The sequence below is a fragment of the Strix aluco genome, chromosome 13 (assembly GCF_031877795.1).
Source record: "Strix aluco isolate bStrAlu1 chromosome 13, bStrAlu1.hap1, whole genome shotgun sequence".
NCBI classification, from domain to species: Eukaryota; Metazoa; Chordata; class Aves; order Strigiformes; family Strigidae; genus Strix; species Strix aluco.
In genome coordinates this window covers 21,255,474-21,325,407 of record NC_133943.1, presented here as the reverse complement: position 1 = coordinate 21,325,407, position 69,934 = coordinate 21,255,474, and the positions used below count along the sequence as shown (strand labels likewise).

Genomic DNA, 69,934 nt, shown 5'->3' with positions numbered 1-69,934 from the left:
CCGCACAGCCTCCCCGCTGCCCCCACGCCATCGCCACCTCCCGCCAGCACTGCGGCGGCTGCCAGGAGCCCAGGGCAGGGTGGCCAAATCCCAAATCCCACCCCCCCAAGCCCCGGGTCTCGTCCAACACTAGCGCTTCAATACAAATGTTGTATAATCAACGTGTTAAATATTTAAAATGGTCGTGCAGGAGAGCTGCCCGGCGGTGCCTGATTTCACACATCCTGACAATTTCACGGACCTCTGGGCTTACGTTTCTTGGCAAATAATGAAAGGCTGTTGGAGCCCCCTTCCTCGAAGGGCATGTTGGGGAGGTTTGCCCTGGCCGCAACTCCTTCAAACGCGATGCGACTTCTGCAGCGCCTCTCCCACCTCCGCGCCCAGCCATGTCCAATGCTTTTAAGCGTGACCTTCGCGCGGGGCGGATGCAGCCGTCACGCCACTGAGGTGACTCAAAGGCAGAGCGGGGGGACGGGGAGGGGGGGACGGCCGGGGGCAGCTGCCGGCAGAGCTGCTGCCTCCAGCGCAGCAACTTTTGCATCGCCGTTTCCGCAGCCCTGCTCTTCCCGGCGTGCGTGCACACAAAAGAGCCAGGCATACCTGCCTGCGCGGCGGTGATGCGAGTGGCCCAATTACAGCTCCGCACCCAGCCTGGCCGTTTCCATAGCTTCACAGCGCAGCGCTTCCCTCTCCCGAGGCCATCGGAGCAGGACCCGGCATCTTATCAACGATCATCCTGCAACACAGCTCTCCTCCGGGCCCTACCTGCCGACGGCCGGTCTCGCTAGCAACGCAGGATAATATCTTTTCCCACCAGAGCCATGCGATGATTTCTTCCCGCTGTAATTTTGTCTTGCTTCCAAAGCCACTTGCATAACTAGTGTCGAGGAAGCAGAGCGCAAGGCAGGGTGACTGCGAGAGCTCCCCAGGGCAGGGGATGGGGCAAGAAGCTGTCCCAGTCTGAAGAACACCTGGAGCAGTTCTGGTGCTCTGGTCCTGCCTAAGGAAGTGTGAGAGGAGCCATCCAAAAGGAGTAATGGGTCTTCCTGGCCAAGCCCCATCTCAGGGAGGAGAGGCAGTTCTGCAGCCTGCAAAGCTGAGCCAGGAGGACAGGGAGAGGGAGAGCAGGAGCTTCCCCATGATGGACCAGATCCTATCTGGGTGAGACCCCCTAGGGAGCTCAGAACCACACCCTGACAAAACAGGCACAGAAATGAAGCTGAAAAGCCTGCTCCAGAAGGACGTGAGGTGTTTGTGGCCTCCCGAGGTGGTGACTTGCTCAGGGTCCTGCTTACTCACAGGCTGCCTCAGCAGACAGCAGGAGAACTGGACAAGCAAAGACATGGGGTGTCTCTGCTGTGACGTGTGCCATGGCGGAGATGCACATTCCAGGTGGGACAAGCGGGGCTATCATGAAATGCATACCCTAACACATTCCCAGTGAGCATCCTACGTCCTTGCCCCCCTCAGCCAGAGTCACAGCCAGTGCTGCAAGTCGATGACTGACCCTGCTTCTACTGATCCAGATCCAGAACTGGATCCACAGGCAAAGCCAGCAGGGTGAACCACCCAACACAAGCAAGTCAAGCCCCCATCCTTGCCAGAGGTCTGTGACTGCACTGCCAACCATCCCACCAAGAGCTGCCCAGCAGGGCACTAGCAGCACACAAAATAAAGGTTGCTCAGAGCTCTGCATCCTCTTGGTGATGATGTAGGAAGAGCAGATTCTGTCCTGGATCCATCCACAGCTTCCCAACTAGGTGGCCAGGCTGGAATTGTTCACACTAATAGTTTATCCACCAAAATCTCTGGTTTCAGAGACACTAGAATTATTTGTGAATTTGGGCTCCATTTGAAAGGACAAGGAGCATCTGTTATCTTGGAATAAGCAAAGTGGGTTTTTTTCAATTTCTGCAGTTTTTAGAGGAACTTTGCAACTTTTCACTTGTAACTCATCTAGAAATGTAGTTAATATCAGTAGTGGATAAAACCAAGTGCCTCCTCCTGTCCAAGCAACACTTTATTGTTTCAGAAAGAATATCTAGAACAGTTCTTTCTGGGTTGACCCAAAGTGATTTCTTTCCCCTGGGTTTTTGATTTAACAGCCAAAACAATACAACCCCACTTATTCTCACAGGCCAAGTATACTTTTTGCCACACATCAACTGCCTGCTTGAAATTTTCCATGCTTTGTGGCTGACTCAGACCACAGTTTTCTCTCCAAAATTTAAGCAAAAACTCATTTCTGAGAATACAGTTTGCCCATCAAGCAGGACCACGAAGCTTTCCCACTGCCTCGCCTGAAATCAAGAGTGAGACGGCTGTGCTGGGCCCGGACGGGGCTGCTCCATTTCCCAAGGAGGTGCACACGTATTTGGGTGAACTACCAGCCTCTGGAAATGGTTGTTTGCGGGTTAGTTTGCAGACTGCCAATGCCACAGAATATGCTCAACCTCCGGAAAACTGGGCTCCTCCAGCAGAGCAGGCTGCTGGGAGCAGAGGGCAGCCATGGGGCCAGCCATGCCAGGGCTGCTGGAGGTCTGAGCATTGCCATGCCCAGCAGCTGATGCCTAGGGAAGGCAAGCAGGCAGGGCAAGTAGGTAAGAAATGCTCCCAGTCCTGGTGATGGACTTTGCAAGATGGAATTGGGATGTTTGTGTTTTCTCTTCTTTCTTGCTTTTTTTGCCCTAATCTCTCTGTGCCAGGTTTGAAAGCTGTACATTCAGGACACTTCAAAGATGAGTGCCACCTGCTTCACACCTAGGCACTGAAACACCCATGCTGGTACACCCCCCTGACTCCTTTCTTGGGGCAAATAGAGGTGATGATGGCCCTTCAAACATGGATGCTGCAGAGAGGACAGCTTCCTCCAGAGCTTTCTGCCGTCAGAGGGATTTCATTTCCCAGCAGAGCTCAACAAACAGGTGGAGGGGGCAGAGGCTACCAGTGAAAGCAAACTCACTGGGACCAAATGAGTACGCAGTACTCTGAAGGAGGAACAGGACAAGGCTGGCCAACTCGAGTGCTCATGTCCTAACACAGCCATGTTTGCCGTGGGAGACACGGCCACAGCATTTTCTGAGCTATATCCTCAAAATGTCCTGTGCGCCTTGGGGCGGCGCTTGCCCAGGAGTGCCCATGCGCAGGCAGGGCTTGCCGGGTGGCGTGCCAGCCCTGCGCCTGCCCTTCAGGAGGGCTTCAGAGGGCAAGCCTCAGGGCAGGTCTCCAGCTCCCTGCAGCTGCTGGGTTCACAACCGTCTCATGCTGGGCAGCAAAGGCATGTCCACCCCTGCCTGGGCCAGCAGCACTTGTCTAGCCAAGGCAGGACAGGCTCTGACCCGATTCCTCTTTAGTGGGAGGAACAAAAAGTCTCCCAGGCAGCAAATTCAACAGACCAGGTTGTGCTGGGTGTCAGCTCGGCTCTGCTGGGCTCAGAAGCAACTTGGGACAATCAGCAAACTCCTCGGAGACAGCTGGAGCAGCAGAGACATAGATCTGTTTCCCTCTTTACCCTGCCCTCCTGGAGCTCTGCCACCTCCAAAGAAGGGAAAAGATGCCAAAAAAATGCGACTGGAATATGAATATGATGTTCAGACTGCGGCAGCGGCTGTAACCCAGCTTGAACTCTCTAGCCACAAAGGTCCATCCCATGCTGTAGCCAGCAGGGACGATGGCCATCCCCGGCTGACAAACCTTCCCTCCAGCCCCAGCCCTCCACCATGAGCCCGTCGGTGAGATCCTGCCGGTTGCTGCCAACACCCTGCTCCCCTGCCCCCAGAGCTCACCTACCTGCAGGGGCCGAGGCCCTTGGCATTCCCGTGGCACAGCAGAGGTTACTGGCAGAGTCCATCCAAGCAGATGCCGAGGAGAGGGAGTAGCCTGTGCGTGGTCACGCCTGGGAGCGGTCCAGGCCTTTGGGTTTGGTTTGGTCTCATATCCATAATGAGGCGTGCAGGGCGTAGCAGCCACACGCATCACAACTCAGAGCGGAGCCGGGGATGTGGACGGGAGAAACCCGTCGGCTCCAAGGGCAGGGGACTGCACCCCCAGGATCTGGCTGCTGCCCCAGCTGGGCAGCACAGGGGTGCCAGGGCTGGACACCCCTGCCCAGGAGGCTGTGTCAGGGAGGTCCCTGCCTGCCTCCAGCACTTTGGCTCTGAACAAGGTCAGAAGCCTCAGGAAAGGCTGAGGCAAGGCTGCCACGCACCATGTCCAGCAGAGAAGGACTGCCTTGCCCTCCCCACTATTGGCTCCCTTTGCAGGGGCATTACCACCCTGCACTTACCCAGCCCAGGCACCACAGAGCCTGGCTGAAGAGTTTCTTCTGGTCTTCCAACCTCAACACACCAGAGCAGCAATTTAGGATGAGGCCGAAGAGCCACATTGGGCTCATGGCATCCATAGAGCAAGACCAAGGACCCCACCAGGGATGCAGTATCCATGTGCAACACCCACATGTGAGCCAGACCTTCCTTGTTCCCCTCTTTGGAGGTCTGGGACTCATCGACAGCTCAAAGGATACTCTGCAGTGCTGTGGGCAGTGAGGGCTTTGCCCAGACCTAGGTGGTGCCTGTTTCTGGGCTGGGAGACAGAACTGAGTGGGGCTTTGCTCTCCAGCCTGGGCAAGCCAGCAGCTGCAAGGGGAAAGGGGGAAAAGGAGAAAACTGGGTATAACGAGAGGCTGCTGTAGATCTGCTCAATCAGGGCTGTGGCAGCACCAGGATCTGTGTTAAGAACTGGCTTCCCCAAGTTCAGGATGCTGAGAGATACATGGAATAAATTACTTGTGACACTGACTCCTACACTTCCAGACTCACGCGGGATTTAGCCACCAGACTCCCAGTTAAGTCAGCGACAGTTATTAAGGTCAGGAGAAATTGGGTGGCTAAATCCTATCTGGGGGCTGCAACACTGTGCCAGCTCACAGAGGCATCTCAGTGCTCCTGGGGGACATGCCCTCTGGCACCCCTCCCTGGCGGAGAGGAGAGGAGAGGAGAGGAGAGGAGAGGAGAGGAGAGGAGAGGAGAGGAGAGGAGAGGAGAGGAGAGGAGAGGAGAGGAGAGGAGAGGAGAGGAGAGGAGAGGAGAGGAGAGGAGAGGAGAGGAGAGGAGAGGAGAGGAGAGGAGAGGAGAGGAGAGGAGAGGAGAGGAGAGGAGAGGAGAGGAGAGGAGAGGAGAGGAGAGGAGAGGAGAGGAGAGGAGAGGAGAGGAGAGGAGAGGAGAGGAGAGGAGAGGAGAGGAGAGGAGAGGAGAGGAGAGGAGAGATCTCTCCCTGATCCAGGAACAGCCTGGTCTGTTTTGTTGCTGGTTTCTGAGTGGTTTCACTTATCTCTTTCCTCCTCCACTACCTGAGGTTTCAAATGCTCCAGGGAGATGTGTCCATTAACCACAGTTTTCTTTGGCAGTTATATGTCATTACAGTCTCTCTTCCCGCTAATCCTTCCCAGCTTTTGTTGTTGTTATTTTTATTATGATTATTTTCACAAACCCTTTGTTTCCAGCTGTACTTAACCTGGCCATGTCCCTTTAAATACCACAGCCCGGGCAGAATAGGGGATCAGTCCTTTGACAGGAGCTAAAGTCCTGTTTGATCTGGATTAGATGCTGATTTTGCTTACCAGACTAAAGACCGAAGGGGACCATGCAGTGCCTGTGTTTGCACAAACCTGCCTGGTTGCATTCCTCTTCCTCCCCGTGTCCAGCTAAAGGGGTGAGCACAAGGGCTGTGCACACAGCTTGAAATCCAAGCGGATAAACGGTCACTTTGTCTGGAGAAGTAAGAAAATGGAGGTGGGAGGATGGAGTCGGCAGCTCTGCGCTGTGCTGGAGAGCTGACTCTGGTTGCAGACGTGACCTTTGAGCAGGTCAGCACCCATCAGCTGAGACACCCACAGGCATCCCTCAGCCCTCGGCAGACACCGCATTGCTCACCCCGGAGGGCCCAGCTCAGTCTTGCTGCCCGTCTTGCAGGCTGGGGCTTAGTTGTGGTATCCTGGGTCCCTAATGACCCATCTCATGGTGGGACCGGATAGGATATGGGGGCACCAAGACCTTGGCCATGCCCCATACCCAACAGATTGTGTTTTCTCCAACAACTCCCATCCCTGCTGTGTCCCTTTCCCACCCTAATCTCCTGACTCTTCACCTGCCCTTTTCTCTCATCCCTCTGCCCAAAGGACAAGTGTTTTCTCATTCCCTGTGCAGTCTCCACTCCTCATGTCTTGCCCTGCCCTGGTTCCTTCCCCCAGCTCGGTGTCCCCCAAGCTCCCAGAAGCAGCACTGCTTCCTTGGCTACCCTGCTGTTCAGCCCCTCTGACATACTCCTGCCCCTTCTTCTAGGGACTGTGGCAGAACCAGGCTCCGGGAGAGGTAGCGGGAGCCACCAGTCAGCTCAGGCACTTCATGGACTGGAGCTGGGGAGGCAGGAAGCCCCCACTACACACACACACGTACTTCCAGTAGAGCCAATTTATACCTCCCCCTGCGGCTGCCTTGGTGGAGAAATGTCAGGACTCACCGCAAGGCAGTGAACTGCACTGCTGGTGGGAGCCCTCCAGGCCAGGCAGAGCAGTCAGGAGGTGGGGCTCAGTGCAAGTCTGGCACCCGCATCCCATACCTCGCTGCAGGGAGTGGGGAGCACACAAGTGGGCTCTGCCCCAGGCTGGTTTCACCACACCTGCTCCAAGTTGAAAGTACCGGAAAAAGCCTGGAGCAAAGCCTCTGGCTCTACCGGCCTTGTCCTTACAGCAGGGTAAAGCACGTCTCTTGCTCAGGCAGTCAGGCAGGGTGTGGACCCTTGCTGGGGGAGCACCTCCCACCAGCATGGCACCCAGGTCACCCACAGTGAGAGACCTGTGTCCACGATGACAAGGCGGAATGATGTCAGTGGTGGTGATGCCACCACCACATGAGCGGGAGCATTCGGAGGTCACAGGGCACAGCCGAGTGGTGCTGAGCTGTGCCAAGCGCTCCTGCACTGCCAGGGTCCAGCACTGTCCAGCTCTGCAGAAGAGAGGTGCAGGACCTGGGAGGCCTTCATGGGCATTGATCTCCTGGCTGGTCTGCTCCCAAAGTTGGAAAACCGTCTGCTGGAGGTGGGACACTCATGGCTGCACCACTGCTGGAGGTGTCATTAGCCACAACAGATAGAGCTTGAAAAAGAACAGGGCCAGCAAGTGAGATAAAATGCAGAAATTAATGGCTGTAAAGGTCAAGCAGGATGTACTCATAAAGGCCCTGGTCCTCAGCTCCTGGGGGTGGGCTTGGCTGACTTGCACTGCTGCCATCTCAGCCAGCATGGCCAGAAAGCAACTGGGCACTGGCATTGACCGTCTGCCCGCACCCATGTCCCCCAAGACAAGAGGGTGAACCCCAATGGCAAGGGCAGGTGAGGAGATGCAGAAACCCAGGGTCGCCCAGGGCACTGCCAGGGCAAAATGATGCTGTGTTATGGCACATGCACGTAAGAGACAGGGATATTGTCCTGCTGTCTTGTTCTTGTCCATAGGGAACCCTCATGGAAGAAGGTGACCTTGTGAAACTCCTTGGCCACTGTTCCTCTTCATTCAGAGGAGGAGAACAGGTAAGGCCAGAAAGTAGGTGGCACCAGTTGGCACACTGAGGAAAAAGAACTTAATAATTTGGGAGATCTCACCCATGCTTGCCCTGTTCTTGTACCCTTCATGGATTTACTATCACTTGCTCTATGCACTTGTTGGCTCGTGGATTGTGACCAGCAGCTCCTCCATCCCCAGGACGCCTGTCCCAGGCTTGCTTGGGCTCAGGGAGAGGGGGCGGTGCGACAGGATGGGCTTGGGACACAGTTTCCAGCCAGCCCAGCTGCAGGAGAAGCCAGCCTAAGAGTCTCAAAGGTTTGGGACATGGTGTCCAGCCTGGCCAGCTGCAGAAGAAGCCAGCCCAAGAGTCTGAAAGGCAAGGCAGGAGAGGGCAGGGCATACTTCCTGTCCCATGGGCACCTCATCCTCCAGCTCTGGATTAGAAGTGCAAGGTGGGCTGCAGGACTGGCTGGGAGACAAGGACAGGGCAGCCTGGTCTTGTGTTCCTGCTACCCATGGTACCAGCTGGACACCTTCATGAGCACTACATCCACTTGCAGCATTTTGCTGGGGGGAGACAATAACACCCCAGACTGATGCTTCACCAGGGCTGTCAGAGCCAATGTCTGGCCAAGGCAGGGAGGTTCCAGGCTGAAAACCCCCACCAGCTTGGACTGGTACCTGCAGCTCTGCTAAGCCCCTGCTCAGCTGCTGTCATTCACCCATCATCACCCAAAGGCTGAAGGCTGATGCTGCGCCACCGCCTCCCTCCCCTGCCCGATAACGGAGTGTCTTGCACGGAGTAGCCTCCTTCTGCTGTTACAAGCCGACCTATTTCTCACAAATCCTGACTGCTATGGCCTTAAAACATCTTGACGCAGTGCTGAAACCAGCCTTGGCACAGCAGCGAGTCCCCGATTAAGCGGGAGCCGCCAGAGCTTGGTGTGGGCTTTGCAGCCAGCAGACACTGGCTGGAAGAGCAGAGTGACCACAGTGCGGCTCGAATTCGGGAGCACCTACATGATCTCTGGGAATAGTCAGACACTGTTCTTGATTAAAAAGAGGGACACCAGGTTAGGCAGTCCTTGTTGCCCACAGCCATGGGGTGCTGGAAGTTGGGGTACTCTGCTGGGGCCAAAGGAGCTGGGGGTACAAGAGGTGTCCTTGCAAGCAAAACCAGCACACCCCAAGCAGTCATTCATTCTACATGGTGCAGGGATTCCAGCTGAGACCCCAGACCAATAGAGCTTCCTCCACAGAGGCAGCATGGCAGGCAGAGTGCTGGGTCCGGTGGCACACTGGTCCCCAGGGCAGGAGGACGAGGACCGCGGGCAGTTTCTGTGTAGCCCCAGCTACAGAAAGCACTTAGTGATGGCTGCAGCAAAGTCCCCAGCCTCACGCAGAGCCGCAGCAGGGCGGCCAGCCAGGGCGCCCGGCCAGCTGGAGCCGCAGCTCTGCCATGCTGGGGACCCAGCTCATCCCAGAGTGGGCTGGCGGGATGCAGGAATGGGTGTCAGCTCCCACCTATGGGATCCTTTCCAAGGATACTGGTGGGCAAACATCATCCTGCCATGGCTCAGGCACAGGGAGATCTCAGCACGTGGTGGTAGGTCAGGAAGTCTGGAAGTCCCAGAGGTGAAGTGATGTAATGTCAAGCCTTCGGATGATAAAGGATCTCCCATGGTTCTTCTTCCCTGAGAAATGCCCTTTTCAGGCTGGCTCTGGTATGGAGACAGTGATGAGCACAGCATCCCAGAGTCCGGGTGGGACCCTCCTGCCCTCCTGTCCCAAACCTCAGCACGGGCAGTTTCTGGGGAAAGAAGCCAACACAGTGCTCACTCCCAGTGAAGAAGCTACAAAGAGACAAGGGATTCTTAGCTTGGATTTGAAAACCGCGCAACTATTCAGAAGAACTTCAGCGAGGGTTGGAAATTGGGCTGGAAAGCTCCCAGGAGGTGTGTGACACAGGGATGGTCACCTGGCCAGCTGTTGGGAAATGAACCCAGGGAAGTTTATTTAGATTAATGCTCCCAACTGAGCTGGCTCAGCAGCCCCAGGCTCCAGCCTTGAAGATAACCAAACAGGCTGAGCAGAGGCAGCCGTGTGGTGGTGAGAATCCCCCACAGCTGCCCATGGCTGGTGAGGGTCGGTTATCCCCAGCAGACCTGCATCGGTCATGTCTGGTTGCAGTGGGGCTGCCAAAACTCCCAACCAAGCTGGTGTCAGCTCAGCACCAGGACACGTTGGGGATCATCCACAGATGTTTCAGCCTTGCAGGAAATGCTAGATATCTCTAATGCCTGGCATGGGGGCTGGCCAGACCCTGCCTTGGCCCCACAGCCCCCCAGGCTGTGCAATGTCCCTGCCATGCAAGTCCGAGCAGATCCCACCACCCCAACCTGCTACCACCATCTTGCCCTCGGGGTGAATCACTGGGTCACCCAGCAGCAACCAGAGCTTGATGCTTGCTGGTGTTCCTGTCCCACCACCAAGGACCTCACAGCCCCCTTGCCAGGACCATGGCTCCTCATGTCCCACCAGCCCCCTCCCCACAGCTTCAAGCCCCTGTGGGGACTGTGGCTGGCCCTGGCAGCGGGAGCAGGCTGCTGGCTGGGAGGTCACGCCTGGCCGGCGGCGCTCACGGCGAGCCCGCCATCCGGCTCAGCTGAAGCACATTTTGTTCGGCGCTTCCTGCATCCTGCCCCATCCCCGCGCCAGGGAGGGGGGGACGGGTCAGCCTGGGGTCAGGCTGCTAATTGCAGCCCCAGGGATGGCAGCACAAGGCAGCCACCAACCCACCATGCCAGACTGCGACTCAGTGCAGGGGAAGCAGTGGGTCCCACTGCAGAGAGGGATGGGTGACGCCCCGCAGCCAAGCCTGGCACCCTCAAGGAGCTGGGGTGCTCCTGTGGCAGGACAGGACATGTCTCTGGCACCAGTGAAGAGGTCGCAGGTCCTACTGCTGGCTCTGCTGCAGCTCACCCCACAGTCAGGGCTGCAGACACGATCCTCTCAAGCTAGGCCAACTCCACCACGCACACCACTGCTGGCATCACCACTATGCCGCTGCATCACCCCACACCAGGGAGTGTCCTCTCCTGGCATCACTTGCTGGTGTCTTCCCACATGGAGTCACTGAGGCTGAGAGGGGCTCGGACATGGCCATGCCCTCGGGGACAGCACGCCATAGGGCAGCGGCAGGTTTCCTTGCCCTTCTGCTAACTCTGTTTAATGAGGATATTAATTAAGAGACACCCCAGGCCAACCCCTGTGGTAGTGCCCAAGGTTCTCCCTCAGTGCTGTGCAGAGCTCGTTATCATCATCCCATGCTCCCCATGCTGCCCGCTGCCGGTGGCCGCCCTGGGGACAGTGGCCTTGGGTGCCACTTCCCCACCAGCAGCTGGTGCAGTGGGGACAGCCCGGCACAGGGGCTGTGCCTGGTGGTGGCACTGGCTGAGCATGGTGGGGAGGATGGGCTTCACCCTCAGGGGATGCCTGAGGTCCTGCCTGGATGGGCAGGAGCTCGTTAGGCAAGGCTTGCTGGCAAGCACAAAGCCATCCACCTACACATGCACCCGGGAGGCACGGATATAGCGCAGCATGGGGGTCAGCTAGAAATGGGGTGTAGGGACACTCTGCAGACCCAGAACCTTGTCTCCCACCTCCCCACACACCACCACCTCATCCCACTCACAGGCAGGTTTGAATCCCACTCTCTCTCCGGCTCCTTTCTTTTTTCCAAACCAGTTTTCCTTCATTCTTTGTGGGGAAGCTCCTGCTCTCCTTGTCCCCTGCTAATGCCTACACTCTCCCTGCAAGCACCACGTGCTGCCCTGCTATGGCTCCCCTTCCCTGCCAGTGCCCACCTCCCCTGCTATTGCCCCAAGTCCCTGCGAAAGCCCCCAGTCCCTGCCAGTGCCCGTGTCCCCTGCCACTGCCCTGGCCGGAGGAGCATGCAGGCGCTGGCTGCGCTGGGCTCAGTGTGGCAGTGAAGGCAGGGGCTCTGGCCCGAACCACCTCCCTGTACAGGCAGCAGCACCGTGCACAGCGGCTGCACTGTCCTCCTCCATGCTCCCTGCCCATGCCTCCCCCGAGGGGCTCCTTGGAGCACTTGGGCTGCCACGATGCACCATGCCAGTGTGATGCCCATGGGGGTAATGGGGACACATGCCCTGTGCCTGGTGGCTTCCTGGAAGGAAAGCAGAGTTGGGGACACTGCTGTCCCTGGGGGGAGCAGGCAGTGGAGAGGCAGCGAGGTACAGCAGGGTTTGCCGCATCTGCAACTGCCCCAGTGGCACTTCACCAAGCGCCATCCTGCACTGACGGCAGCCCCCCAGCGCTGCACGCACAGCACCAAGCACAGCCCCGTGGTGAGTGACACGGCCAGACCAGGGGAACAGTCCCACGGGGCAGTCCTGACACTCCCCAGCTGCAGCTACTGGTGGGATGAAGCAGCACCCCCATCCCGCTGCCCCCCAAGGGGGTTGAGGCTGGAAAGCCCCAGGGAGGGGCTGTGCATGCCAGACCCCAGGTGCTCTCCCAGCATGGGGTAGGGGCTGGCTCCCCCCCAGGTGCCAGGACCGTGCGTTCACACAGACCCAACCGTTAGCCACAGTCGTAAAAAAACAACAGCCAGACTCCTCCGAGTAACACCCCCTCTGCCGCATTCCTGCTAAGTGATTTTGGCTGTTGCCAGAGTAGCGTGAACTGGGAATCAGCTCCTCACAGCCCCTTGCTGGTGCCACCCCAGTCAGTGCACGAGCTGGACATGCCACCCACCTGGGATGCAAGCAGAGTCCGTCTGTCCCCACAGGCCAAGGCCATGCTGGCCCAGCTCCATCGCCCATCACCACGAGCTCCAGTCATCCCCGCAGGTACCCCTGGGCTCAGCCACTGACATGACCTGGGTGCCCGGCGCTGGGCTCCAAATCCCCTGGGAGCTGCTGCGGAGGGTATCTGGGGCAGTTTTCCCCAAGGACTTTGTGCTCGGTCCTGGCAGGTCGCTGCCCGGCAGGGATGGAGCCCATGCATTGCTGTCGCCTGCCCCGCCTCCTCCGGCCGCACATCTGGTCAACAGATGCTGGCCCAAAGGCTGGCTGGAGCCAGGGACAAAGGCTCTGGCTACCTCCTCCCAGCGAGGCAGAGCCAGCACTGCCAGATCCAGGCAGGTCTGCCTTTTCCCCCAGGCTTGGACAATCCTGCCTGCATGGCCAGGAGACCCTCCTGGAGGCTGGAAGGGGACGCACAGCCCACCTACCTGGCGCAGCACTGAGCACAGCACCCCAGGCACTGCCAGCGACCCCACCAGCCTGCCCACGGCCGAGCCCATCCAACATCCCCTCCATCCCGGACAGCCATCCGTCAGCTGCACCGAACGCTCAGCTTCCTGAGCCCACTCACCCTCAGGAGCTCATTGTGGACTCGTCCCGACAAAACAAGCCTCACTGCAGATCTCCACGGCACATGGATGATACCGTTTTACCAAAAGAAATGGTGTTGCGCTACCTGGTAAAACTCCAGGCAGGTCAATCTGGGAAATATCCCCGGGAGGAGCTGGGGCTGGGTTAGCCCAGCCACTGCCAGGATTAACCGTGCAGATTTAGCAGCCAGGGTGGCTCCAGCTCAGCTCATCACACCATCCCACCTGGGCCGGCCGCGCTCCAGCATCGTCACCGGCGAGGTGCCCCCAGCAGCCAGCAGGACCCCGGCTGGCAGCCAGCGCCGCAGCGGAGACGGGGCACGCAGGCAGGCGGGGATCAGCCGCCGTCGGCATTGGGGGGCCCGGATGGCTGGAAGGAGGGGTGGGAGAGAAATAACAAAGCTGTAAATCATGACACAAAACATGCATTCATTTTATTCACAAAAACAGCCTGGATTGCTAAAACATTACAAACAGCATTTCAATTTAATGATGTAGAGAGAGCTGGAGAGACGGGGATTTGAACAGAAGAGAAATATCACTTTTCGTAACTGCTTCAGCACAGGTCCTGCAATATTATTTTTATTTTGATTTTAAGTTCAGTAAGTTTACAAAAATTACTTCTAGGAGTAAACCATTGCAATTAGGAGGTTTTTCTGTACGCGGTGTTTCTTGTTCTATATTAATAAACTAACAATGAATTTTTTATTCTTTTTTTTTTTTTTTATTCTTTTTTCCTTTTTCAAAGACCGCCAGTTGTGTAGCAATTGTTTTCTTCCACCTTTTATACCGAACCTCTTGCGGGTTAAACTTACATGGGTGAATGGCTAGGAAAAGGGATACTACATCGCTTTAAACATATTCTCATTTATAAACATGAAGTTGAGGCATTCTAGAAACTATCCACTCTATTGTATGATGGGAAAGAATCAAATAAAAAGTATAAATGAGGGTGCAATTAAACAACTGTGCTAAATTACAGTAGTGCTTATTAGTAACTAGATTTTAAAAGGTTACTGTAAATTTACATTCCCTACACAAATACTGCATCTTTCACACATAAACAACATCAACACCAAAACACAGAAAGAAACTGATTGTCCATACTCTGTCTATTAAGTCTTGGTACTTTACAGATCCATTGTTTTTTTCTTTTAATTATTTTTATTTGAAAAGCAGTTAAATGTCTGACTAGGACTCGAAGATGTTAAAACGAACGCAAAAAAAAATTATAAAAACAGGAATGAGATTTGCGAGAAAATATTTTTGGTTCTAAAGAGACACAGGTGCATCCATTCATTTCAGCCAAAAATCCCTTGCCTGAGACAACACAAGCAAGCAGTGACATTGCACTTGGATGACAGAGCTTTGGGATTCCCGTTCCTACTGGAACCATCTGAACGCGGCTCCTGTAGGAAGCATCACCTTCTGGAAAGGAAGAGAGACAGGGAGGGGGTACAGAAGAAGAAGGGACAAGGCGTTAGGTCGGGTCCGGCACAGCCGCGCAGCACCAGGGTTGTGCACCCGCACCCCCCCCCGCACCCCCGCGCCCGCCCCCCCCTCACCGGCCTGGGCTCGGCACCCCCGGACGCAGCCGTGCATCCCGAGGTTTCCAGCCCACCAGCCATGCCGGAATGCCAGACAGAGGGAGACAGGGGTCCCCCTGCTGCCAGCCCCCCACCCCGGCAGGGCACCCCCCGGCACAGCGGCTCAGCCATTGTTACTGCGTCTCTACGCCGTGGCCGGCACAATGGCGCGGCCCCCGACTTCCCCTCCAGTTGATAGCGAGCACAATGGCCGGGCCACAGTGAGCCGGCGTGGCCCGGCACGGCAGCCCCCTCGCCTGCCAGCCCCAACCTGCCCTGCCACAGATGGACGGACAGCCGGCGGACAGGAGCCCAGTCAACAGATGGGTTTAGAAGGGCATTTGGGAGGAAACTGAGGCAGGGAATGAGCTGGCCAGGCTTGGGGCTACCAGACGCAGGAGCTGCTCGGGACACAGGGGCATCACCCTGCTACCGCCTGGCCACAACAGACAACCTTATCCCCGACAGACCAGCCCAAGGCACCACTGAGGACCTCTTGGCATCTTGCAGGGAAAGAGGGATGAGTCACAGCAGGCTCAATCCTACATGCAACAAAGCACCCAACAATGGACAAGACTTCTTTAAGCCACCTCCAGGAAAGGTGGTATGGGGCAACGGCCCCAACGGCTCTGCGGTCCTATGGAGGGAGAACCTGGGACGTTTCCCAGCTGGATGGGGTGGGAAGCCCACACAATGTTCATGAGGCCATAGGTGGAGTGTGCAAGGACCACAATGTCTCTCAATGCCAACAGCACCCAAGTAAGGCCAAGCCATGCTAGCCAGTGGATAGGGCCACATGATCACCAACAGGACATGCCTCAGAGGGCCCTTCGGGTCCTGCATCTCCAAATAAGCAAAGGAAACAAGCCACAGGCTGTGGTAACGGGAGCAGGGCAGCAGGCTGGGCTGCCACAGGGGTGTGGGGAAACAGCCAGCCCCAGCACCAGTTCCTGGCATTGAGCCCGTGTGCAGGGCATGTCATGTGTTGTCCCAAGCGTCAAAACCATGCCACATTCAGGTCCCTAACGCCACACAGGAGCCAGTCGGTTCTTATCGGGGCCTTCTCTTGGATCAAGACACCCACCAATCCTCAATGAATAACCAGGGCAGCATCTCCCCCGCAGGAGGGACCCCAACGTGCTCACTTCTACAGGCACCATGACCAAACATGGGACTTGGGCAAGGGGAGGGAAGAGAAGGGCGAGAATGGGCAAGAGATGGTGCAAGAGATTGGCTGCTAACAGATGGCACCTTATCCTGCTCCCAGCCCATGTCTGGTCCTCTGGACAAACTGCGCTGGGGTGGTCAATGAGCAGAGAGCTGCAGGCATCACCACTTCCCCAAAGGTCTCTGCAATATGTAATCAGGCATCTAGGGGAGACACAAGTGCCTCTGGCCAGTGATGCACGGGGCTGTGGCATGGCACACTGCCCATGCTGGACCCTGCCCAAGGCGCCGGATGCAGAACCAGCGGGGCAGAGCATGGTGGACTCTCCAGCAAGGGCCACCTACTCAGATACATCATCCCAGGAGAGAGAAACGAGGGGAGAAGGGGCTCCTAATGGGTCTGGAAGGAGATGTCTGATACATGTCACTTTAAACACCCCCTCCCCTTCATTATTAAAGGAAGATGCACAACCAGCTCTAATGTGGATGCCCAGGACAGATCCCCCCTCATCCCCACAATCACAGAATCACAGAATCAACTGGGCTGGAAAGGACTTTCACAGACCATCCAGTCCAACCCCCCTGCCGTGCACAGGGACATCTTTCACTGGATCAGGTTCCTCAAAGCTCTATCCAACCTGACCTTGAACCCTTCCAGTGATGGGGCATCCACAACTTCTCTGGGTGACCTGTTCATTGTCTCACCACCCTCATCATACAACATTTCTTCCTTAAGTCCAACCTAACCCTGACCTCTTCCAGTTTCAAATTGTTTCCTCTTGTCCTGTCATGACAGGCCTTGGTGAAAAGTCTCTCTGTGAGACTCACACGAGGGTGACAGTGACTCTCACACCAGCGCTAGCTGGGGCACCAAGGCACCAAGGTTTCTCCAGATGGAGGACAGCTCTGTTGAGTCAAATCACTATTCGTGGCCTTAATGTAACCTACAGCTCTGGAGACAAGCCCAGGGTGACCTATACAGAGCTGGCCACCAGCCCCCACGGCATTACCTGGGGCTGCTGGGTCTAGCAGAGCCTGGAGGAGCCTAGTCAGTGCAGGTACGTGCTGCTGCCTGCTCCAAGCATCCAACCAGCCTTGCTGGTTTTAGACCCTCAGCCAGCCACCACCACAGCGGGACACCAGCAGTGACCGGTTATTCAGGCTCTGTAGATGTGCAGATAAAGCTTAACAGCAGCAAAGGGATTTAGCCCAGTTTTTTATGCCACTATAAAGGTTTAATTCTATTTTTTTTTACTGCTTGATTTTAGATCAACGTTTAATCACAGCTGCGGCCCCTGTCCGGGCTCTCCAAGGACGCTCCCCTGGACACACCAGGCTGGCAGACCAGAGTCACTGACGGCTGCTCTTCTCCCAGGCAATGGCACAGATCCCCACAGAGGGGGACAATGCTTCACAAAGTCCTATGAATTTTTCAGCTCCATATAAAGGGCCACTGAATGGCTCCTCCTGTCCTGGTATCAAGCACTATGGTGTGATGGCACCTCACCAGGACCCACAGTCCATGGAGCTGCTGGCAGCAGCTCTGTGTCCCAGCCAGCACCACCTCCAGATGGGTCTCCACTACAAGGCAGGTGCTGGTGGTTGCCCTAGGGTTGGCTCAACACAATGCATTACCAAAGCTGGTTGACACAGGGCTAGGTTTAACAACCCAGTCCCTGACCCAGATGACCTTGGGACATCAGCCAGGGTCCCAGCACCCCTGTCCCAGCCACATATGGCCACAATCTTGTTCAACCCTACCAAGGTCAACACACAGCGCAAGTGGATATCCTGAGAGAGGGGAGGATCTGCTCTGAAAAGGGGATGGTGATGCCCTGGAGAGATCCACATCTGCCCAGACATCCATCCCCACCAGCACAACATCTCTTCTCAGCTGCAGCACACCTATGGTCGTGCCCAGGAGGGATGAGGACTCATCTTTGGTGGGGCCCAACTCTATTACATGAAGAGCCATATTTCAGTGGCTTCAACTTCTCAGCCAGCCACAAGATGGGGAAACCAATCAAGGGGGTGAACGTTTCATGGGCTCCCGGTGCTATTGATCATCCCCAGACCCGGCACATAGCTGGGAGAAGGAAGTGACTCCTCCGGCTGCTGCAAGCTCTGAGTCTATTGACCTGCTTTAGGACTCTTTGGAAGAGATGAACTTTTTTTTTTCCCTTTCTCCCTTTTTCCAGATCACTGACTCAGCAAATTAGAACAAGAATATAATTTAGCAATACAGCGGTTTTTGAAAGACACAGTCCCCCTCTCCTCATCCCCACCGCCCAAATAGATTTTTTTTTTTCCCCCTTCACTATTCATTCAGAGCTGATGCTAATTGAAAAACACAGAACAAGGCTAAGAAAACGGTGGGTTGTCTCTTTGGGACAACCAGAGGATGGGCAATGCCCTCGTGCCGGGATGTGCGATTCAGCTGATGTCCGGGTGATGTTTTAGCCTTTGCCGGCTCTGGGGATGCACTCACCATCAGGAAGATTCTGCATCAGCTCCCAGAAAAATCAAACCTGGCTTAAGCACAACACATGGGGGACCTGGCAGACAGGTCTTGGCCCAGAGCACCCCCAGGTGTGCACCAAGAGGCAGGCTCTGCCAGAACGGCATGCCCACGTGCCACCCCTGCCCCGCATCCCAGCACCACCGGCATCCAGCCCTCACCCCTGCCACACCATGCCATGCGACCAGCAGCTGCCCACAGCCTCGGCTGAATTTCAGACTCACATGATGACGTGGGTCACCAGACTGTTGCTGTGCTCCTCACGTGAATATCGCACCTCCCCAGAGGATTGGGCAAGGTGGCACCTCAGCCCAAGAGCGGCTTGCAGTGGCTCTCCTCCAAGGCCAAGGGCAACATCCATGGGCAGACCATGGTGGGCAGTGACAACTCAAAGCATACCACCTCAAAGCCTCACACCAGGGGAGATCCAGGCATCCCCGTGCTCGGCAGGTGCAGCAGGAGCAGGGGTGCTCCCAGCTCAGTTGGGTGCCGAAGCCGGTGCACCACACGTGGGGACTGCGGCCCAGCTGCCACCAGGAAATGTGATGGGTGCTTTACGGACTCATCCTGACCACCCCCAATGGATGCTGGCCCCAGGAGAGCCAGCACGGCCACATCACAGGAGATGCTGCCCAGTGCACACTGCAGCTGTTTACCACCCAAAACCAAGGTCCAACGTGCTTCCACTCAGAGTGAAAAGCCAGCTAAGGGGCTGGGCTCCAACTGCACCATGGCCACAGGTTTCACTGTCACTGATTACCCCCAAGCTCTGCCCCAAAAAGCTGCCTCCTGCCTCCTGATCCTCTGACCCAATTGCCGGGTTAGAAGTTGCTCCCTGGCTCGGGGAGTGCAGCCCACCCAGGACAAGGGATGCCGGCACTGAAACTCAAGCAGAGACCTGCTGCTGCCCATGCCTGCAAAGGCGAAAGTGAAACCCAGTGTGCCCAGGGACCCCAGGGAGAGCCCCCAGCCCTCCTCCCCAAGCCAATCGACCCCAGGATGTAAGGGAGGGCGGGAACTGGGGACACTGGGCAGAGCACACATCTCACGCTGAGAACTGTTAATGGAAAAGGGAAAAATAAAAAAGTAAGAAGTACCAGGTGTTTTATTATCTAGGGCAAGATCCGAACCCAGGAGCGCAGCCCGAGGAGGGGTTAGGGTGCCTGAGAGGGGCCGGTTACCTCCAGTGCTGCAGAAGGCTTCTTTTTGAGTTCTTCACATTTTCGGAATTTGCAAATCTGGTGGCCAGTTTTGCGATTCCTACAACTGCTGCACTGCTCGCAGTTTATCCGTCTTCGGCAGGGCGGGCACATGCCGCATCTTTTCCGTTTCTTTTTCCCCGAATTGATGGCAGATGCCAACTCATTCTGCATGGGATACTCTGCCAAGCCAGCCATATGGAGCGCGCTCTCTGCCAGAAACACGCCGGCAGGGGTCATAATGAAAAGGCCTGGGTTGATGGGAAAAGCCCCCAGGTAAGGAAAATCAGAGGGGCCGTTCATTGTCTCTGCAGCTGAGACTGCCTCCATATCAGAGATACCAGTCCCGTGGTCGCTTGCTAGAGGAAGATGCTCCTGTACCACTCTTTTGAGCATTTCTGTCGACTGAGCAAACTGTTGTAGGGCGGTCTGTCCTTCTGAGGAGATCTCCGACACCCGGTCTAATTTGCTCAGCATACTAGAGATGTTTTTGTGCTTTGAGGTAGAATGACTTTTATCCACAGTTGCTTCGTTCCCATTAGCTAAGGGGTTGCCTTTCTCTGAATGTTCGCTTACTGAGCTGCTGCTACCAAAGGTGGAATAGTGGGAGAGTGGACGGGACTTCTTAAGACTTTTGTTCAAAGGTTCACTTATTATTCCACTTTTGTTCCTCCTCTCAGAGTTGACAGGGGGTTGAGAGTCATCTTGGTTATTTTTTTCCGTCTCTGGCTTGTTCCCAGTGTCTTGATGGGAGCCCGAATTTGACATGGTGCCCGGAGCACAACGACAAAACCAAACCCAAAATTAAAAAAAAAAAAAAAAAAACCAAAAAAACCCCAAAAACCCACCCCCAACACCAAAGCAAAAGACCCCCAAAGCCCTTCGGGTAGCACCAGCCCGCCGGCCACCAGGGAAAGCTTAGGCGGGAACGCTCATCAATGGGGCGTCTCCTCCAGCGTCGCCTGCAGAGGACTTCAGTCCAATCTCAGTGCAAAGACATACTCTGCAGCTCTGGTACACAACATGCGGCTCTGGAAGTAGAAAAGAAAAGAGAGTTAGCGCTGGCAAGAGCCAACGGGCTTTTCAAAGCAGCTCTTCCTCCCCCTGCCATGAAAGTCTCAGCACCGTGAACAAAGAAACTCCAGGGAACGGACCTCGGTGAAGATCCGTTCCGCTGCTCTTTAAAAGGGTCGACATCCAGACAGAAATGGGGGGTCACTGGGGAAGTCCTGGCCTGGTAGCAATGGCACTCAGCTGCTTAAAGGCTCTCTGTGCCCAGCTCTCCTCCCCCAGGGACTGCAGCCCCAGGGAAGTCACGGGGTTCACCTCCTGCTCCGCTCCAGCGGCGTGCAGCCCCCAGACCGGATGGGACGGCGCCCACAGGATGCCCCCAGGCCGGCAGCCAGAGCTCGTGTGAGGGGTACCTGGTCCCCACCCTGCAGCCCATGTCCCCCCGGCTGGGTGCTATGGAGGCAGCAAGCTACGGGGCTGTGCCCTGGCTCCCATCCCTTCCCCTCCACCACCCCCCCGAGATGCTGCTGCTCACCCAGCCCAGGCTAGGCTGCACCCCTCACCCTCCTCCTCCTCCTGGACCCTTGTCCCTGGGCACTGCACACCAGCACTGGGTAGGGGAAGGAAGCCGCATGGGGAGCTGTAGCACCCATTTCCAAGCCCCACAGGGAGCCACAGCGTCCACCTCCAAACCCTGACAAGAGCTGCAGTGTCCACCTTCAAGTCCCACAGGGAGCTGCAGCATCCACCCCCCCAAGCCCCTGCAGCGTCCTCCTCCAAACCCCACGGGCAGCCATGGCGTCCACCTCCAAGCCCCAGTGCTGCCCTCCTGCCATGCCCCCGCACGCCCTGCCCGCACGCCCACCGCAGGCGCCCAGCCGCTCTGGTGGAGGCAGGGGCTCAGCAGCGATGGCAAGAGCTCCCCCTCGACACCATTCCCAGGAGCAGGGGCGATGCCGCTGTCCCTTGGGTGGCTCTGGGGCAGCTGGGCCCAGGGTGGCTGTGAACACTTGTTGTTGTGAAATTCCTCCTCCTCCCCTCCCGGGCACGCACGCACGCACGCACAGGCACCGCCGGAGTAATCAGGCTTTAGAGGAGAAAAGCTGCAGGGCTTAGCGGAGCAGGAACCCACGTCCCCACCCCAGCAGCAGCTGGGGGAGGGCAGCGCCAGGAGGAGGCCCCTCGCCTACCCCATCCCTCCATCCCGGCAGCCTCCTCTCCGGAGTCTGGGCAGGGACACAGCCACAGTCAGAGAGCTCTGCCGGGACCCTCACTCCTGCCCAGGGGTGATGCAGCAAAGCGAGGGGCACCCCTGCACCCCCTTGAACCCCATTCCTGCTCATCCATCACCCTTCGTGGCACCTTCATCACAGCCGAGCTGCCATGCACCCCCAGCAACCCCGCTACAGCCCAGGACCCTTCCCCACAGACACGGCTTGGCAGCTGAGCTGCGGGCATCGCCATTAAAACACTGACGGGGGCAAGGTCCCCGCGCCAACCACCATGGTACTGGCAGAGGAAGACAACCCGTCTCACCCCGGTGCCAGAGCTGGCTCGCCTGTGGAGAACGCCCCCCCGCCCTCACACTAAAAACCGCTTGCTTCAGCTGCTGCGGGATTTAAGATGCAGCGTGGATCGATGCAGGGCTTGGGTTCCAGCCTGGAGCTCGCTAGGCCACGTGGGGAGGGAGGGCTGCGGAGGCAGGACAGACTGCCCTTCCCTGAGCATCACGCTCCACGCTGGATGCTGGGATGCTGGGCAGTGACGAGGCTGGGGTGCACCCTAAATGGGTGCTGGGAGGGTGGGTGAGCCACTGCTGTGCAGCTGGGGCACCCATCCCAAGCTGCCGGGGAAGGTGGGGGGGGCCTCTCCCTGGAGGCGTTAGGGCAGGTCACACCTTAACGCCGAAAGCAACGGGTGCTGGGGCCGGAGTGGGGAGCGCAGCAGGAAAAGCACCGGACGGGAGGATGTGAGATAACGCTGCCCGGCGGTGTTATCTCACGCCCGCCCGCGGCTGCCTTTCCTGCGGCCCTGCGCCTCTTCCGTCCCGTGGCGCGGCAGCCCCGCTCAGCCGCCGAGCAGGGAGCCAAGCGCTGGGCCAGATCCACCCGGGATTCCCCAGCCTGGAACCGCCGAGCTGCGGTGCTGCTGCGGCCTTAACCTGGGGTCTCCAGCCACGACCAGGAGCGCGCCTCGCTATGGCAAAGACCTGGAGTCGTGCCCACGTGGGGCTCGCCACCGCACTGAGGAGTCCCCCTCAGCCCCACGACACAGGACGGCGGGGTCCGGGTGCTGAAGTAGGGAGGCCACCGGCTGGAGGCATGCTTTGGCCTCAATCCCCATCAGTCCTCATCTTCCTCCACAGCCAGCCATATCGGCCAGCCTAGCCCAGCTGGCTCTAGCAGGCAGATGCCCACTGGTCACACCCTGCCACGGAAATTGGGTGCCAGCAGCTCCAAGACCCCGCCAGTCACAACCTCCTCCAACTGGAGCCAGAAGAAGTCACCAGAGTACCCTCTCCCGCCACCCATGGGGACAAGAGGCACACCGCTGTGTACCCCCTCAGCCCCAGCTCTGCAAGGTGGTGCCCAGCTGCTGGAGCAGGGTGCTGCGCCGAGCCGTGCCGAGTGGTGCCGTCACACAGTCCCACCGCTGTCACAGCCGCCCCTCTGACTCCACCACAGCTCCTGCCATCTGCAACCGCCCAGTGAAGCCCTCCAGCCCCCCAGGGCCGTGCTCCTCTGCGGTGGCAGGCACTGGGCACTGCTGCCATGCCAGGTGGGACGGGTCTGTCCCCACACAGTGTCCCCTCCAGGGACCCCAGGACCTGCTTGCTGCATGGTGCCTGGCTAATTTGCACAAAACGGGTGTCCCCCCGCCAACCCCAACACTGTGGGGTCACCCAGCGCAGCAGACATCTCAGCTGCTCCTCGCCAGCCTCTGCCCGGCCGCGTTGCTAATTGCGGCAGGGGGAGGAATTAATGATCTTAATCCCTTCTTTATGATTGACCACAGTAAAGACCAGGAGGGCCCCCCCGTCCCATTTCTGTCCCTTTTCTGGCCCCCATCCCCTAGGAAAGGCGCTGGGCAGCGTCATCTGGGTCCCTGTCAGAAGGTGCTTAGTCCCGGCCGTGGCATTAAGGGGCACGTGATGGGTTCCCTCGTCCGGGTCTTTGCACCGGGCAGCTTAGCAGCCTGGAGGGATGCCAGGGTTCAAGGGGACACCACCAAGGTCGGGAGGCCCCAACCCACAATCAGGGGGTTCCCAGCCTTTCACAGGACTCTGCTCCCTCCCTGCAACCTCCCTGCCAGGTACGGGCTGAGTCCACAGGCTCTGAAAGCCAGGTGCTCCAGGAGCTCAAGTGACCGGTGAGCTGCAGCACCCAGGCAAGGCTATCACTTGGGTGTCACCCACTTCGCCCTCCCCGCTCCCACCAAGACCCATTCCATGGGTCACCCCAAAAGCCTGCCCACTGCCAGCCCAGGATGCCTGGCTGGGGCAAGGCAGCAGCACATGGTCCAGGGAGGGAGAAAGGGAGGTGTCCTCCCCCCAGGGCTTCCCCCGGCGCTCACCCAGCACCACCCCACATGCCCCCTTTCACCCTGCCCCAGGGCTCCCTGCATCCTGGCACATAGGCTGATGTCGGGGACCACACTGCAATAGTCCTAACAACTCAAAAAAAAATAAAGGTTGCAAAAGGATCTCTGGTGATCCAGCTGATGGACTAAGAGTGTCTCTGATTGTGGGCACCATTTACCATCAGAGGGGAGCAGGAGAGGAGCTTCGCTTCTCGTAAAAAAATGACAAGCTGCGATTTCCAGCCTGCTCCCCTGTGTTATTTAACTGCATTGCTGGAAAGCCATCAGCTCCTGCCGACGTAAAAAGTCTTGTCTTTGAGGAAGAACTTCTGCTTTCCTTTAATTTTAAATAAATCAACCTCCTCCCAGAAAAGCTGCCGGTTGGTCAGCCGTGCACAGACACGGCCGTAAAGGGAAAAGAAAGCAGCAAAGCCAAAGCCGAGCTGCTCCCAGGCTCTAAAGACAAAGGGAGAAAATAAAAATTCGTCTTTTTTCTAATCCCTGGGCGCTGGGTGGGCACCGGGGGCGGCGGCTTTGTCCACCCAGAACAGACAGAGGACAAGGACGGAAGGGACCCCGGCGTCTTTTCAGCCTCGAGAAAGGCAGTAATTGTCCCCTCCGCCGGGTTTTTGTCCCCGCTTCCTCCCCCTCGTCACACAGCCGCCCGCCCAGCACGGCCCCCACTTCCCTAGCAAAGCCCTGGTGATGGACAGATGAACGGACAGACAAATGGACAGACTCAGCCATGCCATGGGCAGACCTACGGCGGGCACTTGCTCCTCTCCAAGGCATCCCAGGAAGGGTGTAGGTCGAGGAAGGCTGCAGCTGGAGGCACCTTCCCAGGTGGAGGTACCACTCGCCGCCCCAGAGAGTGGCCAGAGGTGGGCCCCATGCTCCTCAACCACTCTGGCCAACAGCCATGGACCATGGGATGGCCAGGACTGCAGGGCTATGGGTGGTGGGAGCGACGCATGGGGAGTCCCAAGATGCCCTTGAGGCATCCTGGTGTCTGAAACATGCCCTGAGATGAGAAAAGACAGCAGGCAGAATAGGACCTCCACCCTGTAGCACTGTCATGGGTCAGAGGGTCCAGCTGCAACCCAGGTCAAAGGCTCAGGAGAACAAGCACAACCAGAACAAGGTTCAAAGCAGCTCCAACCCCAGCACCCCAACACCTGACTCAGGTCCCAGGTACCCAATTTCCACAGCACACTCAAACCTGCTGCTTCCTCCACTGGGTGACACAGGTCAACTGAAAGCTGGTGGTGATGTCTCATCACATTCTCATTGGTCAGAAGTCAGGCAGCAGGCACCAGACCAAAGGGCTCAGGGTCAGAGGGTCAGACCTCTCTGACCACACAAGGAAGCACCATCATGTCTTGGGCTGCTGGGGACTCAGCCAGGCGAGCACTGGCCATGGGGACTGATGGCAGGGCAGAGACCCATGGCACCGTGCCCTCTGGGCTGCTACTTGTGTCCAAGTCACATCGGGGAACAAGGTGAACTAAGAGAGAAATCAAGCAGCGATCTCCCAAGGCTGAATATCCCTGCAGGACACCTATTCAGGGAGAACATGGTACCTGATAACCAGGCACAGGCACCATGAAGCAAAGACAAGGACGTCCTTCATCGACATTGTTTGCAAGCCATCACCTCTGTCAACCCAACGGCCCCCAAGCCCTGCTCTTCGAATTCATCCTCCCAAAAACTGGTCCAGCTAGAAGATCGACTCCTGGATGCACCATGGAAGTTACCGTCACCCACTACATTTTCTCCAGACATCAAGAGAGGACGCCCAGGCCTGGGGGAGGTTTGGGCAGTGTTGTAAATGTTAAGCCTCACCCTGGGCGTTTGCAGGTTAATGAGCCATAGGTATGACAGGTCACCAGATGGACAACTCAAATGGAGATAGTTCATCTCCTGTGCTCCAGAACACCCTTCAAAGGGCCAGCTGTGGCAGCCGTTCTGCTCATCTCTGCTGCCGAGGTGGCACTGAGGGACATTAAGAAGCCAACTCCTGAATTAAAAAGGCTATGGAAGATTAAATCCAGCATCTGGAGTTAGCCCTGGAAGCAGATGGTGAATCATCATGGCGCACAAAGTGGCTTTCACCTGTCTCCTCTTTGCAGGCAGCCACTCTGCTCTGGTGACGCCCCCCAGGAGCAGCTCTGGACGCACACACCGCCTGGCCACCCCCGGGGATGGTGTGGTGAGGCCATGCCACCATCCTGCAGACACGCAGCTGAGCAGGCAGGAGGTGACACCACCTCCCCTGGTGGGCTCCCTGTGCCAGGGTGCCAGCAAAGGCATATTTTTAGCCCACTGGTGGTGGCTTTCCCCACATAACCCCATGGCAGCTGCAGGCTTCCCAACCCACCGGCACACTGGGCCAGTACGGCACAGCCCCACAGGGACACCTGCCTCTGGCAAACACACCCAACATGCCCTGGACTTCCAAGAAGGTTACGACCATGGAGAGGACAAGGATGTCCCCAGGGACACCACCACCTCCACACACATCCTTGAACCTCACGCTGCGGCCGCCCCCATGCACACCCCGACATCCCAGTGAGCTGCAGCACCAGTACAGCCAGAGCCACCATCATGGGGACCGACCTGTGCCCAGGGCACTGCCCCACGCTGTCCGGCTGGGAAACGTGGCTGCGTCCTGCCTCCGCAGGGTGGTGGTTACGGATTAAGGAGTCTTAAATGTCAGACGACCAGGCGCTCCCTGGAAATCCACTTATCTCCGCTGCCACTCGGAGCGGCCGGAGCCGGGCGGTTATGGAGATAACACGATTTGAAGCGTCCACCCGAGCATTGCAGGGCTGCGGGTGCCCTGCGGACAACGCCAGGCACCTCCTCCCCTCCTCCGCTCACCCAGCTGCTGCCCAGAGAGCCGGGTGACGGCCACACTGCTCAGCGCGGGGGCTGCACCCACTGCGCAGCCCCCCCTTCCCCAATTCGGGGGGACGAGGGAGGCTTGGCAGCTTCACCTCCCAGCGCTCATCCATCCCCCTCCCTGTGCCAAAGCTGCGCCAATTCGCTGCCCAAATCCTAAAATGACTGTAACTAAAACCTACCAGATTGAGCCTCGGGAAGGGCCCCCCCCGCTTCTCCCCCCCCTCCAAATGGGATTGAACAGATCTGCGCTCGCACGAGCCCAGCTCGCAGCCAAGCAGCATCTGACATTCACGCGCCGTGGCACGGCTCTCTGCCGCTCGCCCACTCCCCCCGGCTTGGCATCGCCCTGCCTAACGCTGCCCCCCTGGAGATGTGGCATCACTCCCAGCCTAGCAGAACCCCCCTGCCCTCTGCAAAGCCCCCCCGCCCCCCCAGACCCTCCTGAAGGGACCCGAGCTCTTTGGTCCAGCTAGTCCCCGATGTCCCCTCCACCAAGGGAGCACCCCAAGGTGATTGCAGGGCTGTGATGTTCAGGAGACCAGGTTGAATGACCCAAGGGCGCTGGGCCAGGTGGACAGGGCAGGCACTTCCCAGCAGCTGATGCCAGCATTATCGGGCATCCCAGCAAGAGCCCCAGGAGCCACCGCAAAGGGCTGTGGGGAGTCCAGGCAAGGCTTCACGCCAGGGAGACCCGCATGCATTCTCACCAAGGCCAAGCTAAGATGTGTGAATTACTCCCGTTAACAGATGGGGCGAGTACAGCATAAATTACTTGGGGTCTAACCAATAACCAGGTCACGGAGAGACCGATCAGCAGGCGCAAAGCTCCAAGAAGTTAATTAAAAATAAGAAAAAAGTTGTAGGCACAGCCACATGGCTAAGAGCCCCAAATCCATTAGTGCCACCTCCAAGTGCCACCTCCAATGGTGCCCAAATTCATTAGTGCCACCTCCAAGTGCCACCTCCAATGGTGCCCAAATCCATTAGTGCCACCTCCAGTGGTGTCCAAATCCATCAGTGTCACCTCCAAGATCAGCCCCAGCCTGGAGAGGTCCACTTGCGCTCCCAGATCTCTCAAAACCTCATCTCTCCACATCCCACCAGACAGCTCCGTGGTGGCAGAGCATAAACTGAGAGGCTACTCCAGGTCCCGGGAGAGCCGGCAGTGGGAAGGGCTGCTGCACCCATGCCAGCACCAGTGTGACTGTCACTGCCAGCAAGCAAAAAGCTCAGTGGATTTGAGTTTGGTCATTCATGGGTGGTGGGGACCTCCTGGTCCTTAGTGATGAGACCCCCCACCTCAAGGGTGTCAGGGCAAGGCCCCTCAGTGCCTGTGCCCCATGGACGAAGCAAGTGCAGGGAAGTGAGGTAGAAGCTGTGCAAGCAATGGTGTGGTGAGCACCCAGCCTGCCCAGCCACCACTCTGTGCGCTGAAGAAGACATTGGCATCCAAGAGGCATCTCCACTGCTCACACCAGAAACACCCTGGAGGGCTGGGTCCCCGCTGCTTCTGCAACAGTGGGATTAAGGCGTGCGATCCCCCTTAAGCACCCTGCAAGCACCCGCTCCTGAAGGTGACTGCTTTGGAGGAACTGCTTTTACCGCCAGGAAGGCAGCGGCACCATCGGAAAGCCGCCGGGGTCCAGGAACGGCAGCTATTGACAGATGTCTAAGAGGACGGCAAATAATCCCGTCTTCCTCTGGAAGGATTCGGGTCGCCCTCACCCTCACCGGGGGTTTATCCATTGTCTGGATCTGCCGGCGGTTGTTATTTTTGGTCAGCACTGCATTTTGCTTGGCCTCGCTGGCAGGAGGGAAATAGGAGGAAGAAGAGAAAGGGGAGGAAGGCTGCTTGGGCAGGGCTTGGCGGGGGGCAGTGGGCCACCCCACAGCCCTCAGGGAGTCTGGGTCAGTCTCCTCCCAGTCCCACAGCCTTGCTTAGCACAGCCAAAACTCGCCACAGCAATGGGGCTGGCCGGCCCAAGCATCACAGCCTCCCCTGGTGCCCAGGGAAATTGTTCCCAGTAAGCCCAGTGGACCAGTGAGGCTCAAGAGGTTTGTGGGGGCAGGTCTTGCTGCCCAGCTGCCAGCACTCTCCTGCACAGGCAGAAGTTGGGGTTGTCTCCAGAAGCAAAAGAAAGCACAGGGGAGCTGCAGCAGGGACAAGCAAACCCTGTCCGCTGCCAGCACCATCCCAAGCCCTGCCTGCAGACCCACACGTGCCTCAGGTCCATCCAGATGGACCAAAAAAGCCTCGTGAAGGCAGGTCTCCGACCTGCCCTGACCCCCCCCAGGCTGTGGACCCCCATCCTTCACGCTTCATCCCCAGCACTGTGGTATCCCAGGCAGCAGGCAAGCCCCACCAGCAGGTCCCATCCTCCCTGATGGCTTCGGCTCGCCAACACTGCGGGATGCAGCTCAGCCAGCTGCTAGGATCTGTGCACCCATGCCTCCCAGCTGGGTACACCGGGAGGTGTGGGCAGAGCCGAGGTAAGGAGCATCCAAGAACTGCCAGGGAGAAGACGCACAGCCATGCCCTGAGACTTTGCACTTCTCCCCATCTACCCGTCAGCAACTTGGGGGGAGCATCCCCGCTCGCCGGCAAGGCAGCGCTCGCCAGCCTTCTGTGTGTCGCCTTTCCACCGCCGCCCGGTCTGCCTGCAAAGCGTGAAGACAATAAAAAGCTGCCTCCCCGCTTGGTGGGCTTGCGCTCCTTCAAGAGATGGAGGGCACGCTGCACAAAGCCGCCTCTCCTGAGCTTTCTCGGCGCTCGGCGCTGCTTGTCATTCAAGCAAACCCCATGGCCTTTAAGCTGCCAAGGTACCAGAGCTGCTCCGGAATCGGAGTTCGCTCGGCTCCTGCCCTGGAGCAAGGAATCTGAAACGCTGCCACTGGAAACGAAACAGAGCATCCGTCATTTTACTTGCCAGGAATATATCCAGCCCCCAAAAAAAGAAATACTGCCTGCTAAAAAGCCAGCAACAAAAGCCCTCGATTTCACCAGCAAAGCAGAGCCCGTCATCGGGCATTTCCACCCAGGTCCTGATTCTCTGTTGAATTCAAAATCACCCAAAATAAAAATGAGCAACCGAGTCGGGTCAGGGCCGAAGGGGCCAGAGCCACCCCTGGGCCAGGAGGAGGGCACCAGGTCAGGACTAGTGGGGACCGGCAGACCCCACCCAGGATGCTACAAGGGAAAACTCATGGGTTGGGGAAAAAACGAGGCAGGTGGCAGAGGCAGGGCTGGAGGGCACAAAAGCTCCCACCGCTGTTTTGGCAGCGCATCCAAGCACAGCCAGCCCCACAGCAGGGGGTGTCCTCGGGAAGCCACCCTGACCACGGCAGCTGCCAGCATCCTGCCCGCAAGCCGCCCCCAGCCAGGCAGGTCGTCACCCCCCGGCCATTCCCAGTCCCATCCCCAGGAAAAGGAGCAGCACGTTCCCAGCCAGCCCAGCCCCCAGCCCAGGCACGCCAACCCAAATATCTGCAAGAGGCGCTCCCCTCCATGGGAACGGCGACTCGACACAGAGTTCACATGCCCCAGCAATGCCTGATTAAACTCCCAAACTCCAAGGGAATACCCCTGAGGCTGTCTGAAGATAAGCTAGGAGCTAGGCTGCTCTCAGGAAATGCAGGAACTGGGAAAGAGAAATCACTCTTTTTCCTTTTAAATCCAGAATAACACAAAGCAAACCCCAACATGCTCTAGCTCAGACACAAGCGCTCACCCAAGCTCACTGCCATGTGCCCTGGGAGCTTCCCACTCCCCAGTGTCACTGGGAGGTCACGGTTGACCCCAGCACCAAGCCAGATCCTGCTGGAGGCAGTGAGGATGGAACTGGAGAGCCCAGGTCAGCTCAAGTCAGCACAGGGGAGCTGAGTGTGACCTGCCGGGCTCTGCATGCCAGGCTGGAAGATGTTGAGCAAGAGGACAGTGCTGGAGACCTGGGCGGAGGGAAGACTGCTGCCACAAGGCCAGTGGGTACCAGAGGACAGGGACACTTGCTGTCAACACCTCCAGGACCCATGATGCTCTGCAGATGCTCCATTATTTCGGTTCACCCTGAGGAACACCTCAGACACTGGTTTCGCCAGTCCTCAGGTCTCCTGTGACACTCACTGCCCTTCTCCTCCCCTTTGGCTTTTCCGTGACTGGTAGTCACAGCACTAGACCCAGATCTCCCAAGCCGTCCGCACACTTAAGGGCAAGGGGCAGTCAAGGAAACCATGTTGGTGCAGTGCCCAATGCAGTGGGCGAGCTGGAGCATCCCAGGATAAAGAGGAAGGAGATGATGCTCCTCCTGTACATACCTGCTGGAACCCAGGGAGCAACCAGCTCCTCCTCCAGGAGAGCAGAGCCGCAGGGAGGGTTTGCACCACGTCTTGGGGATCAGTGAGCCCTGTCTTGGCTGCCATGGCAAGTCCCTGACACTGGCTTCAATGGCGACCAACTGTGATGTCGTAAGCTAGAAGTTCAACCTTCAACCAGGACCACGGCTGGGAAGGAAACCTGCCCCAAACACACACTGTGCTCTCAGATGGGCAAACGTGTCTGAGGCCAGAGGAGCACAGGCGATGCACCCACCCAAGCCAAGTTCTCCTTCAGAAGAGATGTCTAACAGCTCTCCTGGTTCTTTATGCTTCTTCAAGAATCAGCCTAAGAGGAAAGGTGTCTTCCTTCCCTGTAGCACGCCAGCAGAGGATGGAAGAACAGCAGTTCTGGGCAGCCTGATGGGAAGAGCCATTAGGAAAAGAGTTCCCAGAAAACTGTTGGGACAAGAAGTCTTGCCTCAGGGATATGGTGGCATGGTGGGGAGGGGTTGTACCAACAAGGCTCATCTTGTCTTTGATCAGACACCAGTTTGGCTGCAGAAAGCATGTGGACTGCTACAAAACACTTCAATGTTCACTGGGTGTCTCGCACACAGCCACAGGACCTTACTGTGTCCTTTCCCTCTATGAAGGGGGAGTATAAGAAAGATGGGGAGAGACTTTTCATCAAGGTCTGTCGTGACAGGACAAGGGGCAACAGTTTTAAATTGAAAGAGATCAGGGTTAGGCTGGACATAAGGAAGAAATGTTGTACGATGAGGGTGGAGAGACACTGGAACAGGTTGCCCAGAGAAGTTGTGGATGCCCCATCCCTGAAAGTGTTCAAGGTCAGGCTGGACGGTGCCATGCCCCCCATGGCAGGGGCCTGGATTGGAAGATCTTTGAAGGTCTCTTCCAACCCAAACCATTCTCTGATTCTACAGTAATTTAACTACCAGCACTATGCCTTACTAGAAAAGCACAAGTGAGATGGGTGAAGCTGGCAGATCTCAAAGAACCAGCCACAGGACAGTCAGAAAACAGAGCACGGGCCCTGGGAAGGAGGAAGGGGCCACCACCACCACCAGCCATGACATGAGTCAGGATGGGGGGAACTTCAGATGAAAGAGCTGCAGGATACACAGTAAGAAACAGAGGGGTTCACTCTATGTGTGATCTTGAGGAGGGTGGCCATGGAAAAACCCATCGACAAGATGTCACAACACATCTTGAAGAGCTGCAAGACTGAGCCTTGAGCATGAAGGAAACACTGCGTGGTGGGAGCTGGAAAGGGCTCGATGTGGTGAGCTTATCGCACTGGAGATGTGCTGTGAGGGGACTTGATTACAGGGTGTAAGCATCCTTCTGGACTCACAGGTCCTTTTTGGCCACAAGCTCTGAGAGTCTACAACTAAAACTAGAGGTAGATATCAATGCTTCTGCCTTTCCTCACTTCCCCAAAAGCTGAGGAACAAGGTGGCAAGCTGGAATGGCAAGGAACAAGCTGGATGTGGTTGTCACAGTTGGTGTCTGCCACGTGGTGGTCCACCCCTTCTCCAGACAGTGGAGGGTGGGTTCAGAGTCCCCAGCCTCCTCCCAGGGACCTGCCTGATCAGTTGGTGACCCTCCTGCAAGAGAAACTTCTTTTCTTCACCCATGCAGAAGGGTTTGATTCAATGCCCTCCTGAAACCCAACAGCCACATCCCCATCTCCGAACAGGTCCTCCTGCCACAGCAGTGGAAAGCCCCTGCGATGGGAGGATGGAGGCCTCCAGAGCATGGGGCACCAACCCAAAGAGTTGACATCCCCACTGCCTGCTCTCAGCTTCCACGATGGACATCTTCCTCCATCTGCTGCTTTCTCCAGCCTGCTCCATCTCCTCCTCCTCCCTCTTCCCCACGCTGGCACTGCCATGCCAGGCAGTCCTACACCTTGCCCTCAGTGACAACCTCAGTGGTGGATAAGCCTGAGGGATGAGCAGAGGCTGTGAGGGCAAACTGGGCAGGGAGCCCCAGCAGCCTCCATCCCCCAGGGAGCAGGAGCACTGGGGGGACTTGGTCCTGCAGGCAGTGGATGGGGCAGAAAGAAACCCATCCCTGCGTCTAGGATGAGATGCCAGCGTTTTAGGGACTGTCCACGACACCATCCTTGGTCTTTTGGTGGGTGGTCAGCAAATTCAAGGGGTGACTGAGGGCAGGGTGTGGGGAACCCTGTGCTTAGAAAGTGGACGAAGTCACATTTCCATCCCAAGGGCATCACAAAGACCCATCCTTGGGGATTTTGTTTCCTTCTTCAGGAAGCATGTCCAGGTTAAGGGCAGAAAAAATATCCCAGCAATTCCTGACCAGGTTCCACTTGACCAGCACGGCTTCCCCACCCTCATGCACCCCAGATGGACCCATGTGCCCTCCCTGCACCTTTCTCCTACATGTCATGAAGCTGAACCACAGCACCCAGAGGGGGCAGATCCGCCATCAAGGGTTTTGCAGAGCAAGAGGTACATTTTAACCCCAACGGTTCATTTTAACAATGCATCAAAGCCAAAACACCATGCCAGGGTGCTCCCAGGGCTGCAGCCCTCACCGTCCCTTGTTGCTGGCACCTGCAGGGGGTTCAGAACGGGCATATTCGGGGGATGGCCATGAACATCCTCGTGTCCCTGCTGCGGGCGGCCCTTCTTCAGCTCAAGGGGTTTAAGCTGAACTACTGCAAGTCCCTCCTGTAGACCCCCAAGGCGTAAGGCTCCCTGAGCTCTTAATGGGCTTATGGAGCTGCTGGGACCAGAGCGGCTCCCCCAGCGCAGGGGCTGGGAGGACTTAAAGGCACCACCGGCCAGCAGCCCCCCACAGCACCACCGACACCAGCCGTCCCTGGCACGGCAAGGGCCACCCACCAGCCCCGTCCCAGATGGGCTATCGCTGACAGTGCCAAGTGCTCAGCCTGCTCCCACCCCATCCCAAATCCCACACACCCCTCCTCCAGACAGGCATCCCCTGCTCCTTCTCGAGGACAAAGGCGGGTGCATCTGTCCCCCAGCTGCCCTGTCCCTACAGCAGCTCTAATCCCTGTGCCACCGGTCCCTGGCATCCCCTGGGGAGAGCAGAGATCACAGATAGCAGGGAAGAGAGAAAGGTCCCAGGTAAAGAGGGGGGCACAGGCAAGCTGGTGGCAGAGAGCAAGCCAGCACGCCCACCCCTGCCTGTGCCAGTCCCCACACCCCGATGCCTGTGCCCCATGCCTGCACCCTGCACCAGCACACCATGCCCATGCCCCATGCCTGCACCTCATGCTCTGGGGGGCTCAGACCGCCCTCAAATTCAGGCTGGAGGTGATAGGAGCATGTGCCACCCAGCACCCTGCCTGGTGACAGTGGAGGGGCCAGCACACCATCCCATGCCATCCCCAGGAAATCCTGTTTTTCCGGGCTTGGATCAAGCACAGGGGACCGGGAACAACGGCCAGCAGAAGCAGGGCCATCCAGGGAAAATCCTGCTGGAAAGCAGCAAAACCCCATCGCAACAAGCCCGACCCCTCACCAGCCTGCCACTCTCGGGGAGCGACAGCTCTGCCTTCCCGCTTCATCATATTTTGGGGGCTTGGACTCCAGCGTGTAGGTTTGTGCCTTCAGGTATTTTCAAAGGGGAAATATATTTTAAAAAAAAGCAAAAAAAAACCCAAAAACCTGGGCACGCAACTGAGCTCCTGTGATTTCCATATCAGCTGCTGTACATGCACATGGCATGGAAAAATCCTTAGCAAATTTCTGCTAAAAAATAAAAAAAATAAAGGAAAACCCACAGAAGGCTGAGCTCGCCGGACACAGCACGCCAGGAGGGGCTGACAGAGCTGTTACGGTCTATTGGGCCAATAATCCACAAACTAAGACGGATTTATTGTACATGGCAGATCGTAACAGCTCCAAAGAAACCATCACTGTCTCCCAGTGCTTAAAATTCACTTTCTTGGGGGAAAAAAAAGGGCCAAAATATGGCTTTATGAGATAAGATGCGTGGTTGTACCATTCTGTGACAGACAGAAGCCTGTGCAAACACATATATGGGTTTTTTTCTTGATATATAAATAAATAAAATATCTCCTCTTCCAAGGCGAGCACGACTGCATTACCCGGCTTGGAGCGCTGTCGTTACCACCGGATTACCCAGCTTGGTTTCACCTCCGTTAGCAAGATGGATTTGCAGAGATGTTGTTTCCGCCCCAATATTACCACCTGAACGCAGGGGGAAATAAAAATTAAATTAATTAAAGGCAGCTTGGGCCCCTGCACCCATCTGGCTTGCTGGGATAGGTGGGTTTGTGTCCCCTCTCGTTGGAAGGCGCAAGCCTCTGAGAAGCCAGATGCCAGAGTGGAGAGCAGGCTCTTCCCCCCAGCACAACACCGTGATGGCAAACCCAGGATGGGGGGATATTAAAAAAATATATATATAAATAAAAATAATTATTATTTTTAAGGACAGAGCCAGTGCTTTCATTTGCATCTTTGCTTCTGAGCAGACAGGAGCCCCAGCCAGCGTGGAGGAGCAGGACCCGGAGCGGGACCAGCCCGACCCCAGCGGTAATTGCGGCGTCTGTTCGAATCGCTGCGACGCTGGAAATCACGCTGGGCCCGGCTGAGAGCTTACCGGCCGGCTGATCATATCAGACGGGGATCAAAGAGGCTCAGCTAACGGGTTTAGTGCACGGCTCGTCCCAGCCGGCGCTGCCGCCGAGGGGGGAGGCCAGGCTCCCGCTCGCCCGGGGGGGCTGCGCGCCCAGGATGCTCACAGGAAGCCCAGCGGTGCCGGCAGGAGTGAGCACCCCTCAGTGGGGGGATGCCCGGGGGGTGCCTGGTGAGGCAGCCAGCCCCGAAGTCCCCCGGCATCACACCTGGGCGATGGGTGGGGCAACACCATGTGCTCGCCCTTGCCAGCACACATCAGCCCCCCAAAACGATCCGGGGGGGGTGCAAGCAGTGGGATGAGAGACATCGCCCAGAGACTCTGCGTGATGCCCGTGGACAGGGACGGGTGTAGGGAGGGGGTTTGCACAGGGTCCCCCCGCTCCAGCCCCCCAGCGAGCAGCCTGGCCACAGGAAGCGATGGGCAGGGACTGGCCGGGTGGCTCCAGGGAGGGAGTCGAGCCGAGTAATTAGAGCAGGAGGCTGTGAGTCAGCAAACGATGCGTAACCTCGCTGAGGTTGACAATGAGGCAAAAGATGGCAGTTTCAACCGAGAGCGCCCGCTGAAAGGGCACATTTAGATATGCAAGAAGCAGCAACTCCCAACAATTGGAGGGCTGGCGACCCGCTCTGCAAACCACGCTGCTCCACAGTGACCGTGGAGCGACAAACCTCGCTGCTCCACAGTGACTTGCTCCGGATGCCCTGGAGAGAAGAGCAGCTGGCGGCGGCGATTCTCCCCGCACGCACGCCGCGCTCCGGGATGGATATTAAGGGTGAGGTTTGGCTTGGAAGCAAACCCCAGCTCAGTCACAGGCTCGTCACCCCCCCTTTTGGGGGTGTCTGTCAGGGTTGCAGGCAGGTAGGGCCCCACCACACAGCAGCCCTCGGCGAGGAGAGTTTAATTAACCCCGGAAAGCAATCGTTAAACGGCCAGCCTGGGTAATCGATGCGGAAGGGGCAGCTTGCTGCCGAGGGACCATCTGCTCCGGGGAGGGATGGCGGCTCGTCATTCACCCCCCCGCCACCCTTCGCCCCGCGCCTGCCGGGAAGCCGCCGCGGGGCAGCTGGTTTGGGGGCCCAATCCTGAGCTTAAAACCGGCCGAGCTGCCCCCAGGGTCATTCCGCCCCTTGCCTCGACCCTCGCTTCCCGTAAAGCCCCAGGTCCCCGAAGCACGTGATTTCCTCCACTCTGTAGCCCCCTCCCTGCAGCACAAAGCCCGGCCAGGGGCCCCTAACAGAGGGTCCCTCCAGAGCAAGGCAGCTCCCGTAGCCGGGATTCAGCTGGAGGAGAGCTGGGCAGGGATGTAGCCAAGCATCCTCCTTGCCCTGCAGTTATTATCACCCGTGAGATGAGTTTGGGGCAGTCTCAGCCTTGAGGGCACAGGGTGTCTGTGTCTTTTGGAGAGCCCAGCCCCCCTCACACAGCTCCGGCCAGACTCCCAGGGAATAACCAGCAGGATGCTCTCAGCATCCCGGCATCACCCAGGATTCAACCACCCCTCTGCGGGGCACCGCGTCCCTTCCCATGCCTGCCTGCCCTGCCCATCTGGGCAGGGATGCCCCACGGCAGCCCAGCCAGAGAGCAGCCGGGCAACCAAACCCCCCATGAGCAGGAGGCAGCAGGGAGACCCTAGAAGAGCTGCACCGCTGGAGGGAAACTGAGGCAAGGAAGGGCTGGGATGCGCCCATGCTGAGGGACCCAGAGTCAGTTTTTCATGCTACTCCTCATCCCTTGGCCAACCCAGTAAGAGCATGCACAGATTGGGGCAGGAAGAAAAGAGGTTTTGCTGCGTCCAGCAAAAAAGCCAGCCATGCTGCACAGTGCCTGCCTGCACTCCAGTGATGGTCTCTGTCCCTCAGCACCCACCTGTGCCTTCAAACTCCGCGGGCAGCCCTGGGCCCTTCTCTAACCCTGTACTTCCAGATTTCTCCTTTTATTTCTCCCTGATAAATAAATGATGCTGGGTGCTTAGGGGCAGCGGGGCTGGGTGGGGTGCACCCGCTCCCCAGTGACCCAGGAGCTGCTCCCCACTCTTGAGCACCGACTCCAGCTCCAGGATGGGGTCCCTGGACAAGTTTGGGATAGGCACACAGAGACCCCTGGCCCCTCACCCCGTGATCACCCCCCAGGAGAGCTTTGGGAGGTAGCTCTCCGCAGCCAGCACCAGCATCCCAGGGCAAAGCCAGCCAGGGGAGGGAAGAGAAGGATTTGGTGTCCCCAGCAGCATCACTCCTCCCTCTCCTACGAGGGGACCTTCTACTGTCATCACAATCACACCCCACCCAGCTCCCAGTGCCACCACATCCCGCAAAACCCACAGGGACACGGCACTGGCATGACCCCCGTTGGGGGATGCAGAGAGAGACCAGTCCCACAGCAGGGAGGGCTGGTGATGCAGACACTGGGCATGGAGCCTGAGGCATCCTCCTCCTGCCCTGGATCTGTCCCCCACCCCTGGAGAAGAGAGGGGGCATCCCCGAGGAGGAGGAGGGCTGCATCCCACAGAAGAAAGGAAACGCTGTGAGGAGCCCAAGGGTGCTATCAGAGCAGGTGCTGTGGCAGGGACGGCACAAGGGACAAGCCCTGGGACACAGCACGGCCCTGGCGCCAGGCAAAAGCCCTGCCCTCATCCCCTGGCCTCCCCGGGGCGGAAGGGAAGGTGCAGCTGCTGCCATCCCAGGTGCAGGCAGGGTGACAGACTGGTCCCCAGGACAGCTGGGACCGGCAGGGTTCAAGGTGACCTGCGAAGTACAAAAAGTGGGCTTGCACCTTTCCTTGCCTCGTGGGCTGGGAGACACCTCGGGCTCCTCTTCACCACCTCCTCATGCTGCCCCAGGCCTGCAGACCCCCGGGGAAGGGGACTGCGTAGTTCTTCCCCCTCCAATGGCAGCAGCTCAGCTGGAAGGGGATGGTGCTCCCTGCGCCCCTGCACACACCCCCTCATGCACCGGCACCACAGGCACGGGTACCAGCTCAAAGGCCACCTCTGCTCCAGGAGAAGGTCCTGGTGGATTCGGTTCCTGGCCAGTGACAGCTGCCAGGACCACCAGGAGAGCAGGTTCAAGCTCCAGCACGGAGTTGGCCAGGTGAGGGTTTGCCAACACATGCTGCCGCACCAGAGCTCCCACCAGGGATGCTCTTGGTACCCCAGCATCACCCAGGGTACCAGCTGCCCTGCTGTGGGCAGTGGGGAATGAGGCTTTTCTTCCCATCCCTGCCTGTCTGGGCAAGGATGCCCCATGGCAGCCCAGTGGGAGAGCAGCCAGACCGCCATGGGCAGGAGGCAGCAGTGGAGACCCCTGGAAGAGCTCCGCTGCAGGAGGGAAACTGAGGCAGAGAAGGGCTGAGATGTGCCTACACACTTGGTGCCAGCAAAGGGACCCAGAGACAGCTTTTCCTGCTACTCCCCATCCTCTGGCCACCACGGTACAAGTGAGCACCAAGGAGGAGGACAGGGAGCAAAGAGGGAGCAGGAACAACTGTCCCCTGGCACCACCAGCCCCAGCCTCACAGCACCCCCCCTCAGGAAGGATCCAGCCGGTCTTCACCACTGCTGGATCCAACCCTGGAGGCTGTGAAATGCCCGAGCAAGCGGTGGCCACACCTGCCCACATCACCCCAGTGTAGAATCTGCCTACCCAGCTGCAGGGCCGGTGCTCAGCCCCTGGAAATGGGGCTCAACCCCCCCAGACTGGTGCTTGATGCCCAAACTGGTGCTCAGCTTCCCAAAATACCACTCAACCCCCAAGCCAGTACTCAGCCCCACCAAGCCGGTGCTGAACCCCTGAGCGGGTGCTCAGCTCCCTGGACCGGTGCTTGACCCCCAAGATGGTGCTCAGCCCCACAAATGGTGCTCAACTCCCAAACTGGTGCTCAGCCCCCTGAACCAGCGCTCAGCCCCTGAGATGATGCTCAGACCCCCAAACCAGCACTTGACCCCTGAGATGGTGCTCAGCCCCCCAAAACAGCCCTTGACCCTCCGAGCCAGTGCTCAGCCCATCAGAATGGTGCTCAGCCCCCAGCCTGTCCCAGTGCTCAACACTTCAAACCGCTGCTTGACCCCCAAGCCAGTGCTCAGCCCTCCAAAGCGGTGCTCAACCCCCCAAAACAGCGTTCGACCACCGAGCCAGTGCTCAACCCCCCAGAAAGGCTCAGCCTCAGTGGAGGGGTCAACCCCTACGGCGAGACGCCCGAAGCAGGGCTGGCTCTGCTCCCCCCCAGCGGACTGACCCAGGGGAGAGGTCGGGGCTCCCAGGAGAGGAATTCCCCCGGGGCCAGCGCTGCCCTGGGCAGACAGGGAGGAGAAAGGAGAGGATATGGCTCTGCCGGGGTCACTGCTCCCCATCCCCCCTGAGACAGCCACTCCAGTTTCCTCCCAATACACATACTGGTCACATCGTCCTTCAGAAAGGCCAGACAGCCCAGGGCGGGTGTCCCCAATCTCCTTTGTCCCCAGTCTCAGCATCCCCCTCTGCCATCACCGAAGGGACACGGGAGCACCATGGCAGGGAAGTCACACTCCTCCCAGCCGCCTCTCTTGGCTGCGGGAGGGGACATGTCCCCAGTGCAGGGGGGACTCTCCATGTCCTGGAGGGGACCCCCTTGTACCCCCTTCCCAGCACTTCCCAGGGGAAGCCGAGATTGCCAGGGCTCTGCCAGTAGCCCTCCCGGTCACATGGCCCCAGAGCCACCAAGGGAGGGGGGCCCAGCCTAAGGCGAGGAGCTTTATCGCCTGAATATTCAGCACCAGGTCCCCGGCTAATCCTCGGAGGTGCTGAATGGCAGGAATGTTTGAAGGATGCTGCCTGGGATGCTCAGGTGGGACAAGAACATGGCCTAGGGCTGATGGGGAAGGCTGTGGGCAGGGACGAACTTACTCCCTGCTGCCTTCCCAGTTGCCAGGGGTGTTTTCCAGCCTTATCTGCCGAGCTATCAGCCTTCGGGATGAGCTGCTGAAGCCACCACCCCGCAGCCTAGTGCCAGTTATTTCCAGGATTAGGCTGTAGTTTACCAAGATCTCACCCCCAAAAAATCCCGTCCCCGTTGCCTGCTGGCAGTTCTGGCTGCCTGCAGCCAGCACCAGCCACAGGCAGCCTGGCCCCTGGGGACCCCCAGGGACCTGTCACACACCCCAGGTCCTCTGCTCCCCCCTGGCATCTCCACACCCCGTCCCCCCATCCCTCCCTGCTGCCCCTCCCACCCCTAAACCAACTGCCGGCTGTGGCATGAATTCATCCTGTTTTAATCTTCATGGTGCATCAGCATGGGGGAAAAAAAAAAACACCTTTTTTCCTTTTTTTTTTTGGGTCTTAATCTTTACCTGGGGTCATATTTACTAATCCTCTCACTAATCCCCCAACGCCTTTGCAAAGAAAGAAGCCCCATCCTCTGCTGGCCAGAGATGCAACGACCACCAGCTGCTCCGGGCAGGAGCAGAGCTGGGGAGCACCCAGAGCCTGGCAAGCGTGTACCGAGGCCCCTGAGTACCACGGGTTTAGCGCTCAAGGTGACTCCAGTTTTTCCCAGCAAGGTGGCTCATATGTGTTTTTAAAGGCTTTTTTATTTAAGGAACCCAAAACGGGAGGATGGGGAGAAGGGAGGCGAGATGAGGGCACACTGGGCGATGGAGAGAAAGCCTGTGGGTCTCACTTCGACTGACCGGCTCAAACATTTAGGAAATATTTAGGGAAAGAATGAAAAACCACCTCCTAGACAGGATTCGGTGGAAAACCATCCACCACCGATTTGCATGTCCCCACGGCCAGGAGGACCCCCAGGAGCATCCCCCACCACTGGCTCCCAGCCCGCCAGACACACGGGGCCCCGGAGTGCAGTGGTGCTGGGGGCAGCGGCAGCAGTGCTGTCATTCCCTGCCTCAGTTTCCCCGTGTGTAGAGATGATGGGTCGCCTCCTCTCCCCAGGGATTCAGATGGCACAGGATGCCCTTGAACTGCCCCCAGGTCATCACCGGTGCTGGGCGAGGCACGTCGTGCCTGGGCATCGCCCCGGGGCTGTGCGGACGGGAGGACAGGGGGTCTGCAGATGGGGGGACAAGGGTTCCTGTGGATGCAGGGACACAAAGCTCTGCAGAAGGGGGGGACAGAGGGAGCAGGGGCTTTTGCACATGGGAGGCTCTGCAGAGAGGGGGTCAGGGGGGTCCGCAAAAGCGGGGGACAGAGATGCCTGAAGACAGGGGGGACCGTGGGATTCTGATGATGGGGGTGCAGGGTCCTTGTAGATGGGGGGACAAGGAGTCTCTGCAGACCAAGGGGACAGGGGTCCCTACAGAAGGGAGGACAGGGATCCCTGTAGATGAGGGAGCAGGAGAGTCTAGGACAGGGGGCTTTGCAGACAAGGAGAGGACAAGGGAGATGGGGGTCCCTGCAGATGAGGGGGACAAGGGTCCCTACAGATCTGCCCTTCTCAGGCCAACCCCCTGCTGTGCCACCACCGCACCAGGGCTGGCCGCCACCTCTGCCGCAGCAGGGGGCTACGCAGAGCCCCCCCAGCACAGCAGGAGGCAGGGGCTGCCCGCAGCCCTGCCCTGGCCCCCAGCCCCCCGCGGGCCCTCGCGCCCCGCCGGCGGCCGCCGAGCTAACCGGTTATGGCAGCACGGCCCTCTCGCCTGCGAGACAGCGCACGCTCGACCGCGGCCGGCACCTTGCCGCGCCAGGCTGGAATTTGCAAGCTGTCCTGATGCATTAAAGCGCAAACGCCTGGCGTCCAGCTCCCAGCCCTGCCGGGGCCGGGGCAGGCCATGCCGGGCCATGGCATCCCCTCCCCAGGGACACTGACGCTGGGCCAGCTGTCCCCAGGGGCGGTCGGAGCCACCCTCATCATCTTCATCTTCTACATTTATTTTTCTCCTTCCTCCCCCCGCCCCAGCCCCAGCTTTAAATAGCTCCTTCAGCCAAGCGGGGAGACACTGCCAGGCTCCCGCTGCCGCCGCAGCAAGGCAGGGGACACTGGGGACATCAAACGCGGAGGGTCCCCGCCAGCGCTGGCGCTGCGGGCAGGCGGCCCCAGCCAGGCGGAAGCACGGCAGCGCCGGCAGCAACGGGGCCCCTTCCGGCGGGCAGCCCGGTCCGGCAACGTGCACCAGGGCACGGGGGGGATGAGGAGGTGCAGATGGACATGGGTGGACAGATGGACTGGATGTGCCACTCGCCACCCCAGAAGGGTGGGTCAGGTGGCACAGGACCCCAAGGTGGGTGCCACAAGCACTCTCCCGGGCACAGCTCCGCAAGGACCACCGCGGAGAGCCAGCCAGAGACGGGCTGCAGTGCCCCTGGGCAGCACCCATTCCCTGGGGATCCCAGGGTATCCCCTCCACTGCGCCCAGAGTTACACCGTGCCCCTCCCCGGGTCCGCTCCTCCTGCTGGGTGCTTCCCACCGGGGCCAGCACCCACCATCCTGCATCCCCCACCCTGGTGACTTTCAGAGTGACCTGCTCAGTGACCCCCCCAAGGCCTGGGCTGCCCCTCCAGCTCTTCCCAGCGGGCTGGGGCACTGTGGGAGGCTTGGGCACCCACCAAGGCTGCAGGCAGAGGGGACATCCTACTCCCCAGCATCGTACTCGCCCCTTGCACACACACCCAACAACACTCTCAAATTGCCACGGGACCCAACGCCTTCCCACAGCCACCAGCGCAGCAGAGACCTGACCTGTAAAGGGACACATCCATCCCGTGGCTGGGTGGGATGGGCTCGACTGGCCGTGCTGAACCCAGCCGGCACGGGGCAAATGGCAGTGGGATGCCCATGGGAGGAGGGAACGGCAACAGCCGGCTGGAATAGGAGTGTGAAGAAACGCCTCTTGCGTGCTCTGTCCGGAGCCAGCTAACGAGGCCATATTTGAAATGCTTCGCATACCTCCGGTCATCAGATTAGTGAGATGCAGAAGGTAAAGCAGAGGGCAAGAGGAGCGCTCCCCGAGCCAGCGATCCTCGGCCACTCACTCCCACGGGCTGCAGGAAATGGGGGAAAAGTCCCTGGCCAGCAGCGGGGCACAGGGACAAAGAGCGGCCATGGGGACCCCGGGAGAAATGGGTGCCTGGGATCTGCTTGTCTGCTGTGATCCCAGCTGGACACGGCACGGATGCAAGAGGGGAAGGTGGGGAAGGACAACCCAGCATGGCACTCGCAGCCCTGCATTCAGCCACCCAGGCTGTCTGCAAGCCTGCTTCCACATCCCGGCCACCAGCCACTCCCAGCCCTCACCTCCCCATGGCCCAGTCAAGACCTGGACCTGCTGAGAGACCTTTCAACGTATGAAGTGAACGTATAGGAAAGTCAGAGAGAGACTTTTTACCAGGGCCTGTCGTGACAGGACAAAGGGCAATGGTTGTAAACTGAAAGAGGTCAGGGTTAGGTTGGACATAAGGAAGAAATGTTGTATGATGAGGGTGGTGAGGCCCTGGCACAGGTTGCCCAGAGAAGCTGTGGCTGCCCCCTCCCTGAAAGTGTTCAAGGCCAGATTGGACACGGCTTTGGCCAACCTGGGCTAGTGAAAGATGTCCCTAGATCTTCTGGCGAGGGTTGGACGAGATGATCTTTGAAGTTGTCTTCCAACCCATTCATTCTCTGAGTCTGTAAAAGGAGGCAAGACCCCACACAGCCTCCAAGTAACGTCTGCAGGCACAGCTCGTTTGCCCTCCTTTGACCTGGACCCAAACCCAAAGACAGACTCCTGCAAAGCAGAGGGCAGAGCACTGGTCTGCACCTCCCGTGGGTGTAGACCTCCCTCCATCAGGCTTTGCACCAGCATCAAAAGGTCTCAAGCCATCCCCAAGACATCAACATTCCTTGGGCACAAATGGTCCTCCCCAGCCACGCTCCAGCTGCAGGAGAGGCTGGAGAGCAGGAACCTGCCTCTGACCAGCAAGTGGACACAGAGGAGAAGAACCTACAGGGCATGGCGGCAGCAGAGATGAGAGCACCTGGATCTCCAAATGCTTGGGACCCTTCAGGTTCAGGAAGTTCAAGTGAGAGCCCCTCAGCCTTCGGGATGTTCAAGTGAGAGACTCAGGACTTGGATCTGGACCCCAAACTGCTCTTCTCAGCCAGTCTCTGGGGGAGAGAAAGAGGCACAAAAGCCACAAAGCAGGTCCCAGCAAAAAGAAGTGAGAACCAATGGCCCCAGGACACCTGGGGACACCAAGAGACCACTTGGGGTCCAAGCGGATGGAACCGTGTTGCTTGTTTGGGCACAGCCGAAGACTCTCATAAGGAAGATCGTGGGAGATGGATATTGCCCAGATACCACTATGAAGAGCTGGAGCACAGGCATGAATTCAAGGCAGGTTTGCAAAGGCAAAAATGAAACATCCATCAAGCCACAAACGCAGGTGAGACCAGGGCTCCCTTCCAACAGTAGGCAACCACCAGCAAACCAAGGGATGACCAGAGACAGCAGCACCAGAGGACACCAGAAGTGAACATGCCCAATCTCATCATACCGGAGCACAAACCCAACCCTTGCTCAAGCCTGGGCCACACCCAGGAAGCTCAGCAAGTGCTGAGCAAACATATGCCAGGGTCAGTTGGGGTCTCATGGGTGGCAGCACCCACCCAAAAACCCACCAGAGTCACCCAGAAGCACCTCGCAGTCCACGAGGCCAGGACAGCGCTGGTCCCCAGTCCTGCCACCACCCCACCACCCAGAGTCTGCTGCCATAAAAGTGACAACCAGACCCTTGGGATAAAGCCCATCTCAGAAGTGACCCAGAAATGACAGGCTACATCTCACACCGCGGCACAGGTCCCATCCATCACCCACACCATGCCCCTGAAGAAGTGTATCACAGTGTTAACACGGGGCAGAGCCAGTGACATAAGCTCTTTTCCAGCTCCCACCTCTCCGATCTGGGAGAGTGAAGACGAAAAGCACATCCTGCTTGGAAAATCAGAAAATGGCATTTTCTTTCTTTGCCACCAGTTCCAGGGTCGAGGCCAACACGTACCTTCCCACGCCTGGGCCACCACGCTGTAAGCACCACTCCAGGGAGGTGACGGGTCCTCATCCTCCCAGCACAAAGGATGTCCAAGTTCAGGTGATGGAAGATGCTTTGGTACGAGCGATACCATTTGAGGACAAGGACATAGAAACAGACCCACAAATCCCAAGGCAAGGCTGAGAGCCAAGCCTTCACAAGCTGGACGCAGCAGGGCTGTTACTCAGGTCCCTTTTCCATGCCGTAACGATGGATGGGTGGAAACCAGAGTCACCAAAGCAGCCTCTCAAAACCTTCTGACCTTAAAAATCCTTTTATTCACATAATAACAGGCTGCCACCCCTGTGTGGCAAGGGCTGTCATCTCCGACTGTCAATAACCTCCACCTGCTTGCAAGCCATGGGAGAAGAGGAGCCAGGATGAAACCACTCCAAAGACGTTATTGATGCACCCCCCTCCCCAGCCCCACAGCACCCCCAAAGGAGAGACTATTGGGCCGGGTGACGACCTGCTCCATGACACGTTCACACCACCAGTGCTGAGATGCTGATGGACCAGAAAGCTTCTTTTGACTCTGGTCTTCAGGCAACTGAGGGCCAGTGGCCAGGGTAAAAGGTGCCCTCTGGACTCTTCCAAAGGCAATGGGACCCACTGGTCACCCTCAGCCACTCATTGGTGTCACACTGTCCTGCTGCCTGGCTCTCCCTGGAGATCTCCCAGGTCTCCAGCACTGCAGGTGTCCCCCAAGGGACACAGGACATGGCTAGGCATGCAGACTGCTCCTCACCCTCATGCCCTGGTGCTCACCCAGCGGGTTTCCTAGGATGGGGAGACACAGCCCAGCCTCCCCACCAGGACATGTCCCTCTGGTGAAGGCAAAGTCTGCTGCAGGCCTGATCCTGCCCTGCTCCCCATGGCAGAGCCACTGCTGAGCAGGAGCAAACCCAGATGTTTCCTCCCACTGGCCTAGACCTGAGATTCCCCAGACGGTTCCTTCTGGAGATGGTTCCTCCTCCCGCCACCCCTTTGCTCCAACACCTCTTCCCTCCTGCCACTCCTATGCCACTGCCCCCCTTCATCGAATCACAGAAGGGTCTGGGTCAGAAGGGACCTCCAAAGACCCCCCGATCAACTCCCCTGACATGGGCAGGGACATCTTCCACTAGCCCAGGTTGCTCAAAGCCAAGGGGCAACCTGGCCCTGAACAATTCCAATGATGGGGCATCCACAACTTCTCTGGGCAACCTGTCTCACCATCCCATCGTAAAACATCTCTTCCTTATGTCCAATCTAACCCTACCAACTTTCAGTTTAAAACCACTGCCCCTTGTCCTGTCATGACAGCCCCTGGTAAAAAGTCTCTCTCTGTCTTTCTTATAAGCCCCCCTGAAGTACTGAAACGCCTCAGTAAGGTCTCCCTGGAGCCTTCTCTCCTCCAGGCCGAACAAGCCCATCTCCCTCAGCCTCTCCCCACAGCAGAGCTGTCCCAGCCCTCGGACCATTTCAGTGGCCTCCTCCGGACCCGCTCTCACAGGTCCATGTCTGTCTTGTGCTGGGGGCCCCAGGGCTGGACACAGTGCTCCCGGGGGGTGTCAGGGGAGCAGAGCAGAGGGGGACAATCCCCTCCTCACCCTTCTGGGCAAACTGCTGGTGATGCAGCCCAGGATACAGTTGGCTTTCTGGGCTGCCACACTGCCAGCTCATGTCCCATCTGTCACCCACCAGTATCCCCCAGTCCTCTGCAGGGCTACTCCCAACCCATCCACCTTCAGGCCGTGCTGGGACTGGGGGTTGCCCAGGTGCAGGACGTTGCACTTGGCATCGTTGAAACTCCCACCCTTCCTCCTGCTCCATCGCCTGCCTTGCAGGAAAACAGCTGATCCCACACACCAGCTACCGCCAGCGTCTCCATCCCTTCCCCAGCCACCACAGCCTGTCCCCATGTCCCCAACAGGATGGGGGGCCACCCTCTTCCCGGGATGGTGGTTCCCATCCTCCTCCTCAGCCTGACTGAGCTTCAAGAGCCCTATTCACTGGGGGGACACCTGGCCAGGCAAGCCCCCCCAACCTCCATGCCTGGGCTCTTCGCAGAGGGGTGGTGGTGAGGGGTAGTGGGGACAACTGGGGTAGTGGGGCCCTGCAAGACCCCCCATGCTCCCAGGAGTCAAAGTCGAGTCAGGGGAAAAGGAGGGGGAAAGAAAAAAAAACCCAACCCTTTTGAGTGCAATATTTTAGTTGAGCAACAGAGCATGAGTAAAGGAGGGAGCTTTTCGTGGTCTGGTGAGTTTAAGCTATGAGCTGAAAGTTTAACTATTAATACACTTAATCAAGAGGTTGTTCCTACAGCCAGGGTTTGGGAAAACAAACGCGCCGGCGGGGTGAGGAGAGGCAGGGGAGCAGCGGCACCCGCTCCTGCCACCCCAGGGAATGTCCCTGCTGGGGGGGAATAGAGGTGGAGGGTCTGGGACCAGCCGGGGCCAGATCCAGCCCCCACTGAGCCATGAACGGCCACAGCAGGAGGTGCTGGGGCAATGCTGGCTGCAAGGGCCGAGCACCCGGGGTCTGGCCCTCCTCCCAGCCCCCCAAGCAGGAGCTGTGGCAGAGGGGACATTTTTGGGGGGAGGATGCCGCCCCTAAGTCCTGCAGCGTCCCCAGGTCCTGGGAAGCATCGCCTGCACTGCTGACACCTGCCCGTCCCCAGCCTGGAATGGCCCCGGTGACACTGGGAGGTGCCGGCGGGTGAGGGAGCCCCAATGTGGGGGATCCCCAAAACATCCAGCCCCGGTGCCCCCACGGCATCTCCCTGCCACCCGCCTTTGCTGAGGAGAAGAAAGAGGAGGGACAGGCTGAATTTCGGGGCACGGTGCCCAGAGCCCCTCTCCCCTGGCCGCCCACCTCGCGCCACGGGCAGGAGGTGCAGGCAGGCGCCTGGCAGCGCGGCGCCGGCTGCCCGCATCTCCGCCACAAAAATCCATGTCAAGGACGACTCGGCCGCCTCCTGCCTTCTTCCCACCGAGACGGGGGCGGGGGGGGGGCATGCGCGGCGCCCAGCACAAATCCACCCCCAAACCCCTGCCTACCCCCCCCCCTCCCCGCCGGCAAACAGGCAAAACCCCCTCCCTGCCCACGAGGCCACCAAATCCCCGGACGGCACCGGACGGCCGCGGCGGGGGGCCGGGACGAACTTCTGAGCGCCACCGGCGGGTCCTTTGTTACTTTGCTTTTGTTGTCACACGCCGGCGCGTCCCCGTCCCCATCATCCCGTCATCGTGTCCCCCCCCCCGCCACACACACACACACACACACACACACCCCGACGCTGGCCCCGAGGTCAGGGCGCAACATCTGCCAGCTCGCCAGGTGGCTTCGCCGGGGCGATGCCGGTACCGGCACCCCGGGTTTGCCGGGCCTTCGGGGGGGATCTGCCGGGAGCCAGAGCCACCACGCGCCGTGACACTTTTCGGGTTCGAGGCTTCGCCCACGTGACGCCGCGACCGGTTTGAATTCGATGTGGTGGCAAGAGCCGCCGGCACCGCCGGGGAGGCGAGCGCTGGCGTCCCCACCGGGTTCGGATGCTGGGAACGAACGGGGGCTGCTGCTAGAGAAGATGGTTCTGCAAAGCTTTTCTGGATAGAAATCGTAAGGAGAGACAGACGGACCGAGAGGGTTTCCATGCCTGTGAGCGCTCCCGCTGAGCGGTACCTTTGGGGGGTCACCACCTCGCCTCCCCCCCCACCCCCCCGCCTTCCCATCCAACCCCTCCTCGTCCTCACCCCGCTGCCCTCCCGGGGAGGGGGGGATGCAACTCAACTCCCCGGGGAGCAGCGAGGGGTTGGGGAGCGGAGCGGGGGGGGGTCCATCCCTCCGCAGTCCCAGGTGCGGCCCCGCCGCCAGGCGAGGGGGCCGGGGGGGGGGGGGCGATCGGACAAAGCGGCACAAAGGGGCTGCTGACACAGCAAGGGCCCGTTTCCAGAGAAACAAAACTTCCGCCGGCTCCGGCCCTGCGCCCCAGGTAGCCGGGCTTGTGCATCCCCCCCCCTTCCCCAAATCCTGCCTCAAACCGCCCCCCATCCCCGCAGCACATCAGCCCTCTCCAATCTGTTCCACACCCCCCTCCCCGCCTTCCCGGGGTCGCTCGCAGGGAGTGGGCGGTGGGGGGTAAAGGTTGCCCGGCCGGGGTCAGGGGCGACGGCGCGGCGCACACATGTGATCCGTTATCGCAGGATGTGTGCGCAGCTTTGTTTATGCGTGGGACGCGGAGCGGGGCGGGCGCCGACGCTTTGCCCCCCCCTCCATCCCCATCCCACCCCCCCTTCCCCTTCTCTCCCCAATCAATCATCCCAGCAAAGAAAAAACCGACCCAAAGCAAACACGGGCCCGCAAGAAGGACGTCGCCAGTTGGGGGATGCGATGAAAAAAAAAATAGTAATAATAAAAATAAAATAAGAGGGAAAAAAAAAAAAAAAACAAAACACCACCGTGGGGCCTGTGGGGCCACGATTCAGCGGAGTTTGGTGCCGTGATCCCAGGGTTCAGGCACAATTCACCAACCCCACGATGGCTTTGGGGCTGGCAGCACCCACGCCGGGCACAGACGAGGGATGTGACACGGCAGCCGCTGGGATCCAGCTGGGTGCTGGGTGCCGGGGTGTGCTGGGTGCCCTCCCCGCCGGAGGTGGGGGGGAGCGGGAGGTTTGGGATTCCCATCTGACGGCGAAGCGGGGGGGTGGAAATTACTTGGGAAGGGCGGGGGGGGGATGATAAAGTTGGGTTAGTTGTTGCACATGGCTGAGCGATGGCGAGCGGCGCCGCTCCCACGGCCGGTCCCCGGTGGAGGAGCCAAACTGCCGCTGAAGCTCGGCGCACCCCCGGGGGAGGCGAGAGCAACCCACGCGGGGAACCCGAGCGCGGAGGGGCCGCTGCGACCGACAGGCGCTGGGCGGGGGCTCCTCCTCCACCACCACCCCCCCACGCGAGATCCGCCGCGGGTGGCAGCGGCCGGCCCCGCGCGCTGCCCGCTGCCCGGGGCGCGCCGCCTCCCCCCGGCGCCGCCGCGCTGCCGCCCCCGCCGCCCCCCGGCCCCGCCGCCACCATTGTCACCCGGGAAACCACCGGGCGATGCCGCGGCGGCCCGGGGTGGCGGGCGGGCGGGGGGCGCGGGGGGGGGGGGGGGGGTGCGGGGGGGGGCTCGCCTCCATCCCTCCCCCCCGCCCCGGCTCCCGGCGCATCCCCGCCGGGGTGCGGGGTACCGGGAAAGGGGACGGGGGAGGGGGGGGGGGGGGGGGGACGGGGCGGGGGGGTGGTTCAGCCGCACCGAGAAAAACTTTGCTCGTTACCCCGCCGCCCCTCCCGGGAAGCGGCGGGGCCGCTCGGGCGCCGCGCAGGCAGCACCGGCCGGGCCCCGGCGCGGGCAGGCGGCCAGCTCCGCGCCCCGCCGCCGCCGCCGCGGGCAGCCCGGTAACGGCGCCGGGCGGAGCGGGGCGAGCCGCAGCCGCCCCCCGCCAAACTTTTTCTTCTCCCCCCTCCCCTTTCCCCACCACCACCCCCCCACACATACACACCCCCCAACTCCGCCGCCGGGGGCCGGCACCTACCGCCGGTCCGGGAGCCGCCGCCGCTGCGGGCAGCGCTGCCGGGAGCGGCGGGGGCTGCCCGGGAGCGGGGGAGGGGGGGCGGGGAGGGAAGGGATGGGGTGGGGGGGGTGGAGGGGGGGGGGGGGGGGTCAGCACCTGCCCGGCGCTGGGGAGCGGGAAGAGGGGGGGGGGGGGGCCCGACGAGAGGGGAGCCGAGGCGGGCACGGTGCCTCGCCGCCGCCGCACACCCACCTCCACATCGCCGCTCGCTCTGGGAGTGCACAGCCCCCGAATCGCGCTGCACGGCGCTGCCGCCGCTGCCCGCGGCTGCCGGCAAAACCCGGACCGGACCGGACCGCCCCGCCACGCCGCGCCGCGCCGCCCCACGCGCGCCCCCCGCCGCCCCACGCGCGCCACGCCGCCCGCAGCCCCCCCTCGTCCCCCCCCCCGGGCTCCCCCGACCCCCGCCGCGCTGTACAAACACCCCCTCCTCGCCCCCACGGGTGTCACCCCGCTGTGCCCCGCCGTGCGCCGTCCGCCCCCACGGGTGTCACCGGAGCGAGCCCCTCCGCGTCCCATCTGCCCCCCTCTGCTGTGACACCCGTGTCCTATCTGCTCCCCCCCCCCCCCGCGGTGTGTCGTGTCCCCCCCGTGTCCCAGGCGCCCCACGGGTGTCACTAGGGTGTCCCCCTCGTGTCCCACCTGCCCGCGCGGGTGTCACCCCGCTGTGCCCCCCATGGGTGGCGCTGCGGTGTGCCCCCCCCCCCCCCCGATGCTAGCCACCCCACTGTGCCCCCCCCCCCCCCCCCGTGTCCCATCAGCACCAACAAGACATCACCGTGGTGCGTGTCCCCTCCGTGTCCCATCCATTCCCACGGTGCCACCCCGCCGTGCACCCTACGCCCCACCCACCCCCACAGGATGCCGTTGTGATGTGCCCCCCCATGTCCCGTCTGCCCACGCGGGTGTCACCCCACGGTGTGCCCCCATGTCCCACTCACCCCCAAGGGGTGTCACTGTGCTGTGCTCTCCATGTCCCAGCTGCCCCCAGGGGTGTCACCTGCTTTGTACACCCCATGAGCCTTTGTTTCACCCCACTGTGCACCCCGTGTCCCAGTCACACCCACGGGTGTCGCTGTGATGTCCCCCCCCGCGTCTCATCCACCCCCATGGGTGTCACCCCCCCATGCACCCCGTTCCCACCCGTCCCGATAGGTTTCACCCTGCTGTGCCCCTCCCATGTCCCACACACCCCCACGGGTGTCACCCCACTGTGCACCCCCTCGTGTCCCACCTGCCCCCACGGGTGTCACCCCACCGTGCCCCCCTAATCCGGCACCCATCCCCAGTGGCGTGTCACCCCAGTGTCCCCACCCTCTCTGTGGCGTGTCACCCTGCTGTGCCTCCCCACACGCCCCTCTGCCCCGAGGGGTGCCTCCCCCTCCCCCTCCATCACACAGCCTGTCCCCCCCCACCCCCGGGGGGGTCACCCTGTGCCCCACCAGCCATGTGCTCCGTGGGGTGTCACCCCAGCGTGCTCCTCCAGCCCCGGGCCACCCCACGAAGCTTCACCTTGGCAGGTGGCCCCCATCCCTCTGTGTCCGCCACCGTGGGGTGACCCCGGAGTGTTTCCCGTCCCTCTGTCCCATCTGTGGGGTGCCCATCCCTCTGTCCCCCCGCCGTACCCCATCCCTCTGTGTCCCCCATGGGCTGCCCCGTCTCTCTGTTCCCCCGTGGGGTGCGGCTGGCAGCGGAACACAGATGCGAGTGCCCGGGATGCAGAAGGGGGGGTCCCCCAGGGTGCAGAGCCCCCCCCCACTCCCACTGCCACACCCGGGTCCACAGGGAGCATCATGTTGGGTGGGGGGTGAGGAACCCCAACCACGGAGCCCCTGCGCCCTGAGCCTGCCACCGCCACCAGCAGGGACCTCACCGGTCCCCAGGGTGCAGCATCAGTTGAAATCCCCCTGAATAAACAGCAAATAATCCGTGGTACCGATAAATCCCCCGGAGGGAGGGGACTAACCCCTCCGAGGTCTGGCCCCGGCAGCGGGGGACACGCTTGGCCCAGAAGTTTCCTGATCAACTTTTTGGCAAGATTTTTTTGCTGCTGGGGGGGGGGGGGGAGATTTTTTTTTCTCCTTTGAGAGGTGGGCACTGAAAAATTGGAAGTTTTAAAAAATTCATTAAACCCCCACTCCTCAGCCGAGAGCAGCTTTCCAGGGACAAACAGCCCAAAAAAAAACCACCACCCCCAATTCCTGCAGCCTTTTCGGTTGCCAGCAAAATAACCAAAACCTCCCGAAAGCAGAAACCCTGACAAAAATGAAACTGGGTTTGTGTTGCCGTTCATTTTTTTTTTATTTTCACAGGAATGCAAAATCGCTTCCCACCCTGCTCCCGCCTCGAAATGAAACAAAAAATGTAAGATTGGGGGGGGGGGGGGGGGGGGGGGGGGGGGGGCCGCGAGCAGCACGGATGCGATGTTTGTATTTGATCCACGTCTCGTTAATTATGCGCCTTTTGCATATTTAGCGACTGGGATTTTCAAACGCGGGCACTGTGACGATGCTCTGGCTTCCCAAAAATCTCCCTCCCGGCTGGCAGCGATGGGAGGGCGCTGCCCTGTCCTCCTGGGACACCCCCTGTGCCCGTTCCCCGGCTGGCATCGCTGCCAGCCCCAGCTCGTCACCCTCAGCCCCTCTCCTCGCCCTCCCCAGCGCGCTCCCTGCCTGTCTGCCTCCGCCGTTCAGCCTCTCGCCCCCCCCAAAAAAAAAGGCGGCGGAAGAGCCTCGTGCCAGGCGCACGGGATGGGGGTGGCACCAGTGACGCGGGATGCAGGGACAGCATCCCACCAGCACTCCACCCCAGCCGCCACCGCCCCGCTGCAGCCATTGCTGCCCAGCGTACCACACCTTCTCACCCAGGTGGGCTTCACCCAGGGAGTTTCATTTGCCCTTTTTTTGGCTGTTTTTACAGACTGGAGCGTGCCCCACCGCCCTGATGCCGCCGTGAGATGCGGGGTGCTGATGTCCCCCTTGCAGAGGCAGGGCCTGCAGCGACTGCACCTGGAGTTTGCCACCCACCCAAGGTCCTCTCCCGGCCGCAGCAGGATTTAACCGCTCAGCAAATGTGAAAAACTCACATGAATGAAAATGGCCTTTGCTGAGGACTGAAGTCCTCTGGAGAGGGGAAACTGAGGCACGGAGCAAAGTGGGCACTTGCTCACAGTGCTGGCAGCAAAGCTGGCGCTCCAGCCCAGCACTCCCCAGTGAACCTCCAGGCTCCCCAGCATCCCCCAAGGTGGTACCCCCTGGCCAGCACCCAGCCCTGGGGGGGGACGTGGTCCCCCAGTGCCCCCAGACTGGCCCATCCCCAAGGCACAGGGACAAGAGCGTCCTCCTGAGCCCATGAGCCTCCATCCTGCCACTGGACCCTGATCCCTCGGCGTGCTGGGGGGGGGACAGGGGGGTGGGGACGGGGGGCAAAGCGGACGGGGAAGGAAGATGACAGGGACAGTTACGGAGAGTGAGAGGCCGGGGATGTAGGATGAGAGGGATGAGGATGGAGGGCAAATGGGACAGGGATAGAGAATGACGGGGCCGGGAATGGAAGGTGAGGGGGACAGGGATGGAGGGAGAGGGGCGTGGGGGTGGAAGTCAAGGGGGAAAAAGATGGAGGGTGAGGGGTACGGGGACAGGGATGGAGGGCGAGGGGAGCAAGGATGGAGAACGACAGGGATGGGGATGGAAGGCAAGGGGGGCAGGGAGGGATGGAGGCCACAGGCCTGGGAGGCACAGGGAAGAGGGACGGCTGGCAGGGGGACAGGGTGGAAAGCCTGCCTGCAAACAGCAGCGCTGCCTCTGGTCTCTGCCTGCCAGAACTGGTGCCAAAATCTCTCCCGCCATGCCAGGCACCCGGCTCCCGCAGTGGGGTCTGCGCTGCCTCTTCCCCAGCCAGGGGGGCTAATCCAGGACCTCTGCCCAGCTCCAGGCTGAGGCATGGGGCTGGGAATAACTGAGGGGGGGAGGGAGGGGCACAGAAGGTGGAGGTGATGCTGGGCAGCCAGACCCTGTGGTGATAAGCAGGGGGTCATGCAGGTCCGTGGCCTCCCTGGGGGGCAGCAGGGCACTATGGGACGGCAGCTGGAGGGCTGCCAAGGCTTTGGAGCTGGAGATGCGCCCCAACAGCCACCAAAGTGCAAACACGCTCCAAAATACCCAACCCCAACCCAAACCCTCCCAGCCCAGCCACTGCCATCCAAGTGGGTTACAGAGCTGGCACTTGCTTGTCACCTTCTCTATGCCAGGTGCAGGGCAACTTCTCGTGGAGGGTACCCAAATCCAGCCAGATGCTGCTCTGGGAGCCCCAGACCTTGGCAACATCCCTGATTTTGGAGAGGGGGCTGGATTTCTTCAGCCGCTGGGATGGGGGAACCTGGTGGGACCCAGCACTGGGAAGCTGGAGAAACTCCTCTGGATGCTGTGCCAGGAGACCCCCTCACCCTAGCAAGTTGGGCTCAGGCTGGCACAAACCCCTTATTTTTTTTAGAAACCAATTTGCTCCCCTTGACCCTGATGGTGCTGGAAAGCAGAGCTGGAGCAGTCGGAATTTTTTGGGTGCCCACTTCTGAGAGCGTGCCCACTGTGTGCCTGGGGTCAGAGTGACACACAATCACCCTCAGTGACACACAGTCATCCTCAGGCTGCCCATGGGGATCCACCTGTGCCCACCCAAGCCCAGGGGACATGGCACCCCCTCGTCCCCTGGCTGGGGCCAGAGGAGTTCCCACCTTCCTGGCTGCGAAAGCCTTGAGTCCCGGGAAGGGGGTGCCCCAAGCAGCACGTAGCCCTCCGCTGGCCCCTGCCGCCCGTTAATTGAGGCTCTGTCTGTGTTAATTTTTAACCCCAGCTGTCTCCCACATGGCGGGCGCTGGCCGCAGCGGCTCACGCTGGCCCCGCTTCCCGGGGACGTGCTGCAGCCGCTCAGAGGCACAGGGACCGGCCACCCCTTCCTGGAAAGGGCTGGGGGGGGGGGGACACACGAGCTCCCACTGCCCATGGGGTTGCTGGATGGTTTGTGTCCCTCGTGGGAGGCCAGCCTGGGTCCCCGTGGGGCTCAGGGAGGGGGGTGCGGGTGCGGGGCAGGCATGTGGCACTGGCCTTTGCAGCTGGGGGGGCCACAGTCCGCGCTGTCCCCCCAGCTCCTCTACAAAGGCAGCAGCCACTGCCCGGGAATGTCCTGGCAGGAGGGACCCGGGCCTCAAAGCAAACAAGACGCCGCGCCGGTGGTTGGGAGAAGGGCAGGAAGCCGTTTTCCCTCTGCCCTCTCCCACCCCTGTGCAGTGGAGCGAGGGGGGAGTGCGGCATGGGGAGCCGCAGGGGCTGGCGAGCATCCCCCTGCCCGCAACAAGGAGGCAAGGCAAGACCCCCACCCAAATCAGCCCTTCCTGGGGGCTGAGGAGCTGCTCACATGGTGTCAAGGGACACCACGGCCATCCGGGTGCCCCGGACGTGCAGCCTGTGCCGGGAGAAGGGCGAGCGGGCGCAACGGGTCTCTGCTGCGGGGCCGGGGGCCAGGTGGGCTGCGGGGCGAGCAGGCAGAGCTGCAGGCACGCCTACGTGCCAGGCTGCAGGAGAGCCACGAGGACACGCGAGCTGCAGCGTTTCCACCTCCGGGGACCCTGGCAGGCGTTGGGGTTTTTTTTTTTTTTTTGAGCCGGGGATTCGCCTGGAATTCAGACGCCCACGTGGTCCAAAATAGCCTCGCTCCAACATCCGGAGCGCCCTGCAAAAGCCATCTGCCTGTGCAGGCAGGGCAGGCAGCCGCGGGGCTGGGGCACGTCGGCACGGCTCAGATCCCTTCCTGGTGGCTCCTGCTGCCTACGTCTGCTGCCGAGGGTTTGCAGAAGCGGTGCCCAAGCCCTGCCAATGAGAGAGGGACAGGCGAGCGCCGCGATGCACGGCCAGGCAGAGGACACTGGTTCTGGGTCACATTAACACAGGCACTTTCCCAGGACCTGCAGATTTTTGGCTCGCCCCAAGCTTCTGCTCAGCAGCCAGGTCTGGGAAGACACTAGTGGCATGAAAATGCCTGTTCTCAGACCAGGGTGGTTGCCCTTCAGGTGGGAGCTGAAATTCAGAGCAAGCCACGCTCAGGGGGAAAATTATTCCTGCTCTGCTCGTGTCCTCCCACATTTCATCTCCGGGCCGGCCCTCTGCCACCATCTGGGATCCAGCATCGGTCCTGCGGTGGGACGGGATCCTTCAGCCCAGCACCTGGGGTGAGAGGAGACCTGCTCGACACGGGCCCTCCTTGCAAGCCCCCACCACTGGGACTGCGGGGCCAGGTGGGGCTTTTCGAACGGGGAATAACTGGATGGCTGCTGCCATCCGCCCCAAACAAGCAAACATCGATGGGTCAGGGCAACCGCAATTTTAGAAAAACACATGCAAGTTAAAGGATTTTCCCCAGGAAATATCAGAAGTTACTTATGGCAAGAGCTAATTTGGGCACGCTTGAGTCAGGAGAAATGGAGAAACAACTGTGAAAGCCGTGCTGGCCTCCTCCCTGCCCGTATGGCAGCCGGGCCAGCACCTTCTGCCCAGCGTACCAACCTCCATGCTGCCTACACCCCAGGTCTTGCCCATACACCTTCCCGGCAGGCAGCCTCAGCAGGCAGGTAGGATCTGGGTGCCTGAGGATGATGGCGAGTCTCATCTGTTGGTGTTTTATTGAAGGCCACGAAGAAGCAATGGCCTGGAGCTTGTAGTGTAAGACCTGGTTCATGGCAGCATCCCTCCAGACAGGTTGGTGTACGTGGGCCAGCAGCCAGCAGTGTCCACGGGCACAGAGGAAGGAGATGATCTCCGGGTTGCCTAAGCAGGGGACCATCCCCATTTTACAGGGAACCCTTTGCACCACAGCAGGGCCCAGTCTGGGGGAGTTGGCCCAGCAGGAGCCCTGGGAGCAGAGCCCCTTGCCATCAGGGACACCAGCCTGGGGGGATGCTCTGAAGAAGTAAATCTCTTGGGAGCCCCAGGAGCACAGTAACCTCAGAGCAGAGTTAGGGCTAAGGGCTCTGAGGGTCCCCATGAAAACTCCCATGGTCCATTGCATCCCTGCGGAGGCAGGTCGGGTCACCCTGCTGAGCGCCCAGGCTGCACTTTGGCAGGGAGAACGTCTGAGTGAGGCTGAGGCAGTCTGGCAGACAAAGGATGCTCTGTCACCTCCTACAATCACAAGGCCTCTGGGGAAAGGCACACAGTGGGTCCCTCCGCTGCGAGATCCCGCCTGGACATATTTCATTTCCCCCCATTTCACATCCCCTCTTCCCAGCAATGCCACTGCAGCTGAGCCTTGACCAAGACACCATTGACAGAGGGGCTGTGGACAGGAACCATGGACACCCTTCCTTGCAGAAGACTCTCAAAATATACCTTCTCTGCTTGGGTTGGTCTCCTTTGCCCAGCTCCACCGTCTTAGACCTGAGGAGCAATCACCCCCTGACTCCTACACACTGGAGCAGTGCTCCAAACCCACCACACTCCTCTCTGCTCCCATTTACTGCCCATAAAAGATGTCAGCAGCAGTGTGTGATTGATGCTATTGAAAGAAGCTGACTCTGACTCTATGGGTATAGGAAGCTGTCCCCCCTTGATCACCTAAACACCATCCATCATCCAGGCTGATGCCACCTCTGCGCTGATCTGCAGCCTGTAATGGATTGGAAGATGTCAAAAGGACCTGTTACATCCAGATGACTCTTCCTCCAGAAAGGAAGCTTAGGGGCTGAGCAGTAACTGCATGTCTATCACATCACGTCCTTAACCATCTAGGAACCTCCAAGATATCTCTCCTCGCTTCATCTTCAAGGGACCCTTCGACATTAGAGTTCAACTACAGGGGCAGCACCAAATTCTTGGGCAAGCTGAAATGTGCAAGGGTCCCATCAAGATCTTCCGGGAGAGACCTTGTGCAGCTACCTGAAAAGCAGGAGCATCGGGGTGCACTCACCCACTGCTTCTGCTGTCGGAGAAGCCGCCTCTTCACCAGGAAAACCTCTGCGACCTGGCTGGGAACATGGGTCCTTACTGGGGACCAGCCAGCCGCTCCTCCTCACCACCCCATCCCACCTTGCTGCTCTCCTCCCCTGAAGGCTTCCCTGCACCCACCCGCTCCCCACACTCAGGGGAGACCTCTGCATCTCCCCAGGGAGGTCTGGCATCGAAAGTCCCAGCGGGTGGAGAAGAGCTAGGCCTGAAGCTCTGATTTGTAGCTCCATTTCTTCTGGGGCAAACACAACCCGAGAAAACACGGCAAAGAGCCAGCCTAGAGTTGGATGGGAACAGACCACCATCTCCTTACCTAGGAAGACCAACTGGACTTGTCAAGAGGAAAGAAATTCATCTACATCTCACACATATGGTCTCATCCTAATGGATATGTATGAGCATAAGGGAAGAAGAATAACCTTCTGGTTAGGCTAAGGGCTTGGCAGTTGAGATTTCGCGATGCTATTCTCAGCGCTGTCCACACCTTGCTCCAAAGCCTTGGAAAACTCTTTATCCATCCTCAGGCCTCACGTTTCCATCTGGAAACGTGGCCAATACCTATTTTGCACTCACCGCAAAGGGACATTTGAGATGCATCTGCCTCCTCGGGCGACTCTTATTTTGAGTTAGAGAGCGGGCAGAAGAGACAGGAAGAATGAAGAGCCACGAGGCTCCACTGGGAAAGCTCCAGCGCTGCTTCAGGCTGCCTGGAAAACTCAAACCTTGGTGTAAAGAGCGAAAAACATCCTTCCCCAGCAGTCTGGGACAGCACAACTCGTCACCTCTGATAGCCCAGAGCAAGCTGCAGCTTGCATGTTTTCATCCTCATGACCCAGCCCCAGATGCTGCCTGGGCTTGACGTCTCCCAGGAGGGATGCACTGACGCGCATTGCTCGAGTTGAGGGGAGCGCCTGGGACCACCCGCTGGGCTGCCAGCCAGGCAGGAGGCAACGGGCTGGTGGTGGAAACCCACCATTTGTCAGCAAATGTGTGCCTAGAAGCGTGCTGTTGCCTGCTCGAAGAGGACAGTGCTCAACCGCTGGGACCCGCAGCAGTCAGTGGCCTTGCCTGAGGTCTTCCAGGGAATGAGGTGCTCCAGGTGCCCTGAGATGCTCCAGGGGACCACAGCACGTGGCTGAGCTGGAGCTGGGAGATGTCACCGGCTTACTGTAAGCAAACAAGGTGCCTCCCCACCAGTTCCCCATTGCTGGGAGATTCAGTGTCTAGCCATGACCATGCTGGGCAGCATCACCCACCTCCAGAGCCAGCATGGGGGTCCCACCCCTGCCCTGGAGCTCCCAGCCCCATGGTTGCTGCAGACCCACGGATAGACCAAGGTTGTCCCTCCTCATCCTGCCTCCTCCTGCTCTGTTGATCTGGTGCTGGCTGGGGCCCTGTGCCCCAGATGAATGCCAGCACGGGCTCCCTCCTCCACCTCCTCCACCTCCTCCTCCCACGGGGCATTTCTGCAGGAGCCCCAGCCCTGCAAGGAGAACACAGAGCAGCCAGAGCAGCCGTAAATCCTTCCCTGCAGCCCAGGGCTCTGCCAAACTCTCCCTTCCACCCAAATTTATGGAAAAGCAGGTCCCTGCCAGCGAAGAACAGTACAATCGCGAGGTAGAACAGGCGGTGCTCACTGGCTGCAGAAAGAGCTCCTGCAGCCTCCTCCGCTGACAGCCCTTCTCTTTCTCTTCCTCAGGCTGTCACCCTCGGTGGCTTAGGGACGGACACATCCCTGCACAGCCGAAGCACCCATGGAACAGCTTGCTCCTCCCATCCCACTCTCCCGGGAACCCCAGCCCCCCGGGAGCGCCCCAAGCCACAGGTATGAGCACGGGCTCCCAAAGCAAGGGAGACCCTCCATGGATGGGCACAGATGAGCCCAGCCACCACCTTGTGCCACCCCCTTCCCCTCTGTGCCCTCTGGGGCTGGCAGAGGGGGAAGCCCAGACATAGGTGGGGGAAGATGAAGGGTTCTGGGAGGGAGGGAGAGCCAGAAGCCGAGCATCACTGGGGATTGCATCACAGTAGCAAAGGTCAGCCATGTGCCAGCCCCTTTCTCTGCTGTCACGGCAGAGGTAGAGCTGACAGCAGACCCAAGTATTTGCATTTCCTGATGGCTGCGTGCTGAAATTTGCAGTCTTAATGGTGCATTAATGCTGGCTCCTGCATTTCATTACTTCTGAGAGCGAGAAAAGCACAGAGCAAAAATAAAAAGTCCCTTCAACTCGGCTGGGTGAGCCTGGCCACTGAGTGCCTGCTCCCGCCAGCCACCCATCCACGCAGTTGCAAGCCGGCCCTTGGCCATGAGCCACACATCTGCAGAATTCCCATTGCAAAACATCACGTTTATCCTCAACCCTGGGATGCCCCTTCCCAGGAACGGAGGAGCCCAGAGCTCACACACTCCTCACCCAGCTGCTGTCCCAGTGGGGCTCGCTGGAGACCCCCCTGCAAATGCAGGGGTGCTTCGGAGAGGCAACGCCTCGGCTGCCTTCCCGTTTCATGTCCTGCACTGCACAGGTCAGGGAATTCAATATAGCTTTTGCCCAAATAAAACTTGGCTGCTGCTTCTTTGCTGCAGCCTGGACATGAATTTCTGGGCCTGAGCTTAAGTGTAAAGCACTTGGAAACCTCTCTGGCCTGAAAGCACAGGGAAGAGGGGCAGCCAAGGCTTGCGCAGGAGAGCAGGAGGGAGCAAGCACGGCACAAGCGTGAGTGCTGGAGGTGCCTGAAAGGAGGGATCAGGCACGGGGAACCTCCTAGATGCTCATCATGGGCCAGAGCAAAGCTCCTCTGCAATGGGCTTTTTGGGGTGAGTTCTAGGGTGTCCAGCGTGACAATGGCCAGCACCCTCCATGTCCCTCAGGACGTTACCTCCCACATGTGCTCAATAGCCCAGGGCACACGGATGAGAGCACCTGGGCAGCATCACAGCATCTCCTGTGGCCTTCTGATCTGCAAACCTTCATCTCTCTGCTCTTTGACTTTCAGATCCAGAATCAGCAGGCTGTGGTTCCTCTCTATCCTCTCCCTTGTCTGAGACTCACAAAGGTCTCAGCCATCAACACTGGGCAAGGGTGGGACAATTAGTTTGGCTGAATGTGACTCCACAATCCCCAAAAACCAGCCCCGCTACAGGCTCTTCATAACCCTACTTGAAAGCAACTGGCCACAGCTGACCCCAACACCACCCACTGCCACTGAGCAGCCTCCCACTGTCCCCAAGCCAGGGAGGACCATTTGTCACCCTTATGGCATCTGGGGCACATCGATAGGGTGGGGTCCCTTCCTGTATCCACCCCCACCACTGGGTGACTTCCCTGATGCCCAGCCTGAAATTCCCACTTGCTCTCCCAATCCTGGTTTCCATCTGCACGGCCAGCCAGCAGCCCCCTCCTGCCCAGGCAGGCCTGCCCTGCCTTTCCTGGCCATAAAAACAACGGGGCAGTGGAAATATTTCGGAAACACCTTTTACAGTTCTCTAGACAGGGCTGCAGTTAACCCCTAAAGGAGCTGGCTGCCATCAGGAAAAACAATTTCATTCCAGCCAAATTATTTCACAGGAAAAGGCTGATTTTGGTGCCATTTTTAACACAGATGACTTCAGCATCATTCCCCTGGACTCTGCCATCTTTTCCTGTTCTCACGTTCTGCAACGACCCGGTGCTCTAGCATCATCTGGATCAAACATTTTCCCTCGCTCCACATTCAGCAATTCCAGTTCCTTGGGGTTTCTCTGTCAAACTGCCCTGTTTTGCTGGACCGTGGTGCTGCTCCATCGCGGCTCAGGTTCAGCCCTGCTGAAACCCCGCCCCTGCGACTGCCCTCCATCTATTTTCAAAGGCACCTACAAAGCATTATGTCACAGCACCTAAAATAGCAGATTCCGGTCCAAATCAGGGTGATGAGCACATTTTGTCCACCTCTTGCCCAGGTCCCAAGTGTCCGAGCTCCAGGCACGCAGTCACAGCTCAGAGCGGGGACACCAGCCATCCCACGGGTGCCAGTGCCACCCGACCATGGTATGAGGCCAGGAGGCATGAAACCCCTCGCTTTCGAGAGCACTTCTTCCCCACTTCAGACTCGCTTGAAAAGTCCAGCACCCTGTCAGGATGAGGCCATCCACAGCCAACTGGGGACCTCCACTGGAGTCCAGGCACAGTGGGACAGGAGGGACACAACCCTCCACAGTGGAGCAAATGAGAGGGTTTGGGGCTCAGACACTCCTGAGGTCCTTTTTCTCTGCACAAACCACACAGATGGTGTCTGAGAGGGGTGAAGCTGGTAAGCTTGACCCATCACAGCTTCTCGTGGTGCTGCGGCACCAGCAGCACTGACCTCCAGCACGTCCCAGCCCCCTCGGCCTCTCCTGGAGACGGCAGCGCCGGGACGTGACATTCCCTTCATTTTATCTTCACACATGGGCAGTTCTCAACAAGCACTTTGCTCTGCCTGCAGCAAAGGCCAAACCCTTCCACCACCTGGCATGTACGAGGGCAAAGTGGTGTGAGAGCGTATGTGTCCCACAAGCAGCCAGGAAAAGGGACACACGGTCCCCAGCTCCCAGCTTGAGCCCACCAGCAAGGTCCCCAGGAAGGGACAAATGCTGCCCGAAGGTGGAAACCAGGTTCCTTCAAGCAGTGCCCTGGCTGTGGGGTCAGATTTATGGGTGTCAGAGCAGCCAGGTCCTCATCCCAGTAGCAGTGGTTTGGTGCTGCTTTGGGCACTGCACGTGTGCCTGGGTCAGTGTGGGGATGGGCACAAAGACTGTCCCAAGGAGGACCCATGGGCACGTGGCACCAGGAGGTTGTACAAACTGCCCCAAGCTCTCCAGGCATGAATGACCTCCTGGAAGGGGGCTGCCGTGTGCCCTAGCAGGTGCTCCACAGAGTCTGGCAGCTGACACTCACTCCAGTTCTCAGATGATCCCAAATACCCATCTCCAGCATGGTCCTGAGGAGGACGTCATCTGTGTCCCCTGCTCCCCCGCGCTGGACCATCTCCCCCTGCTTGGGTCGATGCCCTGGGAGACTTTCCACTAACCGCTCCCTCCTTCCTGAGGGCTCAGCATCCTCAACGGGTGCTTCAGAGGCAATCAAAAATTGCTATTTTTTGCCTCTGGGAAAATTCAACAGCAATTCAGAAAAGAGCCTGGGATTTGGGCCATCTGCATTCAACATCACTTACCACCCATGTCACTGAGTCCCATGGCTTGACTGAATCCCTAAATCATCCTGTGCCTCAGTTTCCCACCTTTATAAAACAGAGAGGCTGTGCCTTTAGTTGTCCCGCTGTTTAACCTCCCTTTGCAAACCCTCTGGGGCAGAGGCTGCCTCTTGTTGTGGGGACTGGCAGCATCCTGGGTGCAGAAATGAAACCTTCGGGCAGCCTGCTGTAGTGGGGCAATCTGTCTGCACATGAGGAATGGTCCTACCCTCAGCCAGAGCGAGGCCTGGTCTTCTCTAGTTCGATTCCTTGGCACTGCAATTTGCTTTTCCCCGATTAAAAATGCACGGACTGTGGATTTCTAGGAGCGGAGGGGTTGCCCAAATGCCCTGATTTGGGAAAGGGGCTCAGTGAAGAGACAAGGGATGGGACAGGGGGAGTGGTCAGTGTGTCCCGTGGGGTTTGGCTGTCCCAGGAAGGAGAAAAGGCACTGCCAGCCAGGTTGGGGCTGCAGGGGTGGCAGCTGCCTGGAGGGTCTGGTGGGACTGGTGGCCTTCAGAGAGGTGGCATTATCCCGCAACATCCCAGTCACTCCTGGAACCAGGAGAGGGTTTGCAAGGCACTGAGTCACTCCAGCCCTTCAAAAAAAAGCAGTGCCCTCAGTGCAGGGCCAGATGATGTGAGGACAGTCTCCGTAGCCCTCATGAACGCTGATTCCGGTTTCACTTCCCTCCCTTTCTTCTCCAGTTTTGACTGAAAACCATCTCCTCCCACCTCCTCCATGGCCCCTTCCAGTGCCCACAGCTCATGGAGCCCAGACCCACAGTCCCACGGAGAGCCCCTGCAGCAGGGCCAGAGCAAGACGATGGGTGCTCAGCGCTCATGGGAGCTGGCTGAGGGTGCTCACGCTGCTCAGCCTCCCAACAGACACCAGATATGCAAGGACCTTCATGCCCATGAAAGCATCTCCCATCGCTTCCCCTGCACCTGTACGAGGTGAGGGGGAGATGCCGGGGCTCCCCTTGATGGTCAGCAACCCCCATCAGGCGTCTCAGGGGAGGATGCCCAAATGAGCAGTGTGGACTTTGCACCCTGTAGCCAGGCTCACTGCTAGCTCCGGAGCCCTGACCCCATTGGCCCTCATGTCACCTCCCCAAAATTCCCCACCCCTGCTTTGGAAAGGGCAAAGGTCTCAACTCCAGCTGAGGCACAGGTAGGTTCGGTGTGTCCTGATGGGATGTGTCAGGGAAGATGGGAAACCATCCGCCCTCCCTGAAATTGGGAGCAAGGTGGGGAACTGCCCCCTAAATCGGGTGAATCCCAGATCTCCCACCACTGGTGGTCTGAGACCTGGAGCCCCCCAGGGAGGGATCAGCAGGCTTCGATGGCAAGAGGCTGCCCGATGGCAAAGCCTTCCTTTCCCAGAAGCCGATCGCCCAGGGCACCAGTGGCCCATCCCCACCCTGGGGACATCCTGGCTGTGTGGTGGGAGGCAGAGGCAGAGCCCCCTGTCCCCCGTGGAACAGGGATAGAGGAACCGGCAGAGTTGCCATGGAGATTTCTCCCTAGCAGATGCTCTGGGCAGGTGCAAGAAGAGGCTCTGCCCCCCTCGCTGTGCGGCACAATGCCAGCCGGATCCTGCAGAAACAGGAAGCCTCTGCAACCGCCCGCCTGCCAGCCCAACGGCCACCACCACTGCCACCACCGCCACTGGCCTCCCGGCAAGCAGGTGGGGGCAGCCGGGCCCCCTGCCAGCATCGGTGCAGGGAAACTGAGTCACCTCCCAAAGCTACCCCGAGGTCCTGGCTTCACCTCCCTTGGCCCCAGCCACATGGGATGTCAGCACGTCTGAGGGGCTTCGACCCACCTTTGGGCCCCGCCAGCCCCCCTCGCTGCCCACTTTGGCTGGCACCCATTGCCTTCTCACTGAGAAGGGCTGGCTGCACATAGCACTTACCCAACAGACTATGGGGGCCCCCCCTACACTGCTGGGGTGCTGGCGTGGTCCCACATGGACGATCAACCTAAGCCTGCCTCTGCAGCCTGCTGCCAGGACTGGAGGGGCACTGCTGGCCCCAGGCAGCAGCACGGGGCGCCCCAGCAGCAGACAGGTGATGTCGGCCCTGGGTTGAAGTCCAGTGGTGGGGACCAGCACTCCACAGCTCTGAGCATCCCATCCCGGCAGCCCCCAGCTTCCCACCTTTCCTGCTGCTCCCAACACTTCTCCCTCTCCCAGTCCCTCCAGCTACTCGCTGTTCCTTAAAACCATCCACTGAAGTTCTCAGTGCCGCAGCATTAGATATATAAAAATCCCCCTTCCCCGGCTTTTTCATAAAGAATGCCTCAAAAAAACGCATCGCTAGTGCTCTCATCTTAACATACAGTCGAAGCGCCACTCCTCGGGTGGGACCTTTATTAGGAGCTTATTTCAAATCAGGCTCTGGCCAGCCTTGTTTTTCAACTGTTTGCGTTGCCGGTTGTAAAGCGGTTGAGGCGAGCAGCGGGAGGGTTTCGAAAGCGTTACCCACACAATCAAAAGCTGCTCTATTAACTCGGCGGCGAGCGTTTCCGTGGTAAGCAAAAGTCGCCGGTTTGTGTACCTAGCGCAAAGGCTGCGTTTCAAAACACGCTCGGGTCGCTCTCCCGCTTGCGCCGAGAACCGAGGAGGAGATAATGGAGGCAGTGTTTGGACATATTTCGGCGCTATCACGGAAATAACGCAAGCCGGCAATCCTCCTGCAGCTGCACGATGGCCGCGGCACCCTCCCGGCGCCACAGGCACTTGGGGGGGGATTGCGGGCCTGGCCGTGCTGCGCGGGCTGCTGGGATAAAGCCAGGCAAAGCCCCCAGCTCCGCGGGCTGGTCCCACTCCCGAAATCCCAAAGGCATTAAGGGCGGTGGGGTACTGCTGCGCCCATCCCGGCAGCCCAGGGACGGCAGACCTGTTGCTGCTGCACCCAGTTAACCATGGGTGGTGGGTGGCACCTGCACCCTTGGGACAGGCTCTGGGGGTGGCAGCGGTGGCCAGGCTCAGGAGCAGTCCCTGGAGGGTGCTGAGGGGACAGAGCTGTGGTGTCAGTGTCCTTCCCAGGGTGGCACAGCGAGCAAGGGTGAAGGGCAGCAGGGCACAGGATGGGGACCTGGCACAGTGGTGGGGTGGGGTTGGAGGGGGGGTGCAGTGGGGCAGTAGTGGTGTGGGGTGCTGGGTGTCGGTGTAGAGTGATGCTGCAGGGTGGTGGTGCAGCGCGGGGCGGCGGGGCAGTGCCCGGTGCAGCGGTGCCCGCTGTGCTGCCGGCCGCGGGGCAGCACCCGCTGCCATGTGGCGCTTACGGCTGGGGTGGCTGCGGCAGACGCAGCCCAGCTGGCACAGCGCCTGCCACGGTGCCCACCCGTGCTGCCACGGTGCCCAGCGCTGGCCAGTTTGGTGCTGGTGCGGTGCTGCCCGGCACTGCGCCTGCTTCAGCGCCCGGTTTAGTACCCAGTTTGACGCTGCCACAGGGCTGCCCAGCGTGGTGCCCCGTTAGATTTTCTGCCCAGCGCGGTGCCTGGTTAAGTGTCCAGTTGGGTGCTGCCTGGCTCAGTGCCAGCACAGTGTGGTGCCTGGTTTGTGCCTCATTCGGTGCCTGGCGTGATGCTGCCCAGCCTGATGCCCTGTTCAGTGCCTGCTTCACCTGCAGTGCCCGGTTTGGTGCCCGGCCCAGCACTGCCTGCCCCGTTCGATGCCCGGAGCAGTACCCGGTGCAGCACCCAGTGCGGCAGTGCCCGGTGCAGTGCTGCCCAGTCCAGTGCCCAGCTCTTCGCCTGGCTCGGTACCTGCTTCAGCGCAGCGGTGCCCGGCATAGCGCCTGCTTCAGTGCCCGGTTCAGTGCCTGGCACAGTGCCCGGTTCAACGCCCGGTTCTGTGCCTGGTTCCGTGTCTGCTCCAGTGACCAGTTGTTTGTCCAGTTCAGTGCCCAGTCCAGTGCCCAGTCCGGTGCCCGGTTCAGTGCCCGGTGGTTTGCCCAGCCCGGTGCCCAGCTCGGTGCCTGGTTCGGTGCCCAGTTGTTTGCCTGGTCCGGTGCCCGGTTCAGTGCCCAGTCCGGTGCCCGGTTCAGTGCCCGATGGTTTGCCCAGCCCAGTGCCTGGTCCAGTGCCCAGTGGTTTGCCCGGCCTGGTGCCCGGTTCGGTGCCCGGTTCGGTGTCCAGTGGTTTGCCCGGCCCGGTGCGCGGTTCGGTGCCCGGTGGTTTGCCCGGTCCGGTGCCCGGTTCGGTGCCCGGTTCGGTGCCCAGTGGTTTGCCCAGCCCAGTGCCCGGTCCGGTGCCCAGTTCGGTGCCCGGTGGTTTGCCCAGCCCAGTGCCCGGTCCGGTGTCCAGTGGTTTGCCCGGCCCGGTGCGCGGTTCGGTGCGCGGTTGTTGCCCGGCCCGGTGCCTGCCCGCCGCTGCCCGCCCTTCGCTGCCGGCCCGGCGGTGCGGCTCCGCGGCGCGGCGCGGTCCAGGCCGGCTCTTCGGGGCAGCGCGGCGCGGGCGGCGCGCCAGGCGGGGTGTGCGGTGCCACCGGCGGGGCTCCCCGGGCCGCCGCCGCCGCCGCCTGACATTGGCTGGAAAGTGGAGCAGCGCGGCGGGGACGGTCGATGCGGATCGATCGCGGCGCGGGCGGCACCGCGGCACGGCACGGCACCCGGCACCCCGGTCTCCCCCCCACCCCCGCCCGGTCCCCCCCTCCCGCTCCCCCGGTGCCCCCGCTCAGCATCGCCCGGGAGCCCGCTGGGGGCTCCCTGGGGCGCCGCCACCGCCCCCCCCCCGCCCCCCCCCCCGCATCCTCCCCCCGGGCCGCCCCCGCGGAAGGGGCCGCGCTGCAGGCGCGGGGGGCAGCGGGAACCCGCCCCGCCGCCCGGGGGGATGCGCGGCCCCCGGCACCGGGCGGGGGCTGCACGGCGAGAGCCCAGCCCCAGGGACGTCCTGCCAGGCCCGGGGGGGACTAAGGGGGGGCTGGGGGGGGGACACACGGGACTCCGGGAGCCGGCAGCGAGTTTTGGTGGGGTGACGCTGCCCCATCGCTGCGTCCTTGTGACCCAGCGGGACGCGGACAGATGGGCTCAGCCCTGTACCCCGAAGCCAGCCCGGGCCACCCCCTCGCCCTCCTGCCGAAGGCACCAGCTGGGACACTTTTGCTTGGGGTCTCTCCCTCCCCCAGGTCTCGGAGCCGTTTCAGGCGCGGCGGCAGGATCCGTCCCTCCCGCTGGCCTCGCTCCATCCCCCTGGGCCTTGCTGCTCCT

At 59.8% G+C, this 69,934-nt stretch overlaps 1 protein-coding gene across 2 annotated transcripts; it reads right to left on the bottom strand.

The window, feature by feature from the left end:
- Positions 1 to 13,383: 13,383 nt before the first annotated feature.
- Positions 13,384 to 51,755, bottom strand: CXXC5 (CXXC finger protein 5). 2 transcript variants are annotated; one of them, XM_074838810.1, is made up of 3 exons: positions 51,709 to 51,755; positions 19,427 to 20,475; positions 13,384 to 14,399 (listed from the first exon to the last, which is right to left on the bottom strand). In XM_074838810.1, the coding sequence occupies exons 2-3, from the start codon at positions 20,210 to 20,212 to the stop codon at positions 14,358 to 14,360; spliced, it is 828 nt and encodes a 275-aa protein (XP_074694911.1). In that variant the 5' UTR covers positions 20,213 to 20,475; positions 51,709 to 51,755; the 3' UTR covers positions 13,384 to 14,357. The 2 variants fall into 2 exon arrangements, with proteins under 2 accessions (XP_074694911.1, XP_074694910.1); XM_074838809.1 differs by having other exon boundaries at positions 13,384 to 14,402; positions 51,709 to 51,743.
- Between the last annotated feature and the right edge of the window lie 18,179 nt (positions 51,756 to 69,934).

Coding starts and splice junctions, on each gene's coding strand:
- CXXC5 (XM_074838809.1), bottom strand. CDS start 20,212: ATGTCAAATTCGGGCTCCCATCAAGACACTGGGAACAAGCCAGAGACG. Junction 14,403..19,426: donor AGCCTTCTGCAGCACTGGAG/GTAACCGGCCCC, acceptor CTTCCTTTCCAG/AAGGTGATGCTTCCTACAGG.